The sequence below is a fragment of the Rana temporaria genome, chromosome 1, assembly GCF_905171775.1.
Source record: "Rana temporaria chromosome 1, aRanTem1.1, whole genome shotgun sequence".
Classification (NCBI taxonomy): Eukaryota; Metazoa; Chordata; class Amphibia; order Anura; family Ranidae; genus Rana; species Rana temporaria.
Window position 1 is genome coordinate 576,962,669 of NC_053489.1, and position 72,089 is coordinate 577,034,757.

Below are 72,089 nucleotides of genomic sequence, written 5' to 3' on the forward strand. Positions count from 1 at the left end.
AAGAAGGCACCGGAGAGCTGCAGAAGAACCGGGGTTCGCCGAGTCAAGAGCGGAAGAGGGGAAAAGATGGAAGAAGCCCCCCGGAGTCCGGAGAAGACCCCCAGAGAGCGGAGAAGACCCCCGGAGAGCGGAGAAGACCCCCGGAGAGTGGAAGAAGAAGCCCCCCCTGGTAATTGAGCTAATAACGAAGACAGGGGGGGCCTCCGGAGCAGAATAATAAAATATTTTAAAAAGCCTTGTGTTGTGTGTTTACTACATTTTACTTTTTGCCTACAGGTGAATGGATAGGGGTACGATGTACCCCATATCCATTCACTTAGGGTGGGGGGCCGGTATCTGGGGGCCCCCTTATTAAAGGGGACTCCCAGATTCCGATAAGCCTCCGCCCGCAGACCCCGACAACCAATGGCAAGGGTTGTCGGGAAGAGGTCCTGTCCTCATCAACATGGGGACAGGGTGCTCTGGGGTGGGGGGGCCCGCAGTGCGCCCCCCTGCCCCAGAGCACCCAACCCCCCCATGTTGAGGGCATGCGGCCTGGCACGGCTCAGGAGGGGGGGGGACGCTCGCTCGTCCCCACTCCCATTCCTGGCCGGCCGGGTAGCGTGCTTTGGATACGGGTCTGGTATGGATTGTAGGGGGACCCCCTACGTCAATTTTTCGGCGTGGGGGGGTCTCCTTACAACCCATACCAGACCTAAGGGCCTGGTATGCTCCTGGGGGGGAACCCATGCCGGTTTTGAATTTCAAAATTGCCGTGGAGTTCTCCCTCAGGAATGCATACCAAATGCCGTCGCTGAAATGGGCCTTTACAAGGTTTGGCTAACTTTCCACATTGTAAAACCAGCCCTAATTTTGCGCCGGCAAATTCGGAACTTAGGCAGAAATCAAAGTGCTGAAATGCTTTGAAAATCTACTTAAGTCCTCATTTGCATACGCAAAGCTGGATTTCAATGAGAAATGCCCCCAGTGGCGGATGCGGTACTGCATCCTAAAATCTGACCGTGTAAGTGTCTTACACATGTCAGATTTTCTGCCTAACTTTGGAAAAAGCCTTTTGAGAATCGTTTCCAAAGTTAGGCACAGAGATACGCAGGCTGAACAGCAGTTAAGTCTGCGTATCTCTTTTGAGAATTTGGCCCACAATACTTATGAATATTGAAAATTGATCAATCCTGATATACTGACGGTCTATCTCATTTCTGGAAGCCTGAAAACACCAGGACAGTAAAAATACCCTGCAGATAAAGGTATTGCATCTTTCTCTTTAGTTCCCTATAATATAGCAAGTTTTCTTTTTTTGGGTTCCGGTCCACTATGGAAAAAACTGCACTATTTATAATGCAATTGTGGCATTGTTATACATACAGTGGGGAAATAATTATTTGATCCCCTGAAGGTTTTGTAAGTTTGACCACTTACAAAGAAATCAAGAAGCTATCATTTTTATCATATGTATGTATTTTATAATCGGTATGTTTTGGGTCATTGCCATGCTGGAAAAACCATCTACAACCCTTCTTCAGTGTTCTGGCTGAGGGAAGAAGGTTTTCATCCAAGATTTTACAATGCATGGCCCCATTCATTTGCCCCTCAAAGTGGCAAAGTCGGCCTGTACCGTAAGCAGAATAACAGCCCCAAAGCATAATGTTTCCACCTCCGTGCTTGACTGTAGGGATGGTGTTCCTAGGGTCATAATCAGCATTTTTCTTCCTTAAAATACGGCGTGGCAAGTTAATGCCAAAGAGCTCAATTTTGGTCCCACCTTACCACAGCACTCCTTCCCAATCCTTCTCTGAATCATTTAGGCATTCATTGGCATGACTGTATATGTGTCTTCTTGAGGAGGGGTCTCGCCGTGTTTGGGGGCGACAGTGACTTCCATTGCGTCTCCTCCTCCTCTGCATCACGGCGGCTTATGCCGTGCGTCTCATCCCTCCTTCTCCTAGGCATCGAATAGGATCGCCTGTCCTTTCATCGGGTAGCGGGTCTCAAAACCCACATCCTGATTGGCCCGGAGGAGGATCAGTGTGACAATAGCGAATATTTATTTGCTATTGCCTGGGCCCGAGCCCACACTTTTTTGAAGCCTATTAAATCTTCTGGCTCTAATCAAGTGCGAAAAAAGAAAAACATTGGAATCAAAGCATCTGGTGCCTTGTATGTAGATTAGGGGACCAGACGCATGGATAGAGGGGCGGCACCCTTAAGCTCCTAATGGACAGGCCGCCACTGTTCTGTGTACAGAATACCTCCAGGTATCCATATTGCATGGTATTTTCAGAAAATTGCTGCGCTGCAGATTGAAAAGGAAAGGTAATTTTTAAGAACGATCAATTACAAGATGACTTGCGTCGCAATTGTATACGCTATATTATTTTTTCTTTATTTGCTATTTTTTTTCCTACAAAAGTGGTGTTGCCCTTTAAATCTGCTTTATGTGAAATTTATAGTTGTAGAGAAAATCATGGGGACTCAATTAAAATTTGTCAAAATAAGGATTTTAGAGAAACTAGAAACTAATATAGAGTATGAGCAAAACTGTAAATTGTTCAATAGATAGAGATGCTAAAATATTTATAATATAATATATGTGTATTGTAAATGTAAATGTATAAAGAAACACTGCATTTAGATTATATTTAACTTTCTTTAATACCACAAGCATTTCCTACATATGCGTGGGTTTAGTTTTGTTTTGCAAAGCCATTACACGATTATTTTGCATTTTGTTGCATCCTTCTTCCTGTACATTGAGTTATTTTATGAAGCTGTCCCATCAGCCACATGAGCTAGAATGTAAATAGGATCACATCTGAAACCTCAAACATTCACTCTTATGCAAACATGTGACATCTGAGTTGCATTTATGAAAAAAAAATAACCTGTTTCCTAAACCTGGTCCATGCTCTTCTCCTGTGTCTTTTAGTCCAGATGGAAAAAAAAGGTTTAATTGCTGTAAGACTGAATTTAACGTTTTGGTTTGGTCAAGTTGTCAGGACAGGGTGCATCTTCTGTGGACATCCCAAGATAAATGTAGTGAGGAAAAAAATGTAATCGTCCTTAACCACTTAAACCCTGGACCATTTAGCTGGTTAAAGACGAGGCCACTTTTTGCGATTCGGCACTACGTCGATTTAACTGACAATTGCGCGACCGTGCGACGTAGCTCCAAAACAAAATAGAGGTCCTTTTTTTCCCACAAATAGAGTTTTCTTTTGGTGGTATTTAATCACCTCTGCGGTTTTTATTTTTTGCCCTATAAACAAAAATAAAGCGACAATTTTGAAAAAACTCAATATTTTTTACTTTTTGCTTTAATAAATATCCCCAAAAATATATAAAAAAAAATGTTTTCCTCAGTTTAGGCCTATACGTATTCTTCTACATATTTTTGGTAAAAAAAAAAAATTTTCACTAGTAATAGCGGCGATCATCGATTTTTATCGCGACTGCGACATTATGGCGGACACATCTGACACTTTTGACACTATTTTGGGACCATTGTCATTTTTACAGCGATCAGTGCTATAAAAATGCACTGATTACTGTAAAAATTACACTGGCAGTGAATGGGTTAACATGTAGGGGACGCTGAAGGGGTTAGCAGACCGACGGACAGAGCAGCTGTGATCTCGCTGGCGATCACAGCAATTGGAGATCATCGCTGGATTGCCAGCAGAGGGTAAGGAACGCCGATGCAGGCTCTGCACAGCTACCCGAGCGTGACTCGGGGTCACCGATCCTAGCAGAAAAAAAAACACCCGAGTCACACTCGGGAACACCGCTAAGGAGGTTAAGAAGTAAGAAATGCTGGCAAATTCCTGCACTAACCAGGTGAGACTGGGCAGTGACTGGGAATATTATGGAGAGTGAGGGTGGCATCATACTACCTTTGTGTGTATCCACCTGTTACCTCAAGCCTAAGCCAGCACAAAAAGGACCTAGTGTTGTATAGGCCAGTGTTTCTCAAATCCAGTCCTCAAGGCGCCACAACAGGTCATGTTTTCAGGCTTTCCATTATTTTGCACAGGTAAATTGATCAGTTTTACTACCTTAGAAATTACCACAGCTGTTTCATCTGAGGAAAATCCTAAAAACATGACCTGTTGGGGCGCCTTCAGGACTGGAGTTGAGAAACATTGGTATAGGCAACGTGAGTTTTAATTTGCAGGACAAGGTGGAATCTGTACAAATTGAAACATATTGGGAAAGCACTTCCCCAAAGCAGTCTCCATCAATTAGCAGGACAGGTGGGTGGGTATTGTGGCAAATAATGGGTGCACCAGATTACTGTATTTGTGTGATGTGACATCATGTGCTGCCGGTCCAGGAAGTCTGCTGAGTAGGGATGAACTTCGCGTTCAGTACGAACGCATGTTCGACTCGAACATCGGTCGTTCGACCGTTCGTCGAAAATTGAACAAAACGGGTCGTTCGCGCCAAATTAGAGTGACGCAAAACGTCCCATAATTCACTGCGGCGTTGAGCGCTGATGAATGGCCAAGCATGCTGTATGTCCCGCATGCTTGGCCAATCACAGCGCGCAAAAAACGAAGAGCCATAATTGGCCAAAGCCAGGGTGGCTTTGGCCAATTATGGCTCAGGGGGGTTTAGTACACGCCCCACACTATAAAAGGCAGCCTGCAAGGCGGCCTCGTGTAGTGTGTTCCGGCTTTGTGAAAGAGAGGAGCAGTCAGACAGTTAGAGAGAGAGAGATAGATAGAGACACAGTGTCTTTTCTACCAGATAGATAGATAGATAGATAGATAGATAGATAGATAGATAGATAGATAGATAGATAGATAGATAGATAGATAGAGCAGGAAGGCTAGTCAGTATAGCTAAATCTACAGTTTGTAGAGAATATATTCACATCCCTAGGAGTTGTCAATATATTTATAAACTGTATAGCTCAGCTAGATCTGCTATTAGTATCTGTCAGGCAGGAGATTGTTCTTCATGCAGTGCTCTAACGTGTTGTATTGCCTGCATTAGGGATTAGTTTAAACATAGTACTCCGTGTTATTCAACGTGTGCTAGTTAATTGCACATACACGCATTACCTGTTACTGCATGTGTGCAATTTATTTGCACAGAAACGCGGTCGCTGTTAATGCAAGTGGGCTATTGAATTGCACAGAAACGCAGTCGCTCTTACTGCGTGTGTGCTGTGTAATAGCAACTAAACGCAGTTGGTGTCACTGCGTGTGTGCTGTTACATAGCACCTGAACGCAGTCGCTCTTACTGCGCGGGTGCTGTTTAATACGACCTAAACGCAGTTGGTGTCACTGCGTGTGTGCTGTTACATAGCACTTGAACGTAGTCGCTCTTACTGCGTGTGTGCTGTTTAATAGCAACTAAACGCAGTTGGTGTCACTGCGTGTGTGCTGTTACATAGCACTTGAACACAGTCGCTCTTACTGCATGTGTGCTGTTTAATAGCAACTAAACGCAGTTGGTGTCACTGCGTGTGTGCTGTTACATAGCACTTGAACGCAGTCGCTCTTACTGCATGTGTGCTGTTTAATAGCAACTAAACGCAGTTGGTGTCACTGCGTGTGTGCTGTTACATAGCACTTGAACGCAGTCGCTCTTACTGCGCGGGTGCTGTTTAATACCACCTAAACGCAGTTGGTGTCACTGCGTGTGTGCTGTTACATAGCACTTGAACGCAGTCGCTCTTACTGCATGTGTGCTGTTTAATAGCAACTAAACGCAGTTGGTGTCACTGCGTGTGTGCTGTTACATAGCACTTGAACGCAGTCGCTCTTACTGCGCGGGTGCTGTTTAATACCACCTGAACGCAGTTGGTGTGACTGCGTGTGTGCTGTTACATAGCACTTGAACGTAGTCGCTCTTACTGCGTGTGTGCTGTTTAATAGCAACTAAACTCAGTTGGTGTCACTGCGTGTGTGCTGTTACATAGCACTTGAACGCAGTCGCTCTTACTGCGCGGGTGCTGTTTAATACCACCTAAAAGCAGTTGGTGTCACTGTGTGTGTGCTGTTACATAGCACTTGAACGCAGTCGCTCTTACTGTGTGTGTGCTGTTTAATAGCAACTAAACGCAGTTGGTGTCACTGCGTGTGTGCTGTTACATAGCACTTGAACGCAGTCGCTCTTACTGCGCGGGTGCTGTTTAATTCCACCTAAACGCAGTTGGTGTCACTGCGTGTGTGCTGTTACATAGCACTTGAACACAGTCGCTCTTACTGCATGTGTTCTGTTTAATAGCAACTAAACGCAGTTGGTGTCACTGCGTGTGTGCTGTTACATAGCACTTGAACGCAGTCGCTCTTACTGCGCGGGTGCTGTTTAATACCACCTAAACGCAGTTGGTGTCACTGCGTGTGTGCTGTTACATAGCACTTAAACGCAGTCGCTCTTACTGCATGTGTGCTGTTTAATAGCAACTAAACGCAGTTGGTGTCACTGCGTGTGTGCTGTTACATAGCACTTGAACGCAGTCGCTCTTACTGCGCGGGTGCTGTTTAATACCACCTAAACGCAGTTGGTGTCACTGCGTGTGTGCTGTTACATAGCACTTGAACGCAGTCGCTCTTACTGCATGTGTGCTGTTTAATAGCAACTAAACGCAGTTGGTGTCACTGCGTGTGTGCTGTTACATAGCACTTGAACGCAGTCGCTCTTACTGCGCGGGTGCTGTTTAATACCACCTGAACGCAGTTGGTGTGACTGCGTCTGTTTTGTTACATAGCACCTGAACGCAGTCGCTCTTACTGCGCGTGTGCAGTTTAATACCACCTGAACGCAGTTGGTGTCACTGCGACAATTTTGTTACATAGCACCTGAACGCAGTCGCTCTTAATGCATGTGTGCAGTTTACTAACACCTGAACGCAGTTGGTGTGACTGCTTCTGTTTTGTTACATATCACCTGAATGCAGTCGCTCTTACTGCGTGTGTGCAGTTTACTAATTTTTCTGCCCCTGTAGGCTGTTATCATGTTATCAGCAGTTTTGGGCAGTGGCGTTTTTGAGCAGTAAAAATAAATGAATAAAAATAGTGGGTTCTGAGAGACATTTTTCAGCTGTACAATCGCTCTAACGCTAATAAACGTTGATAACCGCTGATAAACGCTCACTCACCAGCGTTTTTTAAAGTTTTTGATCCATTGGAAAAATAAAAAACAGCTATCTCGGAAAAATGCTAAAAACACTAATAAACGATAAAAACGCTATTGAAAAAAGTTGAAAAAGTTGAAAAATTTACTACAAAGCTACTGGCGTTTTTATAACATTATTTTAACGTCCAGTGTGCATGAGGCAAAGTCATTAAATAGCCATTGAAATTAGCATTTTCACAAGCAGGTCAGCATTTCTCTCAAGACAGGTATACAGGCATACCCCGCTTTAAGTACACTCACTTTACATACACTCGCGAGTAAGGACATACCTGCGAGTGTATGTAAAGTGCCTTACAAGTACTGTACAGAGATTTTGCAGTCGCAGTAGAAGGAGCTGAAGCTCAGAGAGCATAGCCCGCCCTGTTCCAGTGTGCCCCTGACACCCTCACTACAGCCCCTGAGACCTCAACTACAGCTCCTGACACCCCCACTACAGTCTCTGGCCCCCCACTACACCCTAGAAGTGAAAAAATGTATTGTTTCACTTTAAGTACATTTTCGTTTTACATACACGCTCTGGTCCCATTGTGTACTTAAAAGTGGGGTATGCCTGTACTAAACTCTATATAAGGTATTTAGGTATAAGGTAGATACAGGTGTTTATATTCAGTGGAAATGACAGCTGTGAAATTTTGTTTTTGAGATTTTGTTTTCTGTATTGTTTTGTTTTGGATAGATTGAAGAAGAGATAGAACCTGTTTGGGAAATTTCTCCTTTCTTATTATTGGGGGAAAAAGTGATGCCAAATCCTTTCAACAGAGGACATAGATAAAAAAAAAACTTTTTTAGTAGAAAGGGGAAGGGTTAGAACCTCTCACAATGTTTATTTGCTATCCACACTTTGCTTTCCCAGTGACTACAACACACTTCTTTTATTTAAAGTGGTTGTAAAGGATTATGAAATTTTACCTTGATGCATGAAGGAAGGTAAGAAACCTGCCCCAGCCCCCCCTAACATTTACCTGACCCCCATGTTCATGACTGCTTGCTCTGGGGGCACTGAGCAGAAGGAAGGGCCCAAGAGCACTGGCGAGGGACCCGGGACGAGGAGGATCTAAGCTGCTCTGTACAAAAGCACTACACAGAGCAGGTAAATATAGCATGTTTTTTGTGTTTTAGCCACTTGCCCTCAGCGCTGTCACACTTTGAATGACAATTGCGCAGTCATGCAAAACTGTACCCAAATTTGTTCCCACAAATAGAGCTTTCTATTGGTGGTATTTGATCACCTCTGTGTTTTTTATTTATTGCGCTATAAACAAAAGAAGAGTGACAAGTTTGAAAAAAACACAATATTTTTTACTTTTTGCTATAATAAATATCCATTTAAAAAAAAAATCGCAATAAGCGTATTGATTGGTTTGCGCAAAAGTTATAGCAGCTACAAACTAAAAATTTGATGGCGGGCGGTGGACAGGAGGTTAAAAGCAACAAGCCTTAAGCCCTGGTTCACACTGGGTACGATTTGGAACGATTTGAGATGCGATTTGACATGTCAAATCGCATCTCAAATCGGCGGCAATTGTCGGCAATGGCACTGTCCTAATCAGTGCGACGCCGCATCTGCGATTTCAAAAAGTAGTTCCTGTACTACTTTTTGCGATTTCGGGCCGCGATTTCCATTAAATTGCGGCCGAAATCGCGGCAAAATCGCGGCAAAATCGCAGCCGCAAAATCGCGGTAAAATCGCGCATTTTACCGCGATTTTGAATTCGCAGCAGTGTGAACCTAGGCTTACTATCACTTTAATGACATTCAGTGACAGAGTGTGATGGAGAATTTCTCCAATGGGGTCACAGTCTTCCCATTTCTATTTTCTATCCAAAACAACTGTTTTGTCTGAAGTTAGACAACAACTTACCAAACAGTATGGTTAATGGAAAAAACTTGCATTGTCCTTCCGCAAAAAAATTCCAGTAAACACACAAAAGAAGAGTACATTCAAAAACTCACGGTATATTGCTCAGCTTTCAAAGGGGCTTCAGGCCTCATTAACACCCACTGAATTTGTTTTGTAGTTTTACTGCACAGGAATAAAAACTATACGTAAGATAATAGTTATACACTCTACAGTATGCATCCCATGGCTATAAACCAGGGCTCAAGTCCTGCGGGAACGCGTGGAAACGGAGTTCCTGCACTTTTTTCACAGCAGGAACTCAGTTCTCTTTGCAGGACTAGAGCAGCCGAGCCGCCCGAGCCAATCCTTCACTAAGCGGCGATGCCCAGCTTGAGTCAGGGGCAGGCGAACCTTCAAAATCCTTTATGTTACTGGCCACTTCCTGTATATGGATTCATCGGGTAGTGTGCGGGTATTCCGTCACTTCCATGATGCCGCAATGTCTCCTTGGAGCTTTTGTCATTGTTCCCAGGAGACATTGCGGAGGTCTGCCGCGAGTTATCGCAGGATTTAGAAAGAACTTGCTTATTTCTAAATCCCGCGATAACTCGCGGCAGATCTCCGCAATGTCTCCTGGGAACAATGACACAAGCTCCCAGGAGACATTGCGGCATCGAGGATACCTGCACACTACCCGATGAATCCATATACAGGAAGCAGCCAGTAACATAAAGGATTACTAAGATACAGTGGATCGAAGAAAAAAAAACATGCGGTTTAGTAATTATGCATATGACCGTATCATTTTTTTTTTTTTGGTGGGGGAGTGGATCTTGGGTGGGAGTTCCCACACTTTTTTCCCCAGGACTTGACCCCTGCTGAAAACAATGCAGGTTTGGAGTATTTTTGAAAGAGTGTAATGCTAGCCATGCATGCTTGGATTTCTCTCATTCAGTCCCACGGGCTAAACATGTGAAATCCGCCCATCCATACTAAACAGTGTGGATGGGGAAATCTTCACTGCCTGATTGTATTCAGAAAGCCATAGCATCCATAGCTGGCTGAATACCTGAACCTGATAGGACGCAGTCACTGTAAGGCCCCGTACACACGGTCGGACCAAACCGATGAGACTGGCCCGTCGGACCGTTTTCATCGGTTCACCTCTGAAGTGGCCGTACGGCCTGATATGTGTACACACCATCAGTCCAAAATCCGATCGGGTCAGAACGCAGTGACGTCAAACACACGACGTGCTGAATAAAACAAAGTTCAATGCTTCCAAGCATGCGTCGACTTGATTCTGAGCATGCGCGGGTTTTGAACCGATGCTTTTCTGTACTAACCATCGGTTTGGTCCGATGGGGCAGCGGTCCATCGGTTCAGTTTTGAAGCATGTTTAGAAATTTTGGACCGAAGGAAACCAGACCGATAGCCTATACACACGGTCGGTTTGGTCCGATGAAAATTAACTTTGGTTCATTCTCATCGGACCAAACCGACCGTGTGTACGGGGCCTTAGGATGTCAATTTTCCACTCCAGCTCCTTCTGTTTTAAAATATACTTTTTTTGAGTCGTGTGGTGTCGATTTAATAGGAATCAGCCAAAATCTAACCTGTGTATGGTCAACTTCAATGGTATTAAACCAAAATGCAAACATTTATTATATTGCAGATGACCAATTCTTTCTCCCAGAATGACAATGCTGCTGTCTACTGTGCCTCCTATTTTCCTTCATCCAGAGGAGGGGTCTCCAAACTATGGCCCTCCAGTTGTTCAGGAACTACAATCCTAGTCATGTATGTGAATGTCAGAGTTTTACAATGCCTCATGGGATGTGTAGTTCTGCAACAGCTGGAAAGCCATAGTTTGGAGATCCCTGATCCAGTGAACAGTCCTGACACTCATGAATTTTGAACGGCTGTCCCAATATGATGTTGTCACGGCTGAGTCCTGGAAATCAACGTCTGTCACAGACAGCCAGACAGTGCCCCAGGTGCCCACACACATCACAGAAATTGTTTAACGTTGGGGCAAGGATCAGGAGCTCAATGTGCCCCAGGGTGGGGCGTATAGTGCCTGCTCTCACACAACAACACATGACAGGGACACTGATCCATCCCCTTACCTCCTCCCCCAGCAGCTGATCAGGAGAACTCCTATTGAAAAACTCCCTGAGGTGGAGCCTGCTGCGAGGCCTGGATTTTGATTGGATAGGACTCAGGCCAAGTAGGAGGTGCGGCCAGGCTTGGAGGTGATTGCACCCAACCGGTCTTCTCAGGTGCACTGGGTGAGGCTATGAGAGAGCAATTGGGGAGTGATAAGGTGAGGGAGCCTACAGTATTATCTAGGGCAGGAAGACAGTACCTGCCTTGGGAGGCAGGGCACACAGGCTAGGGCCGCTGAAGTGGGTGGGCAGGGCAAGGAGTGTGGCCACTTCCTCCTATTGTAGCACAGGTGGTTGTTTCATTTGGATTCATGTAGCAGCTGAAGATGTGAGGAGGAGGAGCAGATGCAACAGCCTGGGAAGTCTTCTGAATGCAGCAATGTTCTAAGTGACTGATGGAACACCCTGCTCACTCACTGCCCTGTCCTGCCCTGCTATGACATACCCCTCACTGACTGTCCTGACATACCCCTCCCTGACTGTCCTGACATTCCCCTCCCTGACTGCCCTGACATACCCCTCATTGACTGCCTTGACATACCTCTCACTGACTGCCCTGACACACCCCTCATTGACTGCCCTGACATACCCCTCACTGACTGTCCTGACATACCTCTCACTGACTGTCCTGACATACCTGACTGACTATCCTGACATGCCCCTCACTGACTGCCCTGATATACCCCTCATTGACTGCCCTGACATACCCCTCACTGACTGCCCTGACATACACCACTGACTATACTGACATACCTCTCACTGACTGCCCTGACATACCCCTCACTGACTGCCTTGACATACCTCTCACTGACTGCCCTGACACACCCCTCATTGACTGCCCTGACATACCCCTCACTGACTGTCCTGACATACCTCTCACTGACTGTCCTGACATACCTGACTGACTATCCTGACATGCCCCTCACTGACTGCCCTGATATACCCCTCATTGACTGCCCTGACATACCCCTCACTGACTGCCCTGACATACCCCACTGACTATACTGACATACCTCTCACTGACTGCCCTGACATACCCCTCACTGACTGCCCTGACATACCCCTTATTGACTGCCCTGACATACCCCACTGACTGCCCTGACATACCCCTACCTGACTGCCCTGACATACTCCTCCCTGACTGCCCTGACATACCCCTCAGTGACATTCTGCACTATGAAAGTCAAGTCAGACTTTATATAACCACAACCAATTTTTAACAAATTTTAAAGAAAAGAAAGCTGATGCAGACACTACAGTATAATCCATTTTATATTTTGGGTCTTACACCGCCCTAAGCACTCCTTTGATTTCTCTGAAAACGTAAAAGTGTAATGCCCCGTACACATGATCAGATTTTCCGTCCAAAAAAGTTGGATGTGAGCTTTTGGTCGGATATTCCGACCATGTGTATGCTCCATCCAACATTTTCTGTCAGAATTTCCGCCAGCAAAATATGGAGAGCAGGTTCTCTATTTTTCCGACTGAAAAAGTTCTTGTCGGAAATTCTGCCCGTCTGTATGCAATTCCGAAGCGTAAAAAAACACTCATGCTCAGAATCAAGCAGAAGAGCCGAACTGCCTATTGAACTTCATTGATCTCAGCTCATTGTACATCTTGTACCGCGTTCTTGAAGGTCAGAATTTCAGACAAGATTTGTGTGACCGTGTGTATGCAACACAAGTTTGAGCCAACATTTCGTCAGAAAAAATCAACGGTTTACTTGTCGGAATTTCCGATCGTGTGTACGGGGCATTACCCATGCTAAACGCTTTTCAATAAAGAGTTTGCTCAGACCACTCACTTTAAAGTGCTGCTGATAAATTGATTTCAAGAAAAAATAACTATTTTCAATAGGTTAATGAAAAACTAAGAATCCAAGCCCCTATGAACATTATTACTCTAGTCATGAACATAACCACAGGGACAGGAATAGATTAGATTAAATGCCTTTTTGTTAACAGAAAATTGCATATTCAGTATTTTACATTGCTCCTATGAAAAAAATATATACTGTATATACACATACAGTGTATATATTTGCAAACATGACTGAAAATGAAACCAGCATAATCAAACGCAAAAAAAAAAAAACAGTGGTACATGAAAAAGACATACATGCAAATTCCATGACAAGATTACACATGTTCTGAGACGGGGCCTCACAATCTATATAAACGATTTTTACATTCTGCTATCTCTTCATCTTTTGTAATGTCTCTGAAAATCATACATTTATAAAAGCTTTAAACATGGCTAAAAATTCTACAGCTAAATGAAATAGAACACAATATTGTATTGTTTTGGCTATATAACCCGCATCTCTTTTAGAACGTATTACCCACATAATTCCGTACTGTAAATGATGAATGAAAATGATAAATACAGCTGCAGACATAATATACTGTCAGTAATATATCTCAAACTAAAATGAGTTATTGTTTAACTGTAAAACTTTTTTAAATGTGATATGCAAAAATGCTATTTAACCCTTACGCTGGTCAAGCCATTTTTTTTTTGCGCTGAAAACACACATTTTAGTTCAAACCCCCAAACATTATATTATATTCTCCAAAAGATGAGACCCTGGAAAAATTAAACTTATCAAACCCACATTTTCAATAAAAAAATACACTAAAGTTCATTGTAAAACAGAATATATAATCTATTTTTATGGTAAAATTTAAAAGATAAGATACCAAACATATGAAGCCTTTAAAATTGTACGTGCCTGTGAAATTGTGACTGTGGTGCCTACTTTTGTCTATAGGCATTGCTTTAAAATCCATTACTGGTCATCAGTTTAGAGTTAACAGTGAATGATAGGCCTAGAGTTATTGATTATTTTAATGTAAATAGATAGGTACAAAAAAAACAGGGCGCAATGCTGTGCGTTCGCTGTTTACACAGTGTTGTGTTAGGGAAGCAAAATCTCTTCCCTAATACTGACCCGTCTCTCAGTCAATCAGGATGCTCGAGTGTGGTTATCCTGTCACCTGATTGGCTGAAGCGATAGGGGCTCCAATCATAGCAGAGGAAGGGAAGAGGGGGGGGAGAAGGCATGAGGACTCGGAGCGTGGAGGACAACGCCCGAGACAGGTAAGTGCCGGGTGGGGGGCACATTGGCAGCATTTGATGGAGCACAGTAGCGGCAATTGATGGGGCACACTGGCGGCAATTGATGGGGCACACTGGCGGCAATTGATGGGGCACACTGGCAGGAATTAATGGGCACAATGGCGGCAATTGATGGGTACAGTAGCTGCGTTTGATGGCACAGTGGCGGCAATTTATGGGTACAGTGGCTGCGTTTGATGGGCACAGTGGCTGCGCTTGATGTTTTTTTTTTTTTCAGCTTGTTTGCACCCCCCAAAAAATTTTGAGCACCAGCCGCCACTGCCTTCTAGTATTAAATATATGGTGATTTGTAATATAAAAATTTTACGTACAAAGTCAGTTTCAGATTCAGCAACGAAGTCCACCACCGGTACTTTGATTAAAAGAAGCCTGAAGTGGGAGAAATGCAGGGGCTGCCACTGCTGACCCTCTTCTAAAAGTTAATGACCTTCTAATAATAATAGTAGTTTTTGGCTTTAGCATTTTCTGAGTCACTTACCTGAACCAAACATAAAGATTAGAAGTCCTGATCTGCATGTTTGATCCAGGTCTCTAAAATTACTGGACTAACATGGGACAATTAACATTTTCAGAAATAGTGGTCAGCAATTTTGGTCCCCATATTCTTTGAGTTCAGCCTTGTATGTGGAGTTTAGTCGCTTCTTAATTTAAACAGATTAATATAGAAGTGTTAGCAGATGCTGTTTTGTTTAAATCAGTTCCGGATGTAAAACTATGCGGTGTAGAATGTGGAATGTTTCCTGTCCTGGTTGGTAAAGGATGTGGGAACAGGTGGATATATTTGTTATTTGCAATTTTATCTACTGTTGAATCCTTAGCCGAGAGAGTCAGACTAGCCAGATATATAGATATGTGGGGAAATAAAGATGCCTTACCAAAGGAACTGTACCTTTTCATGTTTTGCATGCACTATAACAGCAGTTTATATTTAAGCAAACACCGTGGGGTCGATTTACTAAAACTGGAGAGTGCAAAATCTGGTGCAGCTGTGCATGGTAACCAATCAGCTTCAAATTTAACTGGTTCAAATAGAGTGATACTAAATTCTTGCTTGTTTTTTTTGGGGGGGGGGGGGGGGTGCTATAAAAATAACAAACATGTCATGCCTACCTTCTCTGTGCAGTGGTTTTGCACAGAGCAGCAGCAGCAGCTTGCTATGGGGGCAGCCGAGCTGCAGCTCTGTGTATAAATTCAGACACTGTGCTGCAGTTCGGCCCTGCCCCCTCTCTCACCTTATGGGTAACTGACTTTGATTGACAGCAGTGGGAGCCAATGGGAGGGAGAGTCCCGGAAGTCCTAGGCACTAGTGGACATCGCTGGATTGAGGGGAGGGGGTTCAGGTAATTATTAGGGGGGCTGCGCCCAGAAGGCTTTTTATCTTAATGCACAGGTTTCAAACACAAGGCCAGCGGGCCGAATCCGACCCTCCAGGCCATTTCATGTGATCCTCGCACCAGCCCTCCTCTGGTACTCCTACAGACCATTACTTTCTGCTTTCAAGCAATGCATCCAGCTTCTGCCCAGCAGCAGCATAATGAAAGGGGGTACACTGTGATGTAAGGGAGGGTGGGGGACTCAACTTCTGATGGTGGGGTGGCTCTTGACATCTAATGTAAGGGGAGGGGGGATGTGCTGGACATCTAATCTTACAGATACAACTGGCCCTTTTGAGGACAATCATAATGCTGATGCGGCCCATGATGAAATTGAGTTTGACACCCCTGTCTTAATGCATAGAATGCATTAAGATAAAAAAAAAACTTCTGCCATTACAGCCACTTTAAGCTTTGAAAAAAAAACTGGAAGCTGATTGCTTTCTATGCAGAGCTGCACCAGAGTTTGCACTCTCCAGTTTTAGCAAATCAACCCCACTGAATATAGAAGAGGCAGTGGACAGTAAAACAATATTTTTAGGGTGTCAGACACTGGACTTCAGAGAAGTTGCTTTGATATTATGAGCTAATGAGTAATATTACGTCTTAAAGCGGGGGTTCACCCAAAAAAAAAATTCTAAAATGAAATCCAGTAGACTCAGCATACTAAGGACATTTACTGTATGTATGTCTTTTTTTTTTCTCCCCGTACATACCGTTCTATTGTCATTTTGTCCAGGGCTTCCAGGTTCTGGACTGGGCGTTCCTATGCTTGGATTAGATGATTTACGGCTTGTGAAACAGTTCCCCTGTCGCACAACGCGCGTCACCAGATTTCCGGAAATAGCCAAGCTGCGAGTCGGCACTATACGGCGCCTGCGCAGTCAGCTCTACACGGCAGGCGCAGGCGCCGTGAAGAGCCGAGTCCCCCTTGGATGTTTTCGGAAGGCGTGACGCTCTTTACCCGCACGTCAATCATCTATGCCTCGAGCACAGCGCGTCTCCTGGGAGGATCAACACTCACTCCCAGGAGACATTGCGCAGAGCTCCCCGTCGGGGAAAAGGAGCGACACGCCCACTCCGCGCAAGGAAGAAGACCCGGAAGTGAGGCTGAAGACAGGTAAGTGTACAGATTTTTAAAAAAATGACAATGCTACAAGCCTTCATTAAGGCTGCAGATAGCATAGCTAGAAAGTTCAGTTTTAGGGTGAACCTCCGCTTTAACTAGATGCATTAAAATTTATAAAAAGCAAAATATTTGTTTTTTAAATAGTAGGAAATGCTTAAAACCCATTGCAGTTTTTTTTTTTTTTTTTGCTATCTCTGTCCCATTATTGATATTTTCTTTTACTTACTGTCTTGTTAGACAAAATAGGAAGTGAGAAATCTCTCTGGGCCGCTCTTGTTCACCTCAAGCGGGATTGCATTTCTATAGAAGTCTTGAATCAGGTCAAATGCTGATCAGCAGGAAATCAACTACAGGCCAATGCACCTGTCAGTGAATTCTGAATAATCTCAAACTGGTCATATCAACGCAAGCCCAAAACATTGGCAACTGGCACAAGTTTTGCCATTGGAATATTTTTACTCTATTCCTGTTCTGGTGAAAATTAAAAATATCTTTACAGAAATAAAAATCTGCCATGGCTCCTAACCCTTTTTCTAACTAATTCAAAATAAAAAAAATAAAAATGTTTTGGCCTTACATATGCTTTAAATGATTTTAACATCTTACCACTTTAAAACTTAATTTTGCACCTCCATTAAACCCATCAAACCCATAACCTATTATTATAGTGTTCAGATAAACGTTATCAAAATATAGTTTTGAAATCAAGTTTTTGAGAATTGCTGCAATGAAAAAGAACCTTAGTGTAACTAAAATATAAACAAGCCGTTTATGTAATCAGAACACAATGTGCCCAAGGTGTCTCCTATTCTTTTAGCGTGGTATTGACTTTTATATAGGCAATGTGAAAAGTCAGGAAAACATATTAAAGATCATTTTGAAGTAAAGAAAAAATCAGCAAAAAACTATTGATGTCTAGAAAAGACACTTAGTCCCCAACTGTTTATAAAGGGCGAAGAGAAAAGTAATAGATGTTATTAATAAGCATTGCTAATAATGATCCAGTCAGTCATATCAATTCTGAAGAATGAAATGGCTTCTACTTACATACAATGCTGGAAAATCATCTAGTTCAGAAGGAGCTATAGGCCTTTTACTGCAAGTTCCAAATCAATATTTCACGCATGATGATCCATTAGATACATTATTTTTAAATTGCTTCTATAGAAATCAAAATTTGTAAGTGAGCATCATAGAGAATTTTAATGTGTAGAGTATACACAACCAAAGCTACCTAGGTTGAATACAACTTTGGTATATTTATTGTTTTATAACCATAAAAAAAAAAAAGCTGCAGAAATAGTTAGTTAAGTGAATCTGTATTTGTTTTTGTTGATGCACTGCTGAGCTTAATAATAAAAAAAAAAAGGTCTGACACAAATATATCATATATAAACCATTACGCTATCAGTTGCCTGTCTGTGACATTGCTTCTTTCTACCTGGTGCAGACTGTGTAATCCAATCAGTTACTGAATTGTGATATCTTCAGCGAAGGTACTCAAAGAATTTAAAATGGAGAAAAAAAAATAATATATATATATAATATAGATATACACAGTATCTTACAAAAGTGAGTACACCCCTCACATTTTTGTAAATGTTTTATTACTGATATATCTTTTCATGTGACAACACTGAAAAATTTACACTTTGCTACAATGTAAGTAGTGAGTGTACAGCTTGTATAACAGTGTCAATTTGCTGTCCCCTCAAAATAACTCAACACACAGCCATTAACCCTCCTGGCGGTATCCCCGAGCGTGACTCGGGGTGGGTTTTTTATGCTGAAATCGGTAACCCCGAGTCACGCTCGGGGGAAGCTATGCAGAGCCTGCAGCGTGCGCTGGCTTACCTTGTCCTGGATCCAGCGATGTCACCGCGCTGTGTGAGCTCGATTCACACAGCGTCCTCCTGTGCCGCCGATCTCCGTTCCCTGCGACGTTACGACGCACGGGAGCGGGGGTTCGGCGCCAAATTCAAAAACGTAAAGAAACAATATACATACAGTATACTGTAATCTTAAAGATTACAGTACTGTATGTAAAAAAAACATACACCCCTTGTCCCTAGTGGTCTGCCCAGTGCCCTACATGTCATTTTATATAATAAAAACCTTTCTTTCTCCCTGCAAACTGTAGATTGTCCATAGCAACCAAAAGTGTCCCTTTATGTCAAAAATGGTTTTAGATCAGCTAAAAACAGCGATAATAAATTATAATCACTTGCAGAATTGTGCGATAGCGATTTGTGGGGAAATTCGTCATAAAAAAAATAAAATAATGACAATTTTGCAACTGAGAACATTTCAGTGATTTTGATTTGATTACATTATTGAATAATTTTTATTAGAATTATATTATTATTTGTTATAATTATTTATAATTATTTATTATATTATAATTTATCATTTTGTTTTTAAAAAAATGTCATACTCGGGATGCCTATTAGATTCTTGTTTGGCCAGATTTAAGTGAGTTATTCCTAAGAATTACAGGCCTACAGTACAAATCACCAAATTTCCTTGCAAATAATTGTACCGCTTTTGGTACGTAATTCCAGACAGAATCATACCGCCAGGGAGGTTAATGTCTAAACCGCTGGCAAGAAAGGTGAGTACACCCCTAAGTGAAAATGACAAGGGCCCAAAGTGTCAATATTTTGTGTGGCCACCATTATTTTTCAGCACTGCCTTAACCCTCTTGGGCATGGAGTTCACCAGAGCTTCACAGGTTGCCAATGTAGTCCTCTTCCACTCCTCCATGATGACATCACTGTTGCTGGTGGATGTTAGAGACCTTGCACTCCTCCACCTTCCACTCGAGGATTCCCCACAGATGCTTAATAGGGTTTAGGTCTGGAGACATGCTTGGCCAGTCCATCATCTTTACCCTCAGCTTCTTTAGCAAGGCAGTGGTCGTCTTGGAGGTTTGTTTGGGTCTTTATCATATTGGAATACTGACCTGCGGCCCAGTCTCCGAAGTGAAGGAATGTCTCCACTAAAAACAATGCATTTGCATTCAGATCCATAAATAAATAATGCTTGTAACTGTACTTTTTTACGGCCATGTAAATAAGGCCTTAACAAGAGCCCTGATAATTATCCCCCCATTGTGTGTGCATGTGAAACTTAATTACAAGCTCATTGGGAATCAGGAATTCCTAGAGAAGTATGGCTTTCAAAAAAACAATCATACTCACCTAGATGACTGCAGTATCGATCCCAGTTGCCACTTTCCCCAGCCACTTCTAAGACTGATAAATGAGCAATCAAAGACTGCTGATCGCTCTCTGCTCTGCCCCTCCAGTGCTCACTGGAGTGCTCACTGGAGCACTGGGCTGTGGAGGGGCAGGAGTGGCTGTCTCAAAGTGGATTTCTTTTGTGGACTGCCTTTACAGTCAAGCCCGGACCAGCTAAGTAACAGGAGTGCAGAACGAACTGCACTCCTGTAATCCATAGGAGAAGCATAGTCAAAATGGTTTTGGCTAAACTTCTCCTTTAATGTAACTGAATTCTAGATACTCTGTAAAGCTCAGGCAAATTTGGTTGCATTCTAGACATTAATAAGATAAATAAATGCTCCATGTGAAGTGTACTTTACCTGTGTTAATGATATACTGTATGTTGTATGCATTTAGGAATCCCTCTATAGTATGCATTCATTTTTTAATTTTATGTGAGTTTTATTTTCAAACTTTATAGAGTCATGTTCCCTAATTCAAATTTCGAAGTATAGAGCTCAGATAACATGATGTGGTGAAGTAATGTTAATCTGCAGCTGATGACTCGTGTCAAAGGTTTACCTGCACACTGTGACTTGACGTGCTCTCAGCTCGGAGGTACCAGCAGCTATAACAAAACATAGCCATGACTAATGTATCCAAGTCTTCATCATATGTGGGGGAATATCCCTGAGCCTTTAATCTCTTATTACATGAACTTTAGTTACCAGAAAAGAAACAGCTGCAATATTGACTGAAATAGCCATAAAAACGGCAAGCAGTAAAAACTATAAAATAATCTCCACAACTGGGAGGCTGGAAGATTCAGAATAATTGTTCTTGTTTTTAAAAAGCATAAATTACAAAAGGTGTAATATTTACACTGGTCAGTTAAGTTCAGATTTCATTTTTTTTTAAACTGACCTAAAAGGGAACTTTTACAGTTTCCTAAAAAAAAAAAAAAAAATGTTATAAGTTTTTTAAAGTTTATTTAAAATAGGGTGCAGTATGATTTTAATTAAATAAAAAGAGCAGAGACTGATCACTTTGAAAGGTGAATGCTCACTAAGCTTAGTAAATAAGATTAAGCTGTGTTTGCCTTAATCAATCATGTGCTAGCAAAACTAATATTTTCTGTATGTCTGTAATTTAATTTAAATAAGGCTGTTCTAACAGAGCAGGCTGGGGATGGGGTTTGAGGAATGGAATATGCAAAATGAGTCACTACTCTGCCCAGTAGGTAAATTTAATCTACAGCTATTGAGCTCTGTAAACAACCTTTTTTTCAGCAAAACGGATAAGAATTGCTGGGAAAACACATGAAAGGGTGCTTAGAGCACACCATCAATAATTGTAATCTTATTCTTTCTTCTCTTGGGCAATAACTTTGTTTACAACACACTAAAAAAATTGTTAAATCATTTAGCAGTGTAAGAATAAAGTCACCCATGTGGTTAGTCCAAACTGAACCTTAAAACTGACCCCATATCTAAATAGCAAGGTCTGCTTATTTAGTGACTGCTCTTTCTCTCATATGGATTTGCTTCGCTAAACTATTATAACATGTTATTTTCTTACCCCTGATTCCACCCAAGGTGCCTAGGTGAGGGTGGCATCACTATGCTTCCATTGAGAGCTTGGAAAATGCTGCGTAGCCTAGATTACTGCACTGTGCTGTAGAATTCTGCTGTGATTTTGGCTACTCCCTGTGTTCCCTTCAGCAGGATGGCAATATTGGAAGCTGGGGGAAAGCTAATTTTTTTTGACAATTTTTTTCCCCTTTCTCCCTCAGGCGTTTTTGAGATTATGATAGATAAGAATCCCTTACTGAATATGTGGACCTTGTATGAAGTGTATAAAGTCCACTTTAAAAAATATGTATAGCCATTTTTTTCAGTTTTGAATAGAGTAGGGAAAGGTTAAAACCCTTGCTATCTCTGCCCCAATAGGAAGATGTTTCTTCACTTCCTGTCCTAGAGATGCAACAAGATGAGAGATACAAAATGAAGGGCATTCCCCATTTAAAAAATAAATCTACCTACTGGGCCAAAACCCTCAAAACATGTTGGTTATATATACAATTTAGGAAATTGATATCTGACTCAGAAAACCTTGAAGCAAAGTGTGTGTTTATATGTTAATTAACTCAGTGTTCCTCAGTGCCACTGGACAGAGACAGGCTTTACTACATCAAAAAGTTTTCCATGCAGTTTGTGGGAAAAAAGGTACACTGCAATAGATCACACATATGCCACTGAATCCATTCACCCTCAACTACCTACTTCAAACTTTTGTCTCTTGGTACAACGTATGTGTGTGATTTATTATTGAGTAATACAAAATGTTTTTTTTTTTGTTTTGTTTTTCAGACATTGCTGGACAGTGACCATTTTGATCCATAATACCCATAATATCAAAGACCACCAATACTGAAGGTGTTAGATAGCACTGCTACTAACCAATGGTGGATGGGGGGGGGGGTATTGGACAGCCCAGTCATTTTAAATATATTACCTAACTTGATACAATAAACCCCAATGCACAAAAATGTGCTTTTATTGTGCAGCCATCTTGAAGTGTTAAGGGGCCACGCTTGAGACCCTCTATCATTTTTAAGTTGACCACTTCTATATAGACACATACATACACCAGCACGGTCTATATATACATAAAGAGTGGATAAACAAAACCACACTCACACACACCATATAAAACATGAAAAGTGTGTTGCTCTAAATAAGAAAACATCATCAAATTAATTTGTTAAACCAAAAACATAAATACCATGTGAATAAATAAAAAGTGTATATATATATATATATATATATATATATATATATATATATATATATATATATATTTAAATAAAAAATAGAAATAAATACAATTAGACATCTGATTCATAAAGTGTTGAGTCTATTTGAAAAGAAAAGTCCACAATGGTTATCCTATGATTTATTCCACCACTAACACTGTTTCCAGTAAACCATGCAGTTAAACCATCACCTCAAAAGGTACAAGTGCAGGCTTACCAGCATTAAAGGACTCTCTAACTAAAGAGAAGTCATAGAAAGCATATAAGATAGGAATTCATCAAGACCTGGCCATTGCTGCTGGTTCGCATTCAAACATCTGCCGGTTGGCATCCAACCAAATAAAGAAAGAAACTATTGCGCAATATAAAAACTGATTTGGCCGGTAAACAGAGCGATTCGAACATCACTTCCAATGACCGCTATGACATTACCACGAGGCTCCGCCCTACCCTTTTTGGAAAATGTGACTTCTTCAGGGACACAGGCGCAATGCTGCATCATCTCTTTATATATATACTCATTTATAACCAAGCCTCGCTTTAAACTACCTTTTTGAAATATAAACTTTAAAGTGTTTCAAGTCTTGTTCTGAGCATCAATCCGGCTGCTTGGGATAGCAAAATAGTCCTATATACATTGATATGAAACTGCTTGAAAAAACTTTAAATAACTTTATTGATCTAAAGGGCACAAAGTAAGTATCATACCTGTACTAAGTAAATACAATGTAATTCGGCGAGGGCAATTGCACAATCTTCATGTAGCACTACCCCCGTAGGAGCTGCTGGTTAGTTTTGGGCCTGCACGTTACCTCAACATTTGTCGTCTAGGGGAAGAAAGTCTGAAAGACTTTCAATGCCCACACAAGATGTAAAACCTCTAACTGTCAGGTTTTATTCTTTTGCTCAAAACTTGTGAAGAAGGTAGAAGGATGAAGGGGAAGGGAAGGTTCAGGTACACGGTACAGATCACTGGGAGAAAATCCCCTAAACTCCAAAGTCATTCACCACTCCCTCTTGAGTGGGTATTGCTCACCCGGATAGACCCCTCTCACCTGACCTAGCAGCTGGAATGATGCACGAACCAATTCGATAACAGTCTCTGCCACAGACTGATTGAGAACAAATTGAACAGTCCGGAATCCTCTGCCACAGGATGTAATGCCCGAACTTCCAGCCGTACAGTTAAAGAGCCTTTAAGCCGACCTGGCGAACTGTAGGACAACTTGAGTTGTGGATCCCTCCTTAATAAAGTCACCAGGCCTATCCCGAGACATAAGCCTTCCCCTTGGTCTCCTCCAGGGCAGGTCCTCCCCTGGTTTCCTTCATTAAGTATAGCTTCCTTCGCTTAGATGGACAGCTTAGGACCCCTCCTGATTAGTAGGCCGCAGCCAGCATAACTGTGCCTACTAGCAGAGATGCAGCCTCGGGCCAACGTGATCTTGGGGCTGGAAATCACACAACACATACCTCGTGCCAGGAGGGCCACGAGGCGAAGGCCCCCAAAATATGGCGTCTGCCCCTTAAGTATACCTTCCCGGCATGCACAGCAGGGCACCACTCCCACTGGGCTGCTCCCGAGTAAAGATTCTCAATGACCTATGGCTTGCCCGTATTCCAACACTGACCTGTGGGGCTATCGCCACCTACAGGCAACAGTGGGAAAATGCTATCAGGCACAGCCACTGCCAGGACAGAGGCTAATTCAGAATAAATCATACAGTCTGAGCCACATTATCGGCTCAGACACCCACTAAATTTAACATAGCGCCCAGTCATTTGGGAGCAGGGCACTACATTCACATATAGTAAACAATTCAATCATAACTTAAAACCTACTCAAGTTTATTAAAAATCCCAAACAATTGGAATTCATATGTATAAAACTAAAAAAATATCCTAACACACACACTAGTTAAACCCCTTGAGACCACCTATGCTGTCTCTGTTGAAGCCAATGTTTACATGTCTAGTGAAGCCTTGGATGTATTAGTCACAGGTATAGTTTTTCATTGTTGATCATTCTGCAATCTATACTGTGACTCATGCTGTCTGCAGGTGAACTTTCACAGAAGCTGTGTTTCTAAAGACTTAAGGGACACAGATTTTGAGAAATAAACCTTAGTATACAGCGCTAAATATCTCATTCCCCTTTAATTAGTGATATTATGCTGCTGTATTCAACTACAAATACCTATGCCACATGCCTGTGCTGTTCACAGGTTGTGTAAATCACTCTTGTTTGCATATATGTATGCTACAATAGAAGTCAGTGGCTATATAATTGCATAGCTCCAAACTGTCCCTGATTTTGAGGGACTGTACCTGATTTGGATCACGGTCCCTCAGTTCCTCTTTCCTCTTCATTTGTCCCTCATTGTGGTCTGATCCATATAGTTGTATATAAAATGCACTTTTTATCTTTCAAAAAGTGTTCCCCAGTGCTAAACCTTTCATCCAATTTCTAAAATGCTGCATTTGTAAATTTCAAAAGCCAAGATAAAGGAATAGTAGTGGTAAAAAAAGCACTTGAGGGTTTAACTAATAATTTTTTGGGTGTAATTCTCCTTTTAGGGGGCAAGGCAGGCAGTGTGCCCTATATCTACATACTTTTGCTAATAGATGTACCCATCTCAAAAAGTTGAGAGGTATGTAATTGCTATGTGAATTGGTGGTTTTACTGATGCTCTAGATTAGGTCTAATTAGACGGTTGGGTAATTAGGGAAGAATAGAATGCAATTAATTTAATGTATTTAAAACGGGTTATGTCAATTGCTTTCTGTAACGCCTCCTGTGGACGTCATCATGACGAAACGTACATTGGGCATACAGGGAGCAAGCTACTCCATTTGGAAGCATTGAGAGACTACACACGGACCATGCTCACACTGTCACAGAATGGAGATGGCCGTCAATAACATAATGTGTGCAAACCCAGGTTCAAACCCAGGTTCAGGACTTTCCCTTATCTGTTATTCTTGAAAATGAAGAGAATTGATTTTTGAGATTCGCCTTGCATTGACTTCACTGGGGTTTGCAATAAAGTTCACAATTTGTAGACTTCTATCTGTATTTATTTGGTGAACATGCCCATAAATTGAAGCCAAGCAGAGTCACCCATCACTGTAAGTATAGCTCCCACTGTTCTTCCTGCATGCTCCAGCTGTAAACTCTGCAGATCTCATAAATCCCACTGCTGCCATCATGTCTCAACCCTCGTCTGCTCCTGAACAATCACAAAACACAAGGCTCCAGGCTTCCTTTTGTGAGTATCCAGGAGGGGAGAGGGGTGGAGACATGTCCACAGTGCTGGGGTGTATAGGACCTACAGAGAACACCTGCAGTGGCCAGGAAATACAGCGGGAGATGTACTAATCCCCGCATGGACAAATGGATTTGCAGGATGAAGAAGTATGCATGCATGGTGGGGATTGGCTTTTGAGAAAAATATATGTTTTCCTGCTGTAAACCTGTAAAGCTAATAGTGCCCAGACTTGGGTGTTAAACAGTACCATATTCTTTATGTATAATTAAAGAAGAAATAATGACCATAACTTTTTCTAGCCATATCAGATTCATATCTTATTGTGCTAATGTCTAATGGCAAGCAACACATTAGGTCAGTATGAAGACCATGCCTGGAGTTTTTTTTAAAAACAACTAGACCAGATGCACAAATATCATAAATGATTACAACTGATTATTAGTTTGACCAATCGGAAATTTAACCAAAAGTTGTTTAAAGTTGATAGGCAAAAACCTGATTATATGCACAATGCAACCAATCAGGAGTCATTTTTCATACTAAGCAGTTACTCTTGGCAACAGCTCAATTTTTATTCCACTTTTTACTTAAAAGCAAAACATGTTTCTTTCTATAGCCACTCTATTCTGCAACCTGATGAGAGATGCTTGCCTGACATATGGCAAAAATACAATCTTTGTTGCCGTCACTTATATGATACATCACAACCAGTAAAACAGATGATTGGAGCTCAGTTTCTGCTTAAGGCTGGTATTACATTTAGCCTACATAATCCCAGGGTAAATGCACTAAGTTCTCCCTTCTTAAAGTATGTATAGTGACATCACATATTATATAAAAGAGTTTAGTACCTAACTCAAACAATGATAACGTGAAAGACTGCTTTAAAAACAAACACGTGTATGTAATAAAATATTTGTTACATTTCTATCAGAAGAGATCAGCAGATCTTTGCCTTATAGAAATTATAGCATGCACTTTGGCTATATTACTATATTACTATATTGACTAACCGTGGAAATCTATACAATTATGTCTTGAAGTGGGGCTGTGCCTGCACTGGAAGGGTTATTGCTTGCTTAGGCCAAGGGAACACAGAAAAGCTAATTTCCTGACAGACTCCATGGCAGCCTACGTGTGGGTTAACCCCGCCTCTCATACCTCATAGGACCCTACTCCCATAAAGCTTTGCTTCCTGGCCATGGACAGTGTTCCTTTTTTGTCCTCCTCCTAGGACCTATTTAATTTCAAGATGACTCTGAAGTTCCGGGTCCATCTCAGCGTAATCGCTCCTCAAGTTTATCCTCCTTTAGTGAGGAAGAGAGTGTCGTCAATTCCACTGGATTTGACTTTTCTCTAGTCCCAAATCTGGTGAAGGCAGTTAAAACCGCTTTAAAATGGGAAGATCCGGTGGAAGCTCCTAATAAACAGAAAAAATATTTTATACACCTCAAAAAAGAGCGTCCTAGCTTTCCCCTTTTGGGTGAACTTAGTGAAATGATCACTGATGAGTGTACCTCCACTGAAAGAAAGAATTCCTTGATCTCCAAAGTGTCAAAAATGTATCCATTTAAACGCGAAGAAGTGAAACACCTAGAGTCGGCCCCTTTGGTGGATGCCGCTTTAATGCGACTGGTCAAGCATGTTACTCTTCCTTTAGAAGACACAGTTTCTTTTAAAGATGCTTTGGATAGGAAGATTGATACTGACCTTAAGCGCATATATATTACAGCAGGTATGGCTTGTAAGCCAGCTCTGGCCCTTGCGGCCCTCTCCAAAGCAATGGAGACCTGGACGGATGAGGTGGATTCTACTCTTTCAAATGCGTCTGGTCTCCTGGTCAGAGACCTACCAGTTCACGAAATAAGAATGGCGGCTGCCTTTAAGGGAGAAGCTTCCCTTGACATTATTCGCTTAGTGGCACGGGTCATGCTCTCATCTGTTACAGCTAAACGCGCCCTATGGCTTCGTCCTTGGGTAGCCGACCCAGCCTCTAAACAGGCATGGTGCCGTATTCCCTTTCAAGGGTCTTCCCTGTTCGGGAACAAACTTGACAGCGCTATCTCCCGTGCCACAGGGGGTAAGTCAGGTTTCCTTCCCCAAGACCGTCGTCCCTTCAACCAAAGGAAATTTTTTCCCAGGCAAGACCAAGATCGTGCTAGAGAGGCTCGTCGGTACAAGCCGGGTAGAGAGTTCAGGAAAAATTGGAGAAGAAACCAACCGTCGGGTCAAAAACCCACTAAAGGGGCAACTCCGGGTAACCGTGACACCCCTAAGTCCTTTTGATATTGGGATCGCTCAGACGGAGCAGGTTGGAGCTCGGCTTCTGCAATTCCGGCACGTTTGGGCAGCCTTGATAAAAGACTTTTGGACAATCAAGACAGTATCCTTAGGTCACTCCTGGACCTTTGTCAACCCTCCTATACTTCAGTTTGTCCCCACAACTCTGCCTCACTCAGAAGAAAAGAGAAATATCCTTCTAACATACACAGACACTCTCTTGTCCCAGGGCGCCGCTATACAAGTGCCAGCGGCAGAAAGATTTCAGGGAATGTACTCACCTCTGTTCATGGTTTTGAAGAAGTCCGGCTCTTGGAGGCCAGTGATAGACCTAACGCATCTGAACACCTTTATAAAAAAGGAAAAATTCAAGATGGAGTCACTTCTCACAATTCGTCAGACCATTCTACCGGGCGACTGGCTTGTGTCAATCGACTTGAAAGATGCCTACTTCCACGTGCCCATAGCGGCAGAATTTCAGAAATACCTTCGGTTCGCAGTAGGCAGTGTTCACCTTCAGTTCACGTGTCTCCCATTCGGGCTTACAACATCGCCGCGAGTGTTTTCAAAGCTCTTACTGGCTGTCGTGGCCTTAATCAGAATGAAAGGCATCCGTCTACACCACTATCTAGACGACCTGCTGTTACTTTCACAGAACAGGGAACAGATATTGATACATCGGGCTCAAGTTATCCTTACTTTGACCGAGTTCGGCTGGCTTTTGAACAGGGAAAAGAGTCATCTAGAACCCACACAGTCCCTAGTCTTCCTCGGTGCCCAGTTCGATACGATCCAGAGTACAATTTCTCTACCCTTAGAAAAAATCCCAGTCATCCGGGAAAGAGTTCGTCTTGCGTTGGAGTCCCCTTTTCTCAAAGCTTCTCTTTGTCTCAAAATTATAGGCACCATGGTATCCACGACTCCCATGGTCAGATGGGCACAATGGCGAATGCGTCCTTTCCAGAGGGGTTTTCTCCAACAATGGGATCCGAGGCCCCAGGACCAATTAATCCGGATAACTCAGTCAATGAGGGACAGCCTCCTCTGGTGGCTTCTGCGGAAAAATCTCCTCAATTGTCTCTCAATAGCCCCTGTCTCCTGGATCACAGTTACATCCGACGCCAGCAACAGCGGCTGGGGTGCCCTTTGCCTGAAAGAAGTAGCCCAAGGGAAGTGGGATTTCCCATCTCGAAAGGTAGTATCCAATATCCTGGAACTCCGTGCAGCCTTCTGTGCCCTTCAAGCCTTCACCCATCTGGTAAAGGGGTCGTCGGTCCTTCTGAGGATGGACAATACGACAGCCGTGTCTTACATAAAGAGACAAGGAGGCACTCGCAGTTTGTCCCTTCTGAGGGAGGTGGAGCCGATTATGTCATGGGCTCAGACACATCTGACAAATCTAACAGCAGTTTATCTCCCCGGAACTCAGAATATTCAAGCAGATTTCCTATCGAGGACGACACTCGACAACAACGAGTGGTCTCTCCACAGCGAGGTTTTCGTCTGGATCCTGTCACTAGGATTCACACCGGAAGTAGACCTATTTGCATCCCCGTGCAACTACAAACTGGAGAAATTTTACACAAGAAATCGCTGTCCCCAAGCGATCGGGGTGGATGCTCTAACAGATCAGTGGATGTTCCACAAAGCCTATGCCTTTCCCCCAACTCCAGTCATTCTCCGGTTCCTGTCGAGACTCAGATGGGAGGAAGTCGAGGTGGTCGCAATAATTCCTTACTGGCCCAACAGACCATGGTTTCCACTGTTGTTTCAGTTGAGCTTCCGGGATCCAGTTCTGCTCCCATCCAGACCAGATCTCTTGCTCCAGGGGTCGACCCCTCACCCTTGTCCATCACATCTGCACCTGATGGCCTGGTTTTTGAGAGGGAAAGATTGGAAACACTAGGTTGCCCAAGCCAAGCAATCTCTACACTACTAAGTGCCAGGAAAGTGAGCACCAATAAAGTCTATCAGAGGATATGGTCTAAGTTCTCGGATTATACCTCCTCCATAAACAGTTCAGCCAAGGTCCCCAGAGTACAGGACATTTTGGGCTTCCTCCAAACAGGGCTTGACCTACCCTTATCAGTCAGCTCCTTGAGGGTCCAAGTATCAGCAATCTCTGCCTTCACAGGTAGTTCGTGGGCCAGACATTCCCTTGTCCGTCAATTTTTCAAAGGAGCCATGAGGTTAAGACCTTTAAGAAAACCGAGATTTTCTAAGTGGGATCTTCCATTAGTCTTGGACTTTTTTTCAGGAGATCAAGATTCAACTAATCAATCTATCAAAGATCTTTCCCTCAAGATTGTCTTCCTTGTGGCTATAACATCTGCCAAAAGGGTCTCCGAAATTGGCTCTCTAGGCTCCAAAGAACCGTTCCTCACCTTTTTTCCGGACCGTGTAGTGTTGATTCCAATGCTGGGTTCCAAGCCTAAAGTCACGTCAATCTTTCATGAAAACCAGGAAATTGTACTTCCCACATTTCATTCTTCTGAGGGTTCTATGGTTCATCCTCTGGATGTCGGCAAAATCCTTAAACAATATCTGGAAGCCACAGCGTCCTTCCGTAAATCTGATCATTTGTTTGTGTCATTCCATGGAAAAAACAAAGGCATGCGTGCTTCCTCCAGAACCATCGCCGCATGGATCGTCCAAGCTATCCAAAGGGCTTACAAGGCTAAAGGGTTGGCTCCTCCTGAAGCGGTAACCGCTCATTCCACGAGGAGCGTCTCTACATCATGGGCGGCTGCCCGACATGTTTCCCCTGAAGTTATTTGCAAAGCGGCCTCTTGGTCGTCCTTAAATACATTTATGACGCACTATTGCGTAGAACCGGCCTCCTTGTCGTCGGTTAATTTTGGTTTGAATATATTATCTGTTGACAATGTCAATTAAAATTTTGTTTCTTTAACCAGCAATTGCCCACCCGGGTGTGTTTGGCTAGTCATTTCCCACACGTAGGCTGCCATGGAGTCTGTCAGGAAAAAGGAAAATTTATATGAAATACTTACCGTAATTTTCCTTTCCTGATGGACTCCATGGCAGCCGGAGTTCCCTCCCTTTGCTGGAGTAGGCTATATTACGGAACACTGTCCATGGCCAGGAAGCAAAGCTTTATGGGAGTAGGGTCCTATGAGGTATGAGAGGCGGGGTTAACCCACACGTAGGCTGCCATGGAGTCCATCAGGAAAGGAAAATTACGGTAAGTATTTCATATAAATTTTCCTTTTTATTTACCTAATCTTCCACTTCTCCGCACTGCTAGATTGGTCCCTGCAATGTATTTTCACCCCACACTCCACTGGTCTAAGGTCCTAATGTCATTAAGACCGGTGCAGAGACCATAGCAATGCACTGGATGTGAGGATGCCAGGGAATAGTCCACTGCTGGACTATGGGAGAATTGTGGTTACAAACAAATGGCAAGAGAATCTGGGCACTGTTAGGCCTCGTACACACGGCCGGTTTCCTCGGCAGAATCCATCAAGAAACATGGTGGGAGAGCTTTTTTGCAGAGGAAACCGGTCGTGTGTACGTTTTTCATCGAGGAAACTGTCGAGGAACTCGACGAGCAAAAAAGAGAGCAAGTTCTCTTTTTCCTCAACGGGAGTCTGAATTTGCTCATCGTGTTCCTCGTCGGGCTGGTTTTCAACGAGAAACTCGAGCGTGTTTATGCTAAGAAACCCTTGCATGCTCAGAATAAAGTATGAGATGGGAGTAAAAGTAGCATTTGTAATGGAGATAACACATTTTTCACTCTGTAACAGACTGAAAAGTGCAAATCGTCTCCGACCAAACTTTTACTTAACACGCATACACATGAGATTAGCAAAAGCAGCCCCAAGAGTTGTGCAAGTGGAATCGAACTTCCCCTGCCGTTGTATTTGTTGTACGTCACCGCGTTTGAGAACGAGGAGATTTTGTCTTGATCATGTGTACGCAAAGCAAGCTTGTCGAGTTCCTCGACAAGCCTAACAAGGAACTCGGCGAGGAAAACGATGTGTATCGCCCGACGAGTTCCTCGGTCGTGTGTACGAGGCCTTAGGGTGATATGTACAAATGGGCAAAACTATTTTAACTATTTTAAGAAAAAATATTCAGCAGGGATATTTTATGTAATTTCAAAGGTGACACGAGAAAAAATACACACTCCTTAAAATGACATGCTTGAGGGATGCCTTTAAAGTGTTTTTTAAAGCCTAAAGGTGTTTTTTATTCTATGGATTAAGGTAAAAAAAAATCTGTGTTACAGGATCCACCAGTCAACCTTTATACATACCTGAGCCCATTCTCGATTCAGCACTGTGCATGAGAGCAGCCGCTCTTTAAAGGGCAGATTGATAGCCATTTTGTGATGAGGGAGCAGGGGGTGGGACAGAGCCATGCTGTCTGTATCAATAGACACAGACAGAGCGGTTTGTGGGAGTGCCCCCATAGAAAGGGGAGTTTTATGGGGCACTCGCCAAAACCATTGCACAATGCAGGTAAGTATGACATGTTTATTATTGAATAAAAAAAAATCAAAACTTTACAATCCCCTTAAGCTTTATGCAATTTGTAAGCCTGAAATAAAAATGACATCTTCAAGAGACAATAGTGACAATCATATAGCACAGTGGCTGGAGAGCTTTATTAGGCCGCAATTTAAAAGGAGAGGGAAGGCATTACAAAATAAAATTTAGAGCACATTATTGGAAAGACAGTGGCCATAAATATAATACAGATCCGCTGGAAATTATCTAAGCTGTTTTACTAGGCAACAATTGAAAAGGGAGAGACAAAGCAGGTTTTATTGTGAAATAAAAAGTAAAGTGTGTTATGTCAGAGACAACAACCAGAATTATTGTACAAACTCACTGATTATTATGTAAGCTTAATTTTAATAGGCTTCAATTAAAGAGACAACGCAACTCGACGAGCTAAGAGATCATCTCTGGCACCCCTTGTGCTACGCATGCACCTTTCTTGGCAGGAAGCTAGAAAGCATTCCTATGCTGCTAGAACTTTTACAGACAGCTTGCTCCCATCATGGATGGTTGGCAACCCAGCCTGGGGAGGGAGGTTTTAACTCTCTTATCCCCTACCTTATATAACCCCTAGATTCATGCCTTTGTACAAGACTCAATGTGAATGCTTTTTAGAATGATCAAGAGAATATCACCAAATCACATTAAGATTTTCAGACAAATTCTCATCTTTCATAAACAAAAAAATTGAGTTTCCACTTTCCAAGCTTTTCCTGGTCTGGCTACAAAATAATGTAATCACTCTAAGTTCAGCCTGCCTGTCTTCTCCCACCACTTCACCTTCTGCCTGTCACACACACCCCCTCCAATCAGCATTTTTACTTACCCCCACCTCTCCTGGCCAGCCTGACACTCCCAGTCCTGCTGATTTACTGCCTGCCTCTTCTGTCAGTCTCAGTGGGGTGTCACTGCCCCCAGTCACTCCCGTTCCACCTTGCCGATGTTCCGCACCTGCCGCCGCTCATGGACCCGGTCTCAGTGGGGGAGGGGCACCGTCCGCAGCTCCAAAACTTAAAGACACACCACTCCGCTACATCATCTCACACCATGCTGCTAAAGTGTCTCGGTGTCTGCCCAGCACTTCCACGCCTCTCCAACGAATGCAACAGCACTACCCGCTGTACAGTCTGCCAGACTTTCCAGGCTTCTAAACCAAAAAATAGTAAATGCACATTTTTTACCTGCAAAAATTTGCATTTATTAGGGAGTTAGAGAGAGAACACCTCTGTCTGGATATTTGCCAGCCAGCAGAGGACCATACCAAAGGAGATCCGAGACAAATAGTGAGGACACCTGGTGACAGCGCAGCACTGCCCACATTACAGCACCTTCACCACTGTAGCAGGGTGACTGGAGCATCCATAAACGATTTGCTTCCCACCGCTGATCACCGGAGGATTTCATGGAGAAACCTAGGGCCCCCCATCTACAGAAAGAGGTCACTGCATCATCCAGGGGACTGTTGAGAGGTCTATTTGCACTTTTCTGATAAATTGCTGTTTGCACACTCTGAGATCAGCTTCTCTACCATTTCTTAGTGCTGAAGTGTTAAGTTTATACTACATACAAGTTAACTGAGACTGTCAATAAGTAAAACATTTTTTGTAAAAGGCCCCAATGATGGCTGGCAGAAGAACATCTCATAGGACTGCCCATTCCATCATAATTATCCTACAAGTCCCCTTTGTTCCCCTGCCCCCACTGCTGGCATCCTTTTGAACAGTGCATACAGTCTAGGACTAGCATTGCTGCCATAAATTGCCATGGCAATGTAGTTTCAGCACTCGTTAGATTAAACTTTAATAATGTTCACTGCTGCACTTGAAGTGGCCTTGCTACTGTTTATAGTGAACTGGATGCCAAATACCATCTTATGCCTAGCCCTTACTGTTAATTACATTATATGCTAAATTGTGTTATTACCATTATGAATCAATTTATTGCTTGCCTACTTATGAACCATACTGGGTGACAATATATTAAGTTTGCCTTCAGTACCTGGTTTGGTGCCTGTTTTCTTTGCTATGCACTACTATTGGGTACTGACTATTACTTTCAGTGATTTCCTGTGATATTGTATGTTTGTATACTCAACCTGGTATGTCAGAGGGGATGCAGTTCTTGAGAAGGTCAAGGTAAAGAAGACAAGACCAATCCTATCCAGTGCTACATAAAATACATACTATAATGCATGTTGAACATGAAAGATGAAACCCAATTGGCTTCCATGGGCAACTTCAGTTCAGTGCTTACCATTTTTTTTTATTTATTTTTTTCCAGTTTGGATTAAAAAACCTGACTTTTCTAAAAACTACTTTATAAATCAGCGGTATGACCTTACAGTGGCCTTAATGCTTCTAAAAAGGGCACATCTATTAAGCACACCACTGTGGTTTACAAATGTGCTTAGTGTTTTGCTTGCTTTGTGATCCTGAAGGAAAAGAAACCCCATTCAAATTAATGAATGGGAAAAAAAAGGCAGAAGAAAGAATGTCATGTAACTGTCTTTTTTTCCCAAAACACAGCGGAGTGCTTTCCGTAGCAATATGCAGAGTATACACTGTTGGACACTGCAAGCTTCACATTATAACCCATATTTTATGAATGAGTCAGGAGTGCCGCATGGAATAAACATTGTCTTGTCCACAAAACAGCAAATATCTCTCCTTTATAGTTTGATCCTAGGTATTACTAATAACTAATTTTGCCCACTTTCATTTCAAGTCACTTGCAGATCAATAGCCAGATTCAGGTACGGCGGCGCATCTTTGAGGCGGCGTAGCGTATCGTATTTACGCTATGCCGCCGTAAGTCAGAGAGGCAAGTGTGTATTCACAAAGCACTTGCCTCCTAAGTTACGGCGGCGTAGCGTAAATGGGCCGGCCTAAGCGCGCCTAATTCAAATGAGGGTGAGGGGGGCGTGTTTTATGTAAATTATTCGTGACCCGACGTGATTGACGTTTTTTACATTTTTTTACGTTTTTTGGACATATCCCAATGAGCATTGCTCCAAAGTACGCCGCAAGGACGTATTGGTTTCGACGTGAATGTAAATGACGCCCAGCCCCATTCATGGACGACTTACGCAAACAACGTACATTTTTCAAATATCGACGCGGGAACAACGGCCATACTTAACATTGACTAGGCCAGCTATTTGTTCGACTAACTTTACGCCGGGAATTGCCTTACCTAAACGGCGTATCTTTACTGCGATGGGCGCACGTACGTTCGTGAATCGGCGTATCTCGCTGATTTACGCATTCTAGGCCGGTGGAACTAGACAGCTAGGTTTAAGTGTATCTCAGTTTGAGCATACACTTAAACATACGACGGCTTAGATTCCGAGTTACGATGGCGTATCTACTGATACGCCGGCGTAACTCTTTGTGAATCTGGCTACAAGACTCAACACAACAAATGTGTTTGTGCCCTGCCCTTCAGTACACCATGTTGACAATTGAGCCTACATAGAGCAGAATGATATCTAGACATCAAACCTTTGGTCTGATCCACAACTTACCAGAAAGACTAGGAACCGAAAGGTCCTAGAGGGAACTTGAGAGGAACATGATGAAGGCCATTGCTGACCTCTCTATATGAAAATGTCAGTTTGATGGCTGTCTTCTTGGTTTAGAGCAAGTGTGAAAAAAAGGATTTTACACATTTACTTTCTTGATCTCTATGCTTGCTCTGGCTCAGCATCAAAGCCAGAGTCAACATGACAGCCAGGCAACTAACATTTTAGAAAAGAGGACAGCAGTGGTAGCCCCCATATCGCTGTTAGTACAGGTTCACTTTAATTTTGAGCAGTTCATCCACATGTGCACTGATTTTTTATTTTTTAGCAGAAGGGCGTTTTGCTTTTCTAAAGTTTAACTAGAGATACGTATGTATTAGGTTTAGGTGCTAAAATGCTCAATGGTATTCTTTTGTGCCAGTAATAAAGATTCTTTTTCTTATATCTATATTTATTTTACAACCAGTATTCATAATATTGGCAACATTAATAGTGTAGTTTCCTAGACATAAATCGTATTGCCAGAAAATTATAAGTCTACTTTGAGAAAAAAAAAATGTACGTGTGCAAAACTAAATCTTTTATCAAATCTGTAACTGCCTGCAGCTATCTGAAACAGAAGTGAGATATTGGTATTTCTGTAGTGGAAAGTTACACCATGAGTTTGACATGAGACATGTATCTTCTTCCACTGTCCCCTTATCGGCCATGTGAATTACATGCTGTCACAAAAGGACGTTTCTGATAAAGCTGACTTGCTGATAATATGTTTATGCCACAGCTATTGTCTTCTTTCTCTTTTGCAAGTGACATATATTGCTGTTTAAATAACATGCATTCCTTTAACGTGCTTTAAGGTAATTACCTAAATGTAATTCTTCACGGCTGGGTGGACACTACTGCAGGAGTTTTCAGGTGTATCGTTACCATGGCCTTTACTATCTCATTCAGCTATAGATGAAATGGGGCAAAAAGCATCTCACCCCCCAATCCTACTGGGGGGGGGGAGCAGGTGAATGATCACTTGCCCTCTAGGCAACAGTAAAGCCATAATAATAGGGCTATAGTGGGAAGTGGGAAAGTAGTATGCTAGTGAATGAGTTTCACATAAGTTGAAATATTGCTTCCAACTAAACAATCAGCCAGTGTATTGTCAGTACCCAGTACACACATAACTACAAAGAAAGGAACTGGAGCTCTCAACTTTGGATCTGTGTCTCTCATTCCAGTGGCACCAGTTCACAGAATGAACCCACCCAGAGGTATCAGCCCTCACTGAACTGTACATTATTTAGAATAAACACTGAAAGGTGTGAACACATAAATAAATAACATTTCAGAACAGACTGATAGACCAATTCCATACAGGATTGAGTGTCGCAATAGTAAATGAAAACATTCAGACGTCAACAAGCACTAATTCTAGCAGCAAGGAGTTGAGGTTCCCAGTGGGGCAGTTCTCAGATTTGCATTTCAGCTTACTACCCTCAAGAACATGAATTCTGCTAGAGAAATTTCACTTTTGAAAGTTATTAACAACTGGCAGAATCTTAATTAAAAAGTTACATTGTTGGAAGACTTGGTTTTTGATGAGTCTGCTGAATTATTTTACATAAACAAGACGGTCACGTTTGCACATTTATTCATAACTTAACTGCATGAGAGTCGGTTCACACTGGGGTGGCACGACTTCGGGGGCGACTCGGCAAGACGTCCTAAAGACGACTTCAGAGGCGACTTGCAAAATGACTTCTGTTTAGAAGTTAGGGCTGCACGATTCTGGTCAAAATGAGAATCACGATTCTTTTGCTTAGACAAAAGATCACGATTCTCTAACGATTCTCAAAAATGTAATGCCAGAACCCCCCCCCCCAAAAAAATAAAAAATAAATAAACCTGTGATTTATCTGAAAATATGAATATATAAAAAAAGAGACCAGTGATATGTCTATAATGTTAAAGATCATATAACTCCTATGAAAAAAGCAGAATCAAACTTTGATTCTGATTTTTTCATAGGAGTTATATGGTCTTTAACATTATAGACATATCACTGGTCTCTTTTTTTATACATCAGAAGCAGTACTGCCAGCAACCATTGGGTGGCGCATGGATACACACAGTTGTACAGAACTGTGAGAAGGTTTAATACATCAGAAGCAGTACCGCCGGCAACCACTGGGTGGCGCATGGATACAAACTACTGTTGTGAGAGAAGCTCAGGCATCTATCCAGCGGCGCAGGCTGCTGACGTCGGTTTCGATATCGGCGGCATATGCGTTCCACGCTGGTTACGTGGAACCAGCAGTGAACACAAAAGAATCGCGGGTCATCCCACGGGGAGATCGCGGGCGGGAAGAATCGAGATCGCGATTCTCTCCGCGATTAATCGTGCAGCTCTAATAGAAGTCAATGCAAGTCGCCCCCAAAGTCGTACAAGAACCTTTTTCTAAGTCGGAGCGACTTGCGTCACTCCTATTAGAACGGTTCTATTGAATAGAATGGGACACGACTTGTCAGGCGGCTGAGTCGCCAGATGAGTCGCCCCAGTGTGAACCGGCTCTAAAGGTTAAGGCGACTCGGTTTTCTACATGAATTATTTTATGAAAACCACATCAGCTTAGAGATTTGGAAGACAATTTTAGCCTTGTTGCCCATGTTTCATAACAGAAGACCTCCTGGTCTTAAAGCAGAGTTCCACCCAAAAGTGGAACTTATGCTTTAAGCACTCCGTGCCCCCTTACATGCCACATTGGCATGTCATTTTTTTTGGGGGGGGGAGTGGGTGATTAGTTTTGAGTGGGACTTCCTATTCCACTTCCTAATTCCAACTACGGGCCACCTAGGCGACTCTTCCTCTCGCCCTAGGCAGCCCCTCCCTCCCTGTAATCTTCTGGGACACGTCACAGGTCCCAGAAGATTGCCTGTCCACTCGGAGAGCGCAGTGCGGCTCCCACATGCGCAGTGAGTGCCCGGCCGTGAAGCCACAAGCTGTCACGGCCGGGTGACCACAGTTTCAATGGAAGTCCGCGGAGAGTAGGGGGAGAGGAGCGAGGCTCTGGACTGTGGGACAGGTGAATATCTGTTTATTAAAAGTCAGGAGCTACACTTTTTGTAGATGCTGACTTTTAATAAACAAAAAAAAGCCTGAAACTTTAAATTGCAATGACCTGTCAGGTTTTATGTTAGATATAGTATTGTGAAAAATGTATTTCAGTTGTTGCTTAAATTTAAACATTTTCAAAGCCAGTGCTGTGATTAATCTACTCAATGTGCAGACTGAGGGGATGATAGAAAATGACTGATTTCATTGGAACTGTTTTTGTTTGTCTTGGATAGCTTTGCCTTTAGTTTGCTTGTCTCTACTGCTCCAGGTCACTTCAGCATTCCTAAACAGATCCAGATGGCTCAGTGATTGGCCCAGTTGATATGGTAGCGACTCTAACATAGATGAGCTCTGACCACCTGGCTGGAAGAAAGCACACAATGGTCAAGAGGACCAATGAGGGTCGGTTGGCTGGTATCATATTTATTTATTTATTTGCAGTCACAGAGAGCAAAAAAAAAATGATAGGGTTTTAATCCTTCCACATTCTATTGTTGTCTTTAATGCTGCACATGTCCAAGTGTAAAAATGATTGGGGAGACAGCACCCCCAGGCAAAGAGGGTATATATATATTTTGGTATATACCAAAATGGTTGTTTATTTTAAAGGCTTAGTTGGGCCACTAATATTATAGAGGCATCTTTGGTGCAATATATTTGAAGATGGTATATAAAATTCTATTTTTCTGAAGTGTCATGTTGAGTCTGGGCCCTATCTATATGTGTGTATATGTATTTAAGCAACAAAGTTGTAATTATTGGTTAAGGGTCCAGACACAAGTATTTTTGAAACTATGGTGAAATAATTTGTTAAGTCCAAGAAAGGTTTTTGTATATACATATCGTATGGGGTCGCATATATATATACCCTCTTTGCCTGGTAGTGCTGTCCCCCCCAATCATTTTTATGGTTTGAATATAGGGTTTGCTGACCCACACTGATTTATGGTGGAATGACTAATGCTTTGAGTGCCCTCCCAACTAGGTTGCCGTTTCACAGCGGCACCACCTATATTTGACATGTCTAATTGGGGAGATTTAGGCTAAAGCCTCGTACACACGCATGGTTTTCTCTGCAAGAACCAGCAAGAAAATTGCTGGCAGAGCTTTCTTGCCGAGTAAACCCAGCGTGTGTACGAAACTTTGGGGTTTCTCGTCAAGAAAACTGCCCAGAATCTCGACAAGAAAAATAGAGAACCTGCTCTCTATTTTCTCGTTGTGATTCTCGGCAGTGTTTTCCTGCCAAGAAACCCGAGCGTCTGTATACTTACCTGTCGCCGTCACATTCGATGCCGTTGCCGCCATCTTGCTACACCCTACCTATGCCTTGGAAGCTAACATGCATGCGTCTAAATCATTTCGAGCATGAGCGGTAGCTTCCAAGGCATAGGTAGGGTGTAGCAAGATGGCAGCGACGGCATTGAATGTGACAAGCGCATGCTTGTCGTAGTTGATGATGTCACCGCGTTCGTGCCATTCAAAAGAACGGCGGTTCTTTTGAATGGAGTGTCTGTACACTCGGCGGCGTTTTTCGTGATGAGATTCTGGACCGTGTGTACAGGGCTTTACTTGTGCTCTCAGGTGGCACTAATCATAGGAAGGAAGGAATACACAATTTCCAGACATGTATACAGACAACAATACCAACTTGACAGTGTTTGACTGAGAAATGTAGAGGTGACTATACATGTGTGTGTATGAAGGTGAGGGCTGCGGTTAGGTGCAGATAAGGGGCTGGAAAAATTGGGGCATAAATAAGATGGGCATATTAGCTGGAAGGGGAGTTAAAGGTATTGGAGATATTAGGGTTGATTTACTAAAGGCAAATAGACTATTCACTTTGCAAATGCAGTTTTATTTTGCAAAGGAATTATGCCCAGAGCTTAGTGGATGAGGCGAAGCTCTGCTGAATTCCATCGTCCAATCATGTCCAAGCAACAAAAAAAAATTATTTCCTTGCATACGATTGGATGTTCTTTGCAAAATGAAGCTTCACAGCAGTCAAATTCTGGGGAAATTCCCTTGCAGAGTGCAAATTAAACAGTATATTTGCCTTTAATAAATTAATCCTTTACACCATGAGCACTGGGTATGCACTGACATGCAGGCTTTAATTTTGAACTGAGGTCTGATGTGTCAAGCTTTGACACTGGCAAGGCTTCTAATCTAATTGGCAGTGGCGGAACTTTCAGGGTTGCTGCAGTCGCCGTTGCGACTGGGCCCTGCCGTTCTGCCGCTGTGGGGCCCCCCCCCAAGACCCGGCATCTCCCCCTGCATCTCCAACTTTTAGTTTGGGATGCAGTGGGGGGAGTGGGAGACGGCGATCAGCAGCTGTATGGTGCTCGCGGCATCTCCCTGGGGCTTGTATTTCTCCTTCAGCATGTATACAGTGGAGGGGGGAGGGGACTCTGACCCGGGCAGCTACAAGTTTCACTCTTCAGTATACAAGTAAGTTGCTCGGGTCAAAGGACCCCTCCCCCCTCCACTGTACAGACTGAGGAAGAGAATTCCAAGCCCCAGGGAGATCCCCCTGCCAATGGACATCATAGAGCTGCCGATCGCTGCCTCCCACCTCCCCCTGTGCTGGGGGTTGGAGGTGCACAGCCAGCCAGGTACAGGGGAACCTCTGGGGGGGGTGTTTAAGTCTGGGAACCCTGATGTATGTGGGGCCCTCTGGTGTATGGGGGCACTATGGGAACCCTGATGTATGGGGGGTGGCCTTTCTGTGAACCCTGATGTATGGGGGGGCACTCTGGGAAACCTGATGTATGGGGGACACTCTGGGAAACCTGATGTTTGGGGCGGGGGGCTCTCTGTGAACCCTGATGTATGGGAGGCTCTCTGAGGACCCTGGTGTATCGGGGGGGCTCTCTGGGGATTCTGATGTATGGGGGGGCTCTCTGTGAACCCTGATGTATGGGGGGTGCTCTCTGTGAACCCTGATGTATGGGAGGCTCTCTGGGGACTATGATATATGGGGGGCTCTCTGTGAACCCTGATGTATGGAGGATGCTCTCTGTGAACCCTGATTATGGGAGTCTCTCTGGGGACTCTGATGTATGGGGGGGGGCTCTCTGTGAACCCTGATGTATGGGGAGTGCTCTCTGTGAACCCTGATGTATGAGAGGCTCTCTGTGAACCCTGATGTATGGGGGGGGCTCTCTGGGGACTCTGATGTATGGGAGGCTCTCTGTGAACCCTGATGTATGGGGAGGCTCTCTGGGGACTCTGATGTATGGGGGGGCTCTCTGGGGACCCTGATGTGGGGGGGGGGTGCTCTCTGTGAACCCTGATGTATGGGAGGCTCTCTGGGGACTCTGATGTATGGGGGGCTCTCTGGGGACCCTGATGTGGGGGGGGGTGCTCTCTGTGAACCCTAATGTATGGGAGGCTCTCTGGGGACTCTGATGTATGGGGGGGCTCTCTTTGAACCCTGATGTATGGGGGGCTCTCTGTGGACTCTGATGTATGGGGGGGCTCTCTGTAAACCCTGATGTATGGGGGTGCTCTCTGGGGACTCTGATGCATGGGGGGATCTCTGGGGACTCTGATGTATGGGGGGGCTCTCTGTGAACCCTGATGTAAGGGGGCCTCTCTGTGAACCCTGATGTATGGGGGGGGGCTCTCTGGGTACTCTGGTGTATGGGGGGCTCTCTGTGAACCCTGATGTATGGGGGGGCTCTCTGTGAACCCTGATGTATGTGGGGCTCTCTGGGGACCCTGATGTATGGGGGGCTTTCTGGCGACCCTGATGTAAGGGGGGCTCTCTGGGGACCCTGATGTAAGTGGAGGAGGCTATTTGGGGACCCTGATGTATGGGGGGGAGACTCTGGGGACCCTGATGTATGGGGGGAGCCTCTCTGGGGACCCTGATGTAAGGGAGGGCTCTCTGGGGACCCTGATGTAAGTGGGGGAGGCTCTTTGGGGACTCTAATGTAAGGTGGGGCTCTCTGGGGACCCTGATGCAAGGAGGATCTGCACTCAGTTATGTAACGATATATACACACACACACGTATATTGTACACATGTGTATACCCGCCCAAGCGTATGACTTTCTTTACTGGCTTGCTACACTGCTATGGGCTCAAGCCTGAGATCTTTTGTAGACCTAGCAATGCCCTTGGGGGGGGGGGGCCCTTGATTGTTTCTTGCAGCGGGGCCCTGAAGATTCTAGTTACGCCTCTGCTAATTGGGTTCAACTTAAATTAACTTGTGATTGTGTGGGGTGTAGCAATAGTAGAGAACTTAGGCATGTTTGACTGAAAAACTGTGTATACCTCCTTAGCAACAAATCATTGTCTATATTCCATATTCTAGCAGCAGTAAACCAGCAAAGCTGATTTGTTTCTAGTACAGAAAATACAGCCAATTATAAAATTCATACCTGCAGCCTATGACATTGCAAGGATGACACTGGCAGGAATAATTTTAATATAATTTAATGAATTCTTTAAAGTGCTGCATAATATATTGGAATATGAATGTGCATATGTAATGAATAAATAAGAATCATGGCATGCAAAATAACAATACTGACATTTTATTTTTTTTAGTTGTCAGGAATATCAGAACAGCTCCCTGCTCAAGAGTCCAATGACAGTTCAGTGTACACAATTTAGCTAATTACAGATTAAATTAAAGCCAGTTTAATGATGGGAAAGCCAAATAATAGGGGGTGAGGTTCTAGTAAGTTCCTGCCAGTCTTTGCAAACTACAGTCATCATTCACACCACATGACTGGCTAATGAGGGGCTTGGTAGCTATTTCAGTTTTTTGGTCAATAAGTTCACATTTATTCAGTGAAGCATATCAAGTTAAACTTTTGATATTTACATTTGAGGAATCACCACACACAGCTATTGTTTAGCTCTATAAAAATATGGAAGAAATTACTTTGGTAGATAATACGTTTGAGGTATTTAGCCCAGGGGTTGGGATTCAAGATGCAGTACCAAATAAATATATATTGTCTAAAGTTTGTTAAATTTACTAATCATATACTAGACCTTCTTTAGAAATCACATTGTTTGGGGTAAAAATAATGCCAAACTGACTGAGGGAGGGGGAAATAACAGCATGGAACACACAAAAAAGATTCCATATAAAACATGTAACAGGCAGTGTTGCCAGCCAACCAACCAGATTTAAATTTACTGACAATACCCAAAATGTACTGCCACTGCCAAGTTTTTACTGGCATTTCCAAAAGTTAAACAATTATTGTTTTAAGTGCACAATTCAGTATTTAGGCTACAAACAAGTACAATAAGCAATTAGCAATATTATTTAGGTAGGTAATAAGGCAAAAAACATATTTCTTATTTTATTTTCGATATACAGTAGTAAGTAAAGTAGATCAGGGACAGGACTTTAGGAGGGTAAGAAACTAGATTGGGTCAGGCGCACACATGAAACTTAGGGAACAATAGTGCAGCGCTAAACGTGTTGTGCACAATAAAGCGGTTCCGCTTTACAGCATCCCATACTGCTTTTACAATTCTCATGTGATCACTTTTTATCCGCTTATTTTTTGTTATATGAATTTTAAAATAAAACCTGTCACGGTTTATTTTTTGACCTGCACCATCGTGAGCACTCTTTTTTGTTTCTTTCTTGTTGCTCTGTGAGCCCGTTGGAGTTTTTCTATCTGCATCCTGCATTGGAAGGCCCATCTGTCCCGTTCCTGTGGCCCTTGTCATTCATCCCACCTGAGTGATTGGAACACCTACCACCATTCGGGGAGATCCTTTGTGCAGTGATCCAGGTCCACTGTGACCATCAATCGTATAAGGCCGCGTACACATGACCGGTCCATCCGATGAGAATGGTCCGACGGACCGTTTTCATCGGTTCACCGCTGAAGCAGACCGATGCTCCGATGTGCGTACACACCATCAGTTCAAAAACCGATCGAGTCAGAACGTGGTGACGTAAAACACACGACGTGCTGAAAAAAATGAAGTTCAATGCTTCCAAGCATGCGTCAACTTGATTCTGAGCATGTGCGGGTTTTGAACCAATGCTTTTATGTACTAACCATCGGTTTGGACCGATGGTCAGCCGTCCATCGGTTCGATTTTAAGGCAAGTTCTCTAATTTTTGTCCGAAGGACAACAGACCAATGGGCCGTACACACGGTTGGTTTGGACCTATGAAACTGGACTTCAGGCCGTTTTCATCGGTTTGGACCGACCGTGTGTACGCGGCCTGAGACTTACTGTTGCAAAACAGCTGAGTCCACACCCCATGGTAAGAGTACCTCATCATATTTATATCTATATTGTGATGCCTTGGTGATCCCTTCAGGCAACTAGACATTGAACATCATATGTCAACTATTGAAAAGTCACTTCTTTTTATGGACGATTATTTCACACATCAGGTTGTGTGATCATCTCACTAATCCAGCATCGCATTGTTTGTGGTGTATGGTCTTTACATGGACTTTTTCACATATTTTAAGTCGTAATTTATATATGATATCTGATCTTATGTTACTATAAGTATTGTGCACAACACATTTAGCGCTGCACTATTGTTCCCTATTTCTCATTTACTTTGTTTGTGTGCTGGCTGCTTTCTTACAAATTTTTTTGGTTTAGCGCAGTTTTTTCCCCTTTTTTCCACACACACGAAAATGACTCTCAGAATAACCGCAGTGTGCAGCTGCACAGATCACCCACACGACACGTCCCCTCCTGAGTCACAGTGACAGTCTCTCCCCATGCCTGATGGTCCCTCCAGTCTAAACAGCACTGACAGTCCCGCTCCCAGCCTGCCTTGCTCCCGACCCACACATGAGGCTCTGGCCATTTTGCTTGGCTTCCTTGCACCATGAGATCACAAGACATGCTCAGGCACCACCTCTGCCAGAGCCGCTCCGAATACACTGTAGCCAGCACTCGGGTGGTCTCGGCCAGCTCTGGACCAAGCCGAGCGTCACAGCCATATTGTTTACTGGCAACCTTTTACTGGCATTTACTGACAAAATTGCCTGTTTTTTACTGGCTGCCAGTAAAATTACTGATGATTGGCAACACTGGTAACAGGGAGCATAAAACCCCAATAAAAGCACTTAAAACCAAACTACATGTTAAGAACCATCATCAGTATGCTAATAAACCTAATAGTTGGCTACTGGTGGAATCCCAGGCTGAGCTGATTTGGGTCAGAGACGAGTGTGCAAAAAAATTATAAGCATCAGCTAAAAATAACAACAGAGAAGTGATGTAGTGATAGACATTACACAATGAATACAGTAAACCAGTTATGGGTACCCCCTGAAAAGCCCAGGAATTGAATGTTAGCCAGTATAGAAGGTAATCTGGTACCTCCCCCAGGTAACCGTAAAGCAAAACATTTTTTGTTTATTAGCGTACTGATGATGTTTTTTTAATGGGAGTTGACTTTAAATGGTCTTATTGAGGTATGTGTTATGTTCTCCTTGTTACATGCTTTTTGTAGTCTTCAGTGAAGAACATTTATTATTATATTTTCAGTGAAGAAGAATGTTCTTTTTTGGGGGTCAATTTTTTTTGTTTCAAACTACTTAAAGCCTTGTGCAAGTTTACAAGTAGCATAAAAATTGTTTCTCGAAATACATGTTAAAAAAGGCAATGTTTGCTGCATGGCTGGAGAACTTCAATCATTTCAAAAGCTTCCCCTTGGTGTTGAGGGTCTCTCATTGGGACAGAATTGGCCTGTATAAATGTGTCCCAGTCTTAAAGAGAATAGTATTTTTGTACATATTTTCATGATTTATTGTGCTCAGGAGAATAAAGTCTGTATTATTTACAAAACTGAATTGCTAAAGCTCAGATTATACACACACCCAAATGAGGCCGAAGGCTTTTTGGAGTTTAGGTTAGAGAAAGACTGCCTTAAAGGAAGAAGCTACTACTGTGCATTCACTTTAGAAAATCCAACATGCTCTGCAACACTAGATTCGCGGGTGCAATCTGCTTTAAATGTTTTATCTTCTATAATAAAATATTTTATAATATATTTATATTTGTTTATTTATATTTATAAAAAAATGTAAAGCAGTTTAAAAATGTAAATATAGAAATATGATTGACCCACCATTATCTTTCGCTGCCAGGTCTGTACCTTGTATGGACCTGACAGCAGGGGGTTTCACACGCAATTCAGTGGCTACAGCCAATGGTATCATGTGTAAAACTGACAGGCAGACTCCTACCTGTCAGGTGGAAGCACTTGGGCCGATGTGCTGCTGCCCAATTGCTTCCGCACATCCCCGATACCAGCGACCCCCACCCGTGTGCACGCGCCCCGCTATGTATTCAAGGCTCTGCTTGCCCAGCTGCAGGCCTGGGACCAACATGGCGGTTGTCAATGGGTGGAGGCGAGGGAGGAGAGCGGATACCTGCCTGCTTTCCTTCCCTTCTTATTGGGGACCCAGAAAGTGGCATGTATAACATCACTTCCAGTCACCCTGTCACTTTCCCCGGCTAGCATAGCCGGAAAGGGATTCTTTAAACTGCAATGTGCATTGCAAAACATTCAGTGGAGCCCAGAGGCGACATGTCTCATTAAAGAGAACTTGTCACCTAAAAACTTCACATAAGGAACTTTTTGTTCCCTATGTGATGGAAAAAAGGTCTACACAAAAATGGAACCTCCGCTTTTTGTAACCCTCCCCCCTCCGGTGTCACATTTGTCAGGGGGGTGCAGATACCTGTATAATACCGTCATCGCGGGCGTGCTGGACAGGTGAGTGTCAATATTTTAAAAGTCAGCAGCTGCAGTATTACACCCAAGCACATAAACCCCCCCCCCCAAAAAATATTTTGAGGCCCCCCACCCCATGAAAATGTTACATACCGCCGTGCACGCCAGAGTGACAGCAATAATTTTACCACAAGACCTCCTTCGTAATGCTTAACTGGTGACCTATAGGGGGCGTTTGAAATGTCACCTATAGAAAATTTAGGGTACCGAAGATTTTTGCCATTTTACGGACCACTCGCTGCCGTCCTTTCTGGAAACAAACCTGTCGTTTGTTTGTTTTACATGCTGCCGATCGTTCGGATCTTTGTGAGTAGTTTTTATGCTTACCCAATACATTTTAGTATTTTGAAACGGAGAGCACTTAGATGTGTTTTTCTTCCATATATGGTGCATTACCTTGCTGCGGACTGCTGAGGGACCTGACATGACATTTTGCCATCGGGTGCATTTGCATATATGATATCTGCTTGCATGACTACCTGGTAACACAGGAGTCCTAAGGTGAGAGTGGCCAATCCTGTAGTGGTGGAGGGATCACTTATTGTTTGAGCTTACGTAGCCAGTGAATCTCATGTGGATTTTGGAATTTGTTCGTCACACAATTTCTTTGGACTATTATTCACGTTTATTTGGACATTTTTTTGTTTTAGTTTTTGTTGTGTTTTTTCATCTTTTTACACCTTTATTGCATCAATTGAATTTTTTTGCGCTGCACTAATCTTTTATAATACGCACACAAATTCATGATTTGACTTGTTGGGCATCTATTTACTCGGTGCAACCTCATCTTTTATATATTACCAAAAATGTTGGTAGTTTATTGTGCTTGTTTGCCATATGATTCACTATACTAAAATGGGAACTCCCACTATTTCATTCTCTGGTATGTCTGCTTTCAAGAAAATATAGAATGTTTGGGGGTTTTGTGTATTCTTCATGCCTAATCTGATGTTTGTTATGTGTGCAAAAAATGCCAACACAGCTTTGGCAGCAAAAGGGTTAAATAGATATTAAACTGTCAGATTCTAGGAAAACAGAGCACTTCTGGGCACAGCATGAAAAAGGCTGAGTGCCTCTGGTTTAGATCACAATAAAAGTTTTGCTATTTTACTGGAGTACAACACAATAACTCATAATTACTGTGATACATGGGGTATTTGAATATATATGCATATGCCACTCCTAACTAAACCTTTTATCTGTATTTGATCTTTACAAGTTGGATGTTCACAGTGACATTATTAAAATCCTGAATTTTCTTTATGCATATTTTCCATCTTTTTTCCATCTTTCATATCCTGCTGATGTGTTGCTTTGATAGCCAGCATCTCAAATATAAAAGGAGAAAGAGCCAGCTTTGTGAACCCAGATTATATAATATTTAGATCTAGATCATAGATATACCAAAAAGGGACTCGAAATAGAAAGTATTGTATTTTGCTGCCTACAATATTGTAGCATGCATGCTTAAACGTAAACCTGCCACAAACCTGAACATTTAAACTAAGCATGTAATAAATGCAAAAACAAAGCAAGACAATAAAAAAAATTAATTAAATAACACTTAAGGAAACCAAAGAGAGAAAAAATATGGCCGCTGCTCTTTATTGTGGTTTACAACAGAAATATTAAAAAGAGAAGTATGGCTTTTGGTCATACTTTTCTTGTGGGTCACAGGCATGAACCTATTTCTGCACTCCTGGGACCCAGATTTACCTGCCATCATGGTCCAGGTTCTGGAGGGATCCCGAATTTAATGTTAGGATCCACCCAGATACATTAACTGGCAGCTGGCTTGGCCTCTCAGTGTGCTATGAGGGGCCTGAGCTAGCTGCTCCCACTACTTTCAAGGCCCAGCATTCCAGCGAGCACTGGGGACAGGGGGCAGGCCCTTACTAGTTACGCCCCATCACGTGGCTTCATCAGAGGACCTCTGATTAAGCCACGTGATGGGGCGTAACTAGTAAGGGGCTGATGCACCAGGAAACACTAGAAGAACTGAACACTGAATCGTTGTTTTACATTGCTTAAAAATTCTTTATGTAAGTTTCTATGTTTTTATTTAATAAAATTCAATGATATACTTCACTATGGGATGTCTCTCTACTTTACACTTGGGCTAACATCAAGGAGAGATCCTGTGAAACCATCTACACCATGGGTCTTCAAACTACGGCCCTCCAGTTGTTCAGGAACTACAATTCCCATCATGCCTAGTCATGTCTGTGAATGTTAGTGTGTTACAATGCCTCATGGGATGTGTAGTTCTACAACAGCTGGAGGGCCGTAGTTTGAGGATCCCTGATCTACACCCACAGTGACAGACAACAGCTGGAGACCAACGCAGAGGAACCATCCCTGGATTATTTATACCTGCACAAGCTGTTATACACGTGCCATAAGGTAAGCACTCTGTGAGCACAACTTATAAAAGAGCTACATAAGAAGACTGTAAAGACATATTTGTTTGGATATCTGTTTACACAAGGACACTTTATCATCCACTTTAGGACTTGTTTGTTTACTATTCGTCCTATGCATATATTGCACAGTATTGCTGCACTTTGCACAATATTTTTGGGTATTTTACCACTTTGCACAATATTTTGGGCATTTTACCACTAAGTGAATTTTCACTTTGGAATATTTATTTATGTATTATTGATTTACTTAATTTATGCGCTGATCACTTTTTATCAAATCTACTATATGGTGCCTTGAAAAAAGTATTCCTATCCCTTGAAATTTTCCAAATTGTGTCATGTTACAACCAAAAACGTAAATGTATTTTATTGGGATTGTATGTGATAGACCAACACAAAGTGGTACATAATTGTGAAGTGGTAGAAAAATTAAAAATGGTTTTCAAAATTCTTTACAAATTAATATCTGAAAAGTGTGGTGTGCATTTGTATTCAGCCCCTTTACTCTAATACCCCTAACAAAAATCTAGTCTAACCAATTGCCCTCAGAAGTCACCTAATTAGTAAATAGAGCCCGCCTATGTGTAATTTAATCTCAGTATAAATACAGCTGTTCTGTGAAGCCCTCATAGGTTTGCTAGAGAACCTTAGTGAACAAACAGCATCATAAAGGCAAAGGAACACACCAGACAGGTCAGGGATAAAGTTGTGGAGAAGTTTAAAGCAGGGTTAGGTTATAACAAAAATATCCCAAGCTTTGAACATCTCACAGAGCACTGTTCAATCCATCATCAGAAAATAGAAAGAGTTGGTACAACTGCAAACCTACCAAGACATGGCCTTCCACCTAAACTGACAGGTCGGGCAAGGAGAGCATTAATCAGAGAAGCAGCCAAGAGGCCCATGGCAACTCTGGAGGAGCTGCAAAGACCCACAGCTCTGGTGGGAGAATCTGTCTACAGGACAAACATTAGTCATGCACTCCACAAATGTGGCCTTTATGGAAGAGTGGCAAGAAGAAAGCCAGTGTTGAAAGAAAACCATAAAAGTCCCAATTGCAGTTTGTGAGAAGACACGTGGGGGACACAGCAAACATGTGGAAGAGGGTGCTCTGGTCAGATGAGACCAAAATTGAACTTCTTTGCCTAAAAGCAAAGCGCTATGTGTGGCGGAAAACTAACACTGCACATCACCTGAACACACCAACCCCACCGTAAAACATGTTGGTGGCAGCATCATGTTGTGGGGACGCTTTTCTTCAGAAGGGACAGGGAAGATGGTCAGAGTTGATGGGGAAATATATGGAACCAAATGCAGGGCAATCTTAGAAGAAAACCTGTTGGAGTCTGCAAAAGACTTGAGACTGGGGCGGAGGTTCACCTTCCAGCAGGAGAACGACCCTAAACATACAACCAGAGCTACAATGGAATGGTTTAGATCAAAGCATATTCATGTGTTAGAATAGCCCAGTCAAAGTCCAGACCTAAATCCAATTGAAAATCTGTAGCAAGACTTGGATATTGCTGTTCACAGACGCTCCCCATCCAATCTGACAGAGCTTGGGCTATTTTGCAAAAAAAAAAAGGGCAAAAATGTCACTCTCTAGATGTGCAAAGCTGGTAGAGACATACCCAAAAAGACGTGCAGCTGTAATTACAGAGAAAGGTGGTTCTGCAAAGTATTGACTCAGGGGGGCTGAATACAAATGCACGTCACACTTTTCACATATTTATCCCTTCACTTCACAATTATGCGTCACTTTGTGTTTATCACATAAAATCCCCATAAAATACATTTACGTTTTTGGTTGTAACATGACAAATGTGGAAATTCCAGCAGGGAGCCAAGAGCAGAAAGTAAACCAAGAAGCCAAAGTAATTATAAAAGTCACACTGGCCCGCACTCAAATGACCAAATAAGAAACAGAAAAAAACAACAGAATTAGGAAGCGCAGATCCAGGAGGTGGCAAGGAATCAATTGGAGATGGAATCCATGTGAAAATTTCACATGGATTCCATCTCCAATTGATTCCTTGTCACCTCCTGGATCTGCGCTTCCCAATTCTGTTGTTTATGACAAAATGTGGAAAATTTCAAGGGGTATGAATACTCTTTCAAGGCACTGTGCCATAATCAGATTACCACCAGAAAACTTGAGCAACCACAAAGGTAGGAAACAATACCCCCAATAAAGTCAAAGCTGTGACCAAGAAAGGGAGTGTGTGCGTGGGAGGGGGGGGGGGGGTTGGCGGTGGGTTGTGGGTGTGGCATTGACAGCTTGGCTGAATGTAATTGCTCTGGTTTGGCTTTCTGATAGTGACAATGAAATACCATAATGCACATCATATGTAGGCAGAGACATTTATAGCCTTTTACTGGAAGTGAATGTGATCGGGTGACAACACAGCAGAGAAGTTGGGATACAGGGACAGGGAGTTGTCATCTCTTAACAATAAATGAATGAACAAGAACCTTCTTGGCAAGATCACCAGGTATTATTTGCATGAAATCTGCAGATTTAAAAAAACTGCCTTCTATTTTTAACTGCATTTGGACAACATATCCTGTACATTTTTACATAGATTTGGGCTTTCCATATGCCCTAGGCTCCAATTCCACTTTGCACAAAAAGAAGAAAAACTGTATGAACTGTTATGCCGCGTACACACGATTAGCCCAATTTTTTTTTAATATTGTGAAAGACAATGTTACGCCGAGTAAATTGATACTCAACATGTCGTGGAATGGCGACAAACTTTTACCCTTAAAAATCTCCAAAAGTGACGTTTAGACCCTGTACACACGATCAGTCCAAACTGATTAAAGGCGCCATCAGTCAGTTATCCTTCAGTCAAAAAAATAGAACTTGCTTTAAAATTGAACTGATGGACTGATAACCGATAGGTCAAAACCGATGGTTAGTACGCAAAAGCATCGGTTCCAAACCCGCGCATGCTCAGAATCAAGTCGACGCATGCTTGGAATCATTAAACTTAATTTTTTTCTGCACGTCGTTGTGTTTTACGTCACCGCGTTGGACTCGATCGGTTTTTGAACTAATGGTGTGTACGTACATCAGACCATCAGTCAGCTTCATCGGCTAACCGATGAAACGGACCTTCAGTCCGTTTTCATCAGTTTTGACTGATCGTGTGTACAAGGCCTTAGAAAATGCGACAGGTTACATGTTTTGAGTTACAGAGGAGGTCTAGGACTAGAATTATTGCTCTCACTCTACCGATTGCGGTGATACCTCACATGTGTCGTTTGAACACCATTTTCATAGGCGAGTTCTGATCATGTATGCGTTTGCTTCTTCATGCAAGCTCGGTAGGACAGGGTGAGATTAAAAATATATATATATTATTTATTTTACTTTTTTTTTTTTTTTTACACTGTTCTTAAAAAAAAATGGTGTCTTTTATTCCTATTACAAGGAATGTAAACAACCCTTAATAGAAAAAAAGCATGGCAGGACCTCTTAAACATGAGATCTGGGGTCAAAAAGACCGCAGATCTCATAATTACACCAAAATGCAATAACAAATAAAAATAAAATGTAATAAAAAATAATGTCTCTTTAAGAGCTATAGGTGGAAGTGACATTTTGACCTCGCTTCCACCCTGCAGTGGTATGGAGATGGGTGGAGGCCATCTTCCCCTCAATCATTTCCATACCAAGCCAGGGAGAGGACCTGTTTGAGGGCACTGCAGCGCGGCGGGAGGGGGGCCATCAATTTCAGCTTTTTTTTGCTTTGGGTAGATTGAGGAAAAGCTAGCCCCATACACAGGGGCAGACTATTGGCTGAAATCAGCCAGCACAGTAGAAACTGGCCTGTTTCAGCCCATGTGTCCAGCTCTGACACAAACTGCTTCACGGTCCAGGAATGCGGGCACCTGGAGCCTCTCTCCTCTCCCCCTCCTCTCCATGGTGCCATAATAGCAAATGTGGGCACTTGGCCGTGACAGCGTATGGCTTCACGGCTGGGAGCACACTGCGTGAGTCGCGCTGTGCTCTGCTATTGGTCAGGCAATCTTCTGGGACCTGTGACGTCTCCCAGAAGATTTCTGGCAGGAAGTGGCCACCTAGGGCGAGAGGAGGAGTCGCCTAGGTGGCCAAAAATAGGAAGGAGGAAGTGGGACAGGAAGTTTCGCCAAAAAGAGGGTACTAGGGTGACCACGTGTCCCGGATTGCCTGGGACAGTCCCACATTTTGCAGGTCTGTCCCAGGTCTCGGGCACCTTCATACCAGGACAATACAGTGTCCCGGAATGAAGCTGACACAGCCACATCCACTCCCCTCTATCTGTTGCCCCCAAAAAAGGCCACCACATCGCCGCTTTACTCACTGACAGCACTTGTCCTGGCCGAGAATGTCTGGAGAGGCACAATCCCCGCCCCCTGCTTGTAATTGGAGAAATCATAAATCGCACCTCTAGTATCTAATCACAGCAGGGCAGTGTAAAGCCAGCGTTGGAACAAGGTAAAACGGGTCTCAGCCAGTCAGGACAAGTGCTGTCAATGAGTAAAGTGGCAATGCGGCTGGCTTTTTTGGGAGCGTGGTCAGTTCTTCTGGGTAGAGCGCACATCCACTGCCTCAGCTGTGCTGTGATTCATTACAGCACAAGCTGATTTTTGGGAAGGGGTCCCTGAATGGCCATTTGGGAATGTGGTCACCCTAGAGGGTACCCACTCCCCCCCAAAAATAATGACATGCCAAATGTGGCATGTAGGCAAGGAGTGCTTAAAATGGAAGTTCCACTTTTGGGTGGAACTCCGCTTTAACGTGTGTACCAGGCATTAGGCCTTTCTGGAAATGTACTCTCACTTCCTGTTGTGGTGATTTTTGACACAGGAACAACAGACAGATAGGGGGAATCTTCCAATGTGATACCTGTTCTGGCAATGGCTACAAAGGCAGGATGATTCACTTTACTTTTTTTGTTTCTCTGGAACAGAGTTTCTGCTGCTTCGCCATTCTATCCAAAACTTTGACTGAAGTTAAATTCAGTATATCTCAAGCAATTTTTATTTATTTTTTGTTTTGCTGTAGATAGGATGGTGAGGGTTAAAAACTGCCATCACCTTTTTCTGTGTCCCCACTGGGTAGATTTACGTTTTTTATTTGTCCTGGTGACCTGACCACTTTCACTGTGACTGAAAGTGAAGGATATCCAAAAATTTGGAGTTGTTACTTGAATTGGAATAGAGGGGACACTTGTTCCTCTGATAGCTGTCTAAGAGGGAATTTATCTCAATTTGGAAAGATATACTCTCGCTTCCTGTTGCGCCTCAAGGGCAGGAAGTTAAGGGAAATCTCCCCAATAGGAATACAAATGGCAAGTAAAAAAAAAAAAACCTGACAGAAAGTGGAGGTTCACCCTGAAATGTAAATTTTTAACCTTAGATTGATGCTCATTTTGTCTAGGGGAATCGGCTAGTTTTTTTAAAAACGAAGCAGTACTTACCGTTTTAGAGAGCGATCTTCTCCGCCGCTTTTGGGTATGGGCTGCGGGACTGGGCGTTCCTATTTGATTGACAGTCTTCCGAAAGGCTAACGATGGTCGCATACATCGCGTCACGATTTTCCGAAAGTAGCCGAACGTCGGTGCGCAAGCGCCGTATAGAGCCGCACCGACGTTCGGCTTCTTTCGGCTACTCGTGACGCGATGTATGCGACCATCGGTAGCCTTTCGGAAGACTGTCAATCAAATAGGAACGCCCAGTCCCGCAGCCCATACCCAAAAGCGGCGGAGAAGATCGCTCTCTAAAACGGTAAGTACTGCTTCGTTTTTAAAAAAACTAGCCGATTCCCCTAGACAAAATGAGCATCAATCTATTTTTCGGGTCAACTCCCGCTTTAAGGTATTCTATTTAAAAAAAAATTTAACTTGCTCAAAGAACTTTTCCTACAATTTACAATTACTACTTGTGTAGTAAAAAACCCTGAAAAATCTGTGAATTAAAATGATGGGGTTTTTATTTGATAACCGGCACAATGGAAAAACAACATACTAATGCTTTCGTAGACGTCGTTTAACAGCAGTTGTTCACAAAAGCTATAAAGATTAATTAGCAAATACTTTTAAATTAGCCGTACTGGTTTATAGAGTTTCAAAATGTCCTATTTTAATGGCCACCAAACTCTCATTTCCTGTGACAGGCAGAACTCAAACCTCTGTGTATATGTCTTCCAGAACAGGCAGAGTGCCGTATACAATACGGTTCCTAGAAGACGTCTGACCTTACTCCAATCCTAGAATACACTTGCATTCATATTTTTTAGACTTACTTCTGTGCCACATGTGTCTAATATGCATTGTCTGTCTGTTTGTTTTATCCTTGCAATAATTAGAAGGTTTAATATCCGATTGTCTGCACTGTGTACATTAAAAAAAGTGTATCCTTGATCTGTAACAGACCTTCCACTTCCTTCCTGGATGTGCAGAAGATTCTGGCAAAGTGAGCACAGTGTGGGAAATATAAGTTATGCTAAGGAATTTCTTTCATGATGTGATTATATGACATATTTATGATCATGATAATATAAGAACAAAATCAAATAAAACTGTTATCTAAACAGCAGAATACCTGCTGCTAGATTTCATTTATTAAGGTTTTAAAGTCTATGAAGCCCCACTCCGAGCTACAGTTAAACTGCATGGGTTAAATGCTCATTTAACCACTTAACCCCCCAGACCATTTGGCTGGCCAAAGGCCAGGCCACTTTTTGCGATTCGGCACTGTGTTGCTTTAACTGACAATTGCGCAGTCGCATGACGTGGCTCCTAAACAAAATTGACATCCTTTTTTCGCACAAATAGGGCTTTCTTTTGGTGGTATTTGATCACCTCTGTGACTTTTATTTTTTGCACTATAAACAAAAATAGAGCGACAATTTTTAAAAAAAATCAATATTTTTTACTTTTTGCTATAATAAATATGCCCAAAATATATATATATATAAAAAAAAAATAATTGTTCCTCAGTTTAGGCCGATACGTATTCTTCTACATATTTTTGGTTAAAAAAAAATCGCAATAAGCGTTTATTGATTGGTTTACGCAAAAGTTATAGGCCTAGATTCACGTAGGGCGGCGTATGTTTGAGCCGGCGTAGCGTAGCGTATTTACGCTACGCCACCGCAAGTTAGAGAGGCAAGTGCTGTATTCACAAAGCACTTGCGTCCTAAGTTACGGCGGCGTAGCGTAAATCGGCCGGCGTAAGCGCGCCTAATTCAAATTGTGAAAAGGTGGGCGTGTTTTATGCTAATGAATCGTGACCCGACGTGATTGATGTTTTGAACGAACGGCGCATGCGCCGTCCGTGGACGTATCCCAGTGTGCATGCGTCGGATAGAATGCCTAAGATACTTCGAACACTGCCTACGACGTGAACGTAACTTACCCACAGCCATATTTGCATACGACTTACGCAAACAACGTAAAAAGATACGCTTGTTCCGACGTCCATACTTTGCATGGACTGCGCCACCTAGAGACCAGCTTTATCTTTACGCCGGTGTATGTCTTACGTAAACGGCGTAACTAAATGCGACGGGCGTACGTACGTTCGCGAATCGGCGTATCTTGCTCATTTGCATATTCAACGCGGAAAACAACGGAAACGCCACCTAGCGGCCAGCGTAAATATGCACCCTAAGATACGACGGCGTAGGAGACTTACGCCGCTCGTATCTTAGCCAAATTTAAGCGTATCTGGTTTCCAGAATACGCTTAAAGATACGACGGCGCAGATTCGGACTTACGACGCCGTATCTACTAATACGCCGACGTAACTCTTTGTGAATCTGGCCCATAGCGTCTACAAAATAGGGGTTGTTTTATGGCAGTTTTTTTATTAATATTTTTTTGTTTTACTAGTAATGGCAGCGATCAGCGATTTTTATAGTGACTGCAACATTATGGTGGACACATCGGACACCTTTGACAGCATTTTGGGTCCATTGTCATTTTTACAGCGATCAGTGCTATAAGAATGCACTGATAACTGTAAAAATTACACTGAGGTGAAGGGGTTAACCTGTAGGGGGAGCTGAAGGGGTTAAGTGTGTTCTAGGGAGTGATTCTAACTATTAGGGGGCGTGGCTACGAGTGACATGTCACTGATCGCTGTTCCAGATGACAGGGAACAGACGATCAGTGACATGTCACTAGGAAGAACGGGGATATTTTGTGTTTACACTGACATCTCTCTGTTGTTCAGTTCTGTGACCCAATCGCGGGACAACGGCGGACATCGAGTCCGTGGGTCCCGCGGGCATGGAGCTCGCAACCACGCAGCCGCACATTAAAGGAGACATACCTGTACGACCATTTGCCCAGCCGTGACATTCTGTTGATGTAAAAAGGGAAGTAGAGTGTACACCGCTCCAAGACTGTCTGTAAATTAAAGATCTCTTGATACTAATGTGGCAACAAGACTGGGTGCCTGCCGAGGTCTGCTACCTGTAAAATGCATGTAACAAAGAGAAAAAGCGGCACATGCAGAGATGAAGAAACATTTTTGGTTTATTGTAGAGTCAAAGGTTTAAAAAACATGACACATGAGGGATCCACACTGTTCAGCAGACGTGTTTCACACAAAGTGCTTAATCATTGCTCCAAGATTAAGCACTTTGTGTGAAACGCGTCCGATGAACAGTGTGGATCCCTCGTGTGTCATGTTTTTTAAACCTTTGACTCTACAATAAACCAAATCATTTTTCTTCATCTCTGGATGTGCTGCTTTTTCTCTTTGTTGCATAAATGCTTATTTAGCCTGAGATGGAAAGGAATACTTTGAAATACTTATGAAATTTCTAATTTCCCTGCAACCAGTCTTCCTACGTCGATTCCCTTTGCTACCCAGAAGTCCTGCATGCTAAGACAGCATAGGTCTGCCCACATCCCAGGAGTGCTGGACAGCAGAGAGAGTACATCTGTTGGCAGAGCGAAGAAAAAGGTAAGTATTTGTACTTACCCCATAATCAAACAAGCATTTACCTCCTGTAGTACTAGAGGGAGCCCACGGCATGGGTAAATTTAACAGGCCAAATTAGGACTTTAAAACTATAGTGAAAATTTCACTTGTCATATTTTAGAAAGCAAAGAAGAATGTACCGTATTTTCCGGCGTATAAGACGACTTTCTAACCCCTTAAAATCTTCTTAAAAGTCGGGGGTCGTCTTATACGCCGGTAACCTAACATCTGACCTTACCAGAATCGCGGCCGTACGATTTTTCAAAAGCCGCGCCTCCGACGTCTTCTGTTCCGTGATAGGCGTAAACAATCAGCTTCCCAGGAGGCACTGTGTTCAGTGTCCGCCTATCACGGAGGGTCTCTCGTCCTGTGTTTAGTGTCCGCCTATCACGGAGGCCCTCTCGTCCTCGGACGAGAGGGCCTCCGTGATAGGCGAACACTGAACACAGTGCCTCCTGGGAAGCTGAATGTTCTGCCTATCACGGAACAGAAGACGTCGGAGGCGCGGCTTTTGAAAAATCGTACGGCCGCGATTCTGGTAAGGTAAGATGTTAGGTTACACGGCCGCGATTCGCATGGGATAAGGTAAGGGCACGGTCTGGTCATGTAATGGGGCAGGTCTGGTCATGTAATGGGGCACGGTCTGGTCATGTAATGGGGCAGGTCTGGTCATGTAATGAGGCAGGTCTGGTCATGTAATGGGGCAGGTTTGGTCATGTAATGGGGCACGGTCTGGTCATGTAATGGGGTAGGTCTGGTCATGTAATAGGGCAGGTCTGGTCATGTAATGGGGCAGGTCTGGCATGTAATGGGGCACAGTCTGGTCATGTAATGGGGCAGGTCTGGCATGTAATGGAGCACAGTCTGGTCATGTAATGGGGCAGGTCTGGTCATGTAATGAGGCAGGTCTGGTCATGTAATGGGGCACAGTCTGCTCATGTAATGGGCACAGTCTGGTCATGTAATGGGGCACAGTCTGGTCATGTAATGGGGCACAGTCTGGCATTTAATGGGGCACAGTCTGGCATGTAGTGGCATAGTCTGGCATGTAATGGTGGCACCGTGAGGCGAGGCATGACTAGTAGGAAAGGGGGTAGTCTTATACGGTGAGTATATCCCAAAACCAACATTTTGGCTGGAAAATTAGGGGGTCGTCTTATACGTCGAGTCGTCTTATACGCCGGAAATTACGGTAATTGGTGTTACGGTACGATACAGAAATTTATTTCAGTTCTTTTTCATTCTAATATACACTATATTACCAGAAGTATTGGGACACCTGTTTTTACACTCACATGAACTTTAATGGCATCCCAGTCTTAGTCCATAGCGTTCAGTATTGAGTTGGCCCACCCTTTGCAGCTATAACAGCTTCAACTCTTCTGGGAAGGCTGTCCACAAGGTTTAGGAGTGTATCTATGGGAATGTTTGACCATTCTTCCAGAAGTTCATTTGTGAGGTCAGGCACTGATGTAGATGAGAAGGCCTGGCTCGCAGTCTCTGCTCTAGTTCATCCCAAAGGTGTTCTTTTGTGTTGAGGTTAGAACTCTGTGAAGGTCACTCAAGTTCCTCCACCCCAAACTCACTCATCCATGTCTTTTTTTGACCTTGCTTTGTGCGCTTCTGTAAAAATGGTCAAACGTTCCCATAGACACGCTCCTAAAACTTGTGGACAGCCTTTCCAGAATACTGATTGATTAATACCCAGTTATTTTTGTGTGTGTGCTAGAGAGATTTTCTTGTTACTTCCTGTCCCAGAGACGCAACAGGAAGTGAGAGGAAAACGTTCATAGACATCACTAGAACAGGTGTGCCTAGTGGAACATATAATCTCAGTCCCTGTTCCATTAATAAATATAAAATTAGAAAATTACCATTATTTTTCTTGTCACCAGGTCAAATATAGCAGATAAAAATAAATCTTCCCTTCTCTTTCCAAAACTGAAAGGAAAAATATATATTTTAGCTTGAAGTACGCTTTAGGAAAGAAAAACAAGTTAGTTCTGCAATGAAAGACTTGTATGTCCATCTTTACAAGTCTACAGTAATTTTCCCAGCTACTAGTACTATCTACAATCTATCAAGCAAATAGAAGTCCAGCGCAAGCTGCATATGCGCCACCAAATTCTAAGTCCCTGAAATACAATTTACTTTAGACATTTTTATTGAAAATAATATAATTTTTTCATATACCTGTATATCAAACATAGCAGCTCTATGAAAACACACACTCTTCATGCATAAATCTGCACCTGTGCACATATTAACATGGACTTGTGAACCTTGAATATGTATATATTAATGAAAATCTTCTAATGGCACCTTCATAGTTGGCCAGTAGTTGTTAAAATAGGAATGCATGTTTTTATTTTATTTTGTATGATGCATAAAGAATTTGTCATCCAAATAAACGTAAAATGCATAAAATACAAAAAAAAAAAAATGTTGCCTCAACCAGACAGACAACAGCACTAACTCCTGAAAGCAAAACTTTGCATCACTAGATGCTAAAAGGTACATTGGTAAACAACTGCTGCAGGTTTCTCTGTGAGCCCAGGAAACCTACATAGTATACTATGCAACTTTTAAAATACATTTCTTAATTTAAGAAATAATGGTGCCAAGGCCCATCTGGAAGAGGAGGATGTAAGGTGGCACTCTGGAAGAGAAGGATGTAAAGAGGCATTAAGTGGGTACTCTGGAAAAGGATGTAAGGGGCATTGTGGAAGCACTGATGTAAGAAGTGGCTCTGGGGGCACTGATGTAAGGAGGCACTCTGGGGGCACTGATGTAAGGAGGCACTCTGGGGGCACTGATGTAAGGAGGCACTCTGGGGGCACTGATGTAAGGAGGCACTCTGGGGGCACTGATGTAAGGAGGCACTTTGGAGGATGTAAGGAGGGTCTGAAGTAAAGTGGGACCCTGGGAGCTCTGATGTAAGGTAGACCCTGGGAGCTCTGATGTAAGGGGACATTCGTGTCCCCCTGTGGACACGAATGTTAGGGGGGCTCTGCGGACTCTGATTTGAATGTACCACCCATCCTGACGGCTGTACTCCATATGTTGTTTTGTGTGTTACTTACTCTTGACCCCTAAACTTTATATATGTTATGCTGTACATAGACCTGACCAAGGTGTTTATTATCTCACCAGTTTTATTTTAACTAACATAGATGAAAACTATACCTGGGTGACGTTTTTTTTTTTTTTTTAAAGCTTTGTGTATCAGAAACAATATTTTGTCAAATAAAATACTGTATTTATCGGCATATAACACGCATTTTCCCCCTTAAAATCAGTGGAAAATTGTGGGTGCGTGTTATACACCGATCCCCGCTGTCTCTGAGGGCAAAAGGAGTGCCGCCGACATAGACCGAGCCAAGCTGAGTGTACTGTGTACTTATAAGGCTGCAGGTGGATACTTATAAGACTGCAGATGAACACTTATAGGGCTGCAGATGGACTCTGTGCAAGGCTGCAGATGGATGCTGGGCAAGGCTGCAGATGGACACTGGGCAAGGCTGCAGATGGACACTGATAAGGATGCATTGATGAGCATTTAAAATGTAAGTTTTTGTTATTTAAACTTCCCTCCTAAACATTTTTTTCCTTAAACTTCCCTCCTAAACGGTGTTATATGCCGGCGCGTGTTATACACCAATAAATACGGTACTTGTTTTCACCTTTTTTTGCATCTTGGTGCTGCTCATCTCCTCTACATGTATGCACCCCAGCAATAGCTGGATGCCTTTTCTTAGGGCAGGTTTACCGATGGATGATGACAACAATGGATTGCATGTTTAAAGAAGGGAATGAAAATATCCTCACATGTAGTGTACATGTGGATATTGTAATGTAGGGATGTGCCGCGTCCTGATATATGTGATAAAGGAGATAACTAGGGGCTAGTTGTTGGACTTTTAAGGCACAGTTGGTTGATCAGGATATAGTCACACAGAGAATGTTATTCTATAAAAATATTTCAATTTATTAAGACAACAATAAAAAGGAGTTGTACATATTAAAAGGAGATTGCCATTGCATTAAAGACTGCCTAAAGTGCTAATTTGGCAAGCTTCTCCCAATACAGTGACAGGAATAGTAAACAGTAGAAATGTATCAAAAATAAAATCAGGTTGAAAGAAAAAACTCTCAAAGGCACGAAAGACAACCAATAATTATAATTGAAAATCCTGTATGTTTTGTGGAGGTGCAGGCAAAAAGATGTCTGCGATGGTCTGGCTTGCTTGGTTAGCTGACTCGACCAGTTTCACGCTATCTCACAGCGCTTCCTCACGGAGTCTTAGTGTGGTTTGGCTGTATGACAACATTAAACATAAACATAGAGAACAATAAAATAAGAATCAAACAAGATATTTTTAGTTTAGATAGAGAGTTACATACATAATTGATGGGCAGGCACAGAGCAATACATAACCCTAATACTGAAAATGTAGGGAAAGGAAAAAAGGGGGAGAAGAAAGAAAAAGGGAAAAGAGTGAAAAGGGAATAGGACAGTGAGGGAGGAAGGAGAAGGGAGGAAAAAAGAAAGGAAAGAGGGAAGGAAGGGGGAAGAGGGGGAGGGGGGTAAGGGGAAGAAATGGGAGGAGAAGGGGGAAGGGGGAAGGGCATGGGGAAGGGATGTATGTTCAGCCAGAGAGCATTCCCTCTATGCAACAGTGAGAGCAGGGATATAAAGTGTTAAGGTATAAATGGAGAGATTAGGTAAAACTCAGGGGTAATAGAGTATTTAGGGATATTAAAAAATATACTCACAAAAGTATTTAGAGCAAAAGGAAAAAATCCAAAAGGTTTGATAGGTAATGCGTATAAGGAATTTCTTATCAGGAAAAAATAAGTTATGTCCGGGCTGCTGGACGTGATTTGAAGGGTATTCAAATAAGCCAAAGAATACAAGAAAAATTCTGAAGGATAGTAAACAAAAATATAAAGTTACATTATGTATCATAAGCAGCGAATGATTTTCAATAGTTAATAAAGATAGGAAAAGCACTCTACCTTCAATGGAGGAGGGTAAGGCTTAGTTGGAGAGGAAGGCAAGAAAAAACAAAAATGTTTAAAATTGTCAGACCTCAAGAAGTAATGAGCTCCTTGGTAAAGGAGATTGCACCGTATGTGTATGTCCTATTAACAGCCTGGCGCAGGCTGTAAGGATAACGAATACACCTGGTAGACAAGAAAAAGGGAAGAAAAGGTAAGTATAAGTACGATTTGGGGGGGGGGGGCGCCGAGATTGCAGGCATCGATGTCCCTGGGGAAAGAGGTATACCTGGGTAGTGAGTTGCAGCGGTTAGCTCCTCTACAAGTCTCCCGAGAGACTGCAGCAACTAGCGTCTCACGTGTGGGAGCTTAAATAGAGCCCTGCTCAAAGCGGAGGGCGTACATCACGGCGCAGCCGTGTGACGTCATCCGCAGTGGCCGCGTCTTTCCTCAACATGCGTGGGCGTCGCAGAAGTGAAGCAACGTACTGCATGAGAGGTATCGCACCCAGATGGAGCACTCCATCTAGTGGTGCGATAGCATATCTCCATAAGGGGGACATGTAATGAGCGGCCATTCACTGTTGCAAAGGGAGAGAAATATCTCAAAGGATGAAAATAACAAACATGGGGAGGGAGAAGGAAGTGAAGGAAAGGGCAGTGGTGCTGTATCAGGGAAGGATAGCAAAGTGAGATGCCCATAAATATGTGATGTTTAGTACTAATTTAATTTATAAAGGTTCCACATATAAAAGGTATGAATACAGAGATTTTATCTTTTGATATTACCTAGAAAAAACAGAAAATAACCCTCAAAACAGAGGGGAAGAGAGAAACAGAGAACGCTCTGTTGAAAAATATGGCAATATAAAATTAAATCTAAAAAGTTATGGTAACCCTCTTTTACAAATTTCTATATATATGTTTTGATCTAGTTTTCATGTATTTACACCATGTTTGAATGTAGATATAATCTGACAATAGCTGGACGTGACTTATGGACTATATACTTTTATACATCAGAATTTTTATACGTATACTTTTCTATATATATTCCTTTTATATTGCCATATTTTTCAACAGAGCGTTCTCTGTTTCTCTCTTCCCCTCTGTTTTGAGGGTTATTTTCTGTTTTTTCTAGGTAATATCAAAAGATAAAATCTCTGTATTCATACCTTTTATATGTGGAACCTTTATAAATTAAATTAGTACTAAACATCACATATTTATGGGCATCTCACTTTGCTATCCTTCCCTGATACAGCACCACTGCCCTTTCCTTCACTTCCTTCTCCCTCCCCATGTTTGTTATTTTCATCCTTTGAGATATTTCTCTCCCTTTGCAACAGTGAATGGCCGCTCATTACATGTCCCCCTTATGGAGATATGCTATCGCACCACTAGATGGAGTGCTCCATCTGGGTGCGATACCTCTCATGCAGTACGTTGCTTCACTTCTGCGACGCCCACGCATGTTGAGGAAAGACGCGGCAACTGCGGATGACGTCACACGGCTGCGCCGTGATGTACGCCCTCCGCTTTGAGCAGGGCTCTATTTAAGCTCCCACACGTGAGACGCTAGTTGCTGCAGTCTCTCGGGAGACTTGTAGAGGAGCTAACCGCTGCAACTCACTACCCAGGTATACCTCTTTCCCCAGGGACATCGATGCCTGCAATCTCGGCGCCCCCCCCCCCCCCCCCAAATCGTACTTATACTTACCTTTTCTTCCCTTTTTCTTGTCTACCAGGTGTATTCGTTATCCTTACAGCCTGCGCCAGGCTGTTAACCACTTACCCCCCGGACCATATTGCTGCCCAAAGACCAGAGTACTTTTTGCGATTCGGGACTGCGTCGCTTTAACAGACAATTGCGCGGTCGTGCGACGTGGCTCCCAAACAAAATTGGCGTCCTTTTTTTCCCACAAATAGAGCTTTCTTTTGGTGGTATTTGATCACCTCTGCGGTTTTTATTTTTTGCGCTATAAACAAAAATAGAACGACAATTTTGAAAAAAATGAATATTTTTTACTTTTTGCTGTAATAAATATCCCCCAAAAATATATAAAAAAACATTTTTTTTCCTCAGTTTAGGCCGATACGTATTCTTCTACATATTTTTCGTAAAAAAAAATCGCAATAAGTGTTTATTGATTGGTTTGCGCAAAAGTTATAGCGTTTACAAAATAGGGGGTATTTTTATGGCATTTTTATTAATATTTTTTTTACTAGTAATGGCGGCGATCAGCGATTTTTTTTTTGGTATTGCGACATTATGGCGGACACTTCGGACATTTTTGACACATTTTTGGGACCATTGGCATTTTTATAGCGATCAGTGCTATAAAAATGCATTAGATTACTATAAAAATGCCACTGGCAGTGAAGGGGTTAACACTAGGGGGCGGGGAAGGGGTTAAGTATGCCTGGGTGTGTTCTTACTGTGGGGGGGGGGTGGCCTCACTAGGGGAAACACTGATCCTCGGTTCATACAGTGTATGAACCGAAGAAAAGCATTTCCCCTGCTGACAGGAACGAGAGCTGTGTGTTTACACACACAGCTCCCGTTCCCCGCTCTGTACCGAGCGATCGCGTGTGCCCGGCGGCGATCGCGCCCGCCGGGCACACGCACGGGAGTCGGGGGCGAGCGGGGGGCGCGTGCGCGCGCCTCCGGCAGCGCGCGTGCGCCCCTAGTGGCGGCTAAAAGGTAGGACGTCATAATACGTGATCTCGCCTAGGAGAGCCACCTTGTGGACGTATTATGACGGTGCGGCGACGGCAAGTGGTTAATAGGACATACACATACGGTGCAATCTCCTTTACCAAGGAGCTCATTACTTCTTGAGGTCTGACAATTTTAAACATTTTTGTTTTTTCTTTCCTTCCTCTCCAACTAAGCCTTACCCTCCTCCATTGAAGGTAGAGTGCTTTTCCTATCTTTATTAACTATTGAAAATCATTCGCTGCTTATGATACATAATGTAACTTTATATTTTTGTTTACTATCCTTCAGAATTTTTCTTGTATTCTTTGGCTTATTTGAATACCCTTCAAATCACGTTCAGCAGCCCGGACATAACTTATTTTTTCCTGATAAGAAATTCCTTATACGCATTACCTATCAAACCTTTTGGATTTTTTCCTTTTGCTCTAAATACTTTTGTGAGTATATTTTTTAATATCCCTAAATACTCTATTACCCCTGAGTTTTACCTAATCTCTCCATTTATACCTTAACACTTTATATCCCTGCTCTCACTGTTGCATAGAGGGAATGCTCTCTGGCTGAACATACATCCCTACCCCATGCCCTTCCCCCTTCTCCTCCCATTTCTTCCCCTTACCCCCCTCCCCCTCTTCCCCCTTCCTTCCCTCTTTCCTTTCTTTTTTCCTCCCTTCTCCTTCCTCCCTCACTGTCCTGTTCCCTTTTCACTCTTTTCCCTTTTTCTTTCTTCTCCCCCTTTTTTCCTTTCCCTACATTTTCAGTATTAGGGTTATGTATTGCTCTGTGCCTGCCCATCAATTATGTATGTAACTCTCTATCTAAACTAAAAATATCTTGTTTGATTCTTATTTTATTGTTCTCTATGTTTATGTTTAATGTTGTCATACAGCCAAACCACACTAAGACTCCGTGAGGAAGCGCTGTGAGATAGCGTGAAACCGGTCGAGTCAGCTAACCAAGCAAGCCAGACCATCGCAGACATCTTTTTGCCTGCACCTCCACAAAACATACAGGATTTTCAATTATAATTATTGGTTGTCTTTCGTGCCTTTGAGAGTTTTTTCTTTCAACCTGATTTTATTTTTGATACATTTCTACTGTTTACTATTCCTGTCACTGTATTGGGAGAAGCTTGCCGAATTAGCACTTTAGGCAGTCTTTAATGCAATGGCAATCTCCTTTTAATATGTACAACTCCTTTTTATTGTTGAAAAAACAAAGAAAAAATTGCGCCAACCAATAATAAACCAGTGAAGTCCTTTGTGTTTCCTATAAGTGAAACATAGAAAAAATGTGCACCATATGAGTGCATAAATATGAAAAAAAACTATTTAGAAGTTAAAAATTTCTGTATCAAAGTCCATAGACGATAAGTCCAACCCGGACAACACCCAGTGTGAAGATGATTGACAGTTGTGACCCGCCACCATATGGACTGAGGCTTACCAATAGGTAATTTGATAACAGCGTTATTCAAATTACTGCAGGATACTTCCAGAGTGCGGGATAACAGCCAGAAATACACCAGGTCACAGCCCCTTTAAGAGATCCACGACGGGATGCAGCAGGATACACTAACGGTATTCGTCCTCATAGCATGTCACAGCCCAGTCAATGCAAACATAAAAGGAAGGAGACCGCACATAGGGTAGTATGCACTAACAGGTTTTAATTAAAACGGTTAAAACTACTTACAGGCGAAGGTAAATAGGAAGCAGATAAACAATTGCCGGCCGGCATCTAACAGGAGCCCTTCCTGTACGCGGTGACGTCACTGCACTCCGTCCCAGACGCGTTTTGTCACAATATGACGTTCTCAATGGGAATGGGCTCTGCAGTGAACCACCGCTTAATATATCCAGACCTCGCTTTGACTGCCAGGAACCGGAAGTAACCAAATCGCCATTTTGAAAATGGGAAAACTGGATATTTAGTATGTGCGGGACCTTAAGTGCCCTTAACTAAGTTAAAAACTAAAAAATAAAGAATATGTATATAAATAAGGCTAAAGACAGGGAGCTATCTCTTTATTAAAAGAGAGACAGTATTAAAGATATAAAGAATTTGTGTTTTGTGCATATAAGTGAATTTAATTACAAAACGTGCATAGATTAAAGATCCATCCTGAATACATGTAGTCGGTCCCTCTCGTGGCCAGAGCTGGAACTGCCGACCTATAGATAATTTTACCTGAGTGAGCAATACCTCACACATATATAAATCAGGATGCTACAAACCAAATGGTGAATGTTGAGAAAATTTAAGAAAAATTAAACGTAAATAGAAAACCCCACAGGGATTAAAATTGTGTATAAATTCATATAATTATATAAATAAATTAATATTCATATAAATTAATATATAGTCAAAAATTGGAACATGATTAAACCAACCCCCATCTCCAAATTGACATACTATTAATAGTGTAATTTAAATAGTGAACCCATTATTCATTAAAAACCAATAAAAAAAAGGGTGAAAAATAGAAAAATGGTCCCATCCTGGTGAAGTCAAAATGAGGCTAAAAAGTTTACAAATACTTATAATGTATATAAAAAACCACTATACAAAATCGCTCTAAACAGTATTATAGACACAAAACTATCATGATGACATCAAGCATTATTTATAAACGCATTTATATCAGTGTCTATGTTTAGGCCATGAGGCATATAGCACTTAAGCCGGTGTATCCAAGCCATTTCCAGCTTGGAAATTTCTCTAACTAAAGCACTCCCCCTCCAATTAGGTTTAAATTTATCGATACCTAAAAACAGTGTATTTGATGGGTCTTTGTTATGTTTGAGGAGGTAATGCTTTGACACCGAATGCTTATCGAAACCATTAAGGATGTTGGTAATGTGTTCGTTTAACCGAACACGCAAAGGTCGCTTAGTACGGCCTACGTATTGTAGGCCGCATGGACACTGTATCAAATACACGACTCCTGTGGTTTCGCAGGTAATAAAGGGCTTTATTGGATGCTCCTTCCTTGTAGCGGTTGATTCAAATCTAATCGTGCGTCTACTCCTACATGAATTCAGGGAACAGACTCTACACCTTCTACATTGATAAAAACCCGTTAATTGATTAAAAAATGTATTTGAGCCATTCTGAGGGGGATTTAAAATATTTGGTGCAATCTGATTGCGTAAGGATGGTGCACCTCTGAAAACAACCCTTGGTTTCTCAGGCAAAAGCCCCTTAAGAATGGGGTCATTCCTTGCCAAATGCCAATGTTTATTCAAAAGTTGTTTGATACTCCCATGCTGGATGGAATAATCAGTGATAAAGGGGGCACAGCCCTGAAATTGGTCACATGCAACTTGGGGTCGCTCCACCAAAAGATCCTCTCTAGGGATACGGCTAACGGTCTCTAAAGTCTCATTTAGGGACTCTAGATTGTAACCCTTCTCTAAAAAACGACTGGTCAGTACTTTGGCCTGCTCAGAAAACTCAAGAGGGTCAGAACAGTTCCTACGGAGCCTAAGATACTGGCTTTTTGGAACCGATTTGAGCCACTGACTATGATGGCAACTCTTTAAAGGAATAAAGGAGTTGCGATCCGTCGCTTTAAAGAATGTTGAAGTGCCAAACTCATTGTTCTTAATACTAACTTTGAGATCCAAATAATGGACCTCAAATTGGCTAGCTTCGAATTTTAATTGGATACCCCTCTGGTTGAGATTCAGATCTGACATGAATCTTTCCAGCCTGTCAAGGGTGCCATCCCATAGGAGGAGGATGTCATCAATATACCTTGCCCATAACATGAGCTCTGGTATATTAGTACTATAGATGACATCCTCCTCCCACTTGGCCATAAACAGATTGGCCAAGCTGGGGGCATATTTAGCCCCCATGGCCACGCCCGTTTCTTGTTTATAGAACTTCCCTTCGAACCAGAAATAGTTCGAGGAGGTGGCAAACCTTAAGAGTGACATGATAAACTCTACCTGTTTATCAGGGAGGCCAGAGTCACGTATTAGGTAAAAACAGACAGCATCAAAACCCAAGGCATGGGGAATGATGCTGTACAGAGATGTCACATCAATCGTGACTAACCACATACCATTTCGAGGAGTGAGACCAGCCAAAAGATTAATAATGTGCCTGGAATCTTTTACATATGATGGTATCCTCTTGACTAGTGGCTGGAGAAAGAAGTCCACATATCTGCCTACCCGGGACGTCACAGAGTCGATGCCACTGACAATGGGACGCCCCGGGGGGCAGACAGGATCCTTATGAAGCTTGGGCAGGTAATAAATTGTTGGCGTCCGTGGTGCCAATGGGACCATATATAACCTCTCTTTGGGAGATAGGATCCCCTCATAGAACCCCTTAGCCACTATAGCTTCCAATTCCTTTTTATATTTATTTTTAGGATCAGACTGTATTATTGAGTAAGTATTGGAATCACCCAAAATGTTGTTCATCTCCCTCAGGTAATCAGATCTGTCCAAAACTACAATCCCCCCACCCTTATCCGCAGGTCTAACTACCAATTCCTTATTATGACAAAGTAGATCTAAGCCCTCCTGCATTGATTTACTCAGGCGTGCTTTTTTAATTTCCATCAGATCTAAGTCTCTCAATAAAACGTCGCGAAAGACTTTAAGAGAGGGTGCCAAATTCCCTGGAGGGTTGAATAGGGATGCATTGGACAGACCTGAATGGG